Source organism: Biomphalaria glabrata, chromosome 13, assembly GCF_947242115.1.
Source record: "Biomphalaria glabrata chromosome 13, xgBioGlab47.1, whole genome shotgun sequence".
Lineage (NCBI taxonomy): Eukaryota > Metazoa > Mollusca > Gastropoda > Planorbidae > Biomphalaria > Biomphalaria glabrata.
In genome coordinates, this window is record NC_074723.1 from 7,029,858 (window position 1) to 7,101,946 (window position 72,089).

The window sequence follows — 72,089 nt, forward strand, 5'->3', positions numbered from 1 at the left end:
TCCTAGATGGGTAACAAGCCTAGGCTAGAAGTTTCTCCTACCTAAAACTGGTTTAGACCCCAGTTCCACCTAATATCTGAGCCACACATAAATGCCAAGAGTTGGACTGGTTGTCAAGAGGCTATTGGAGACCAAGGCCATAGGAAGCATGGTAGTTGAGCATATCCTTAACCACTTCCGCCAATAACAACCTTAACAAACCTAGACTGTAGATAATTCTGTTGGTGTTATTAACAAATATAATTTAAGCTAAAGACTCACACTTCATACAAGCAGATAATAATAATCTTTATTGTACACCTTCTTTATAATCATTGATAATCTACCATGACTAGTCAGATTGCAATAACGCCCATGCTATGACCTTTCATAAATAGATGCTAAATGTTCTTGACTCCAGTTGAAAAGACTTCCCCAGCATAACCATTATCATAGAGCTTGTTGGACTCAGAGGCATCTAAAATCCCAGTCTTCCACAAGATTTTAATTTGAGACACCTCAGTTCCAAGTATACAAATAACTTTTGCTAAGACTTTTTAAATCTGACAAGTTACTTACAAAAGTATTACAAAAGATTTAATATTGTATTAGTTGCTAGTTGGCATGCTATGATGCGGTTTGATAAAAAAAAAAGTCATCAGGATTTGAACTCGGGACCCGCTGGTGCAGAAACCAATCACTTAACCACTAGGGCACTGCACCTCCAATGTTGCATGCATGATAAATCCCATAGATCAGTTCACAATTAAAACAAGATTACAAAGACAGTTTGTGTGGAAACACAAACTCAAAATCGGCCCCCCGAAGTGGTCCACCCAGGCAGGCTTCAATATTTTCAGAAAGAACATCCAAATGAAATTATATCAAAGACAAATGAGAGATAAGAAGGTTGACAGATCTTGTGTAGTGCCCCAACGGTACAGCAGATCAAAGGATAGGTGCAAGTAAATGCAAAGTTAGATGTGAACCTGGCCTAACTAGTTCCCCTTTCAGACCTTGTGGTCTATAGGGCAGATGATGTAAAGTTCATCTGTTTTTGTGGCCTACGGTTAACGAGGGTGTCATGTAGCCAGCACAACGACCAACCGCCTTTACTTTTCCCCAACCAATATCAGGTACCCATTGGAGCTGGGTGGACTCAGAGGCGCCTAAGGATTCCGAAGTTGAAAATCCCAGTCTTCACCAGGATTCGAACCCAGGGCCCCCCGTTCAGAAGCAAAGCGCTTTACCGCTCAGCTACCGCGCCTCTCCTGGCCTAACTGAAGTCTTATAATTGATGTAATTGTTTTGAAAAGGCTTTTCTAAAAGAATTTCTCTTATTCGAATGCTCAAAAAAATATAAATAAATGTTTTTCAATAAAGAAAAAATTTAAGAAAATGAAGTTTACAAGATTACTATTCGTTTTAATTGAGGTCTAACTTATAATGCATACTAATTAGCTTTTTTCTCTTTAAAAAACTGCTTGCATAACTGATTTTAAAATTAGATTTTTCGCTTTCAGAAAAAAAAAGTAGCCATTGCAACAGAACTTTGAATGGTCTAAAATATTGTGATGTCGGATTTTCAATATCTTTTCTAGTTTACGAGATCTAAACGGGACGGACGGACAGACATTTCGCGCAAAACTAATACCGTCTTTTCCCCTTTAGGGGCCGCTAAAAAACGAGAGTTAAATAACGTATAGTTTATTAGACATAACAGAGTTTTGTTTAATAGAAAATGACATTTTTATTGACATCATTTTGTTAACAAATATTTTGTTCAAAAAGATTGAAAACAAGCATATACTTTGAATTTAAAAAAAAAATAACCCACTCCTTACACCGCTTCCCCCAACCCCCCCCCCCTCAATTATTTTGGAATGTTTGAATAAAAATGACAAATGAAGAAGAAGGCCAACAGATACAAATGCAATAAAATCAAGCCAAAAACATTATTCACATGAAAGGTTATAAGCCTCATTTGCATAAAACAAATATAGTAAAAAGTTTTTGTATATATATTTTTTTCATATTATACACAGACAAATATGTTGACAGTTAAAACTTAAAAAATACAGGGACCAGATAAAATTCTTTTAGAAAAGTGGAGAAGACAATTTGAGAGTTTTTCATTAGCAAAGAAATTTTTTAAATCTGAAAACAACTGGTCCATGACCTACGGGGGCTCAGACTAATTGATTTTGTTGGCTGCATTCTAGGAAGTTAACAACTGTGAATAGAGCTAGAATAGTGGAGTTTTTTTAATTGCCATTAAACGTACTTGAATATCCTGCAACAAAGTTTATTAAAATGTTTGTTGAAAAAAAAACAGGAACAGTTCCTAAGCTGTGGAAATATTGGTTTCCATTAACTTGATTAAAAATCCATCCATTTGGTAAAAATGAAAGGTGTCTAATTTTACACAAAGTGGCTAGAGAGGACAAAATGACCAAAAAAAGATTTGTTACATTATCACAAAGTTTAAAACATTATGTAACAAAAACATATAGATTGAAATTTAATAAGATATTAGCATAGACTAGTAATCTACAAATAAAACCCATAAATTCTCTGTTTTCTTCATATCGGTTTTGTGGGACTGGCATATGTTAAGTGCTAGGAAATACCAGGAGACTTTATATCTATATGCAAATATTAGTTTGCTAGGAAACATTTTATGAGATTTTCAGGCATTAGATAATTGACAATCAAAGAGATTATTAAAGGAAACTAGCTGGAAAAGATGACAGTTACTGAGCTGTTTCTTTGCTGATAAATCAGAATGCTTGAATTAAGTTTGTTTGATTAAACTTGTATAGACAAGAACTAAATAAGACATATTGAAGTTCATAAGGAATTTCTTACTATTGTAAAACTATATTTGTAAAACTTCCCCTTCCAGACCTTGCGGTTTATAGAGCAAATGATGTTAAAAGTCATCTTTTTCTAAGGCCAATGGTTAATCAGCAGGGTGTCAAGTGACCAACTACCTTTACTTTCCCACAACTAAGTCAGGCACCCATTAGATTTGGGTACACTCAGGGGCCCCTAAAAATCCAGAAGTTCAAAATCCCAGTCTTCACAGAGATTCGAACCCAGGACACAGGTTTGGAAGCGCTTAACCACTTGGCCACGCCCTGCTATCTTAATAAAAGTGTTCTGTTATTGCTTTATTTAAAGTCCCCCATAAGACATCTGAAGGAAAATTTTCCTTTTTTTTTGTCTTTTGAATTACGTTGACCCGATTCTCCAAACTTATGTCAGATAACCTGATTTTAGGAGTGAATCATACTATGATATGTATAATGGCATTGCCAGTGCCAAGAGACTATTGTAGACTAAACAGCCAAAGTATTTGATAATCCCCTTTCAAAAATCTCTTCAGATCTGTATTATTAACAATGACAACTTTGAATTCCTATTTTCATCAATATACCATTGAAAATGTGGAGCTTCTAAGACATCAGTTCATGGTCTCCTGATGAATAGATGGCAGAAACAAAGACAAATGTACAAGCTTAAAAAAAATAATTCAATCCAACAAAAGCTAATTGCTTTCAAGTTATTTTAAACTAGATTGACAAAAACTAGAATATTCTTTATTTTAATTTATAAGAATACACAAGTATTTTCATTAAAAATATTATTCAATATAGGAATAAAAAGTACTTTTACTTTATACCCCTATACATATAAATATATCATATATAGATATATTATCATTATATGTACATATAAAAAATCCAGCCAAATATATTGATGCTGTGCTTTTACATGAATTGAATCAGCAATTCCTTGTGTTGATGTACAGAACTTTTATGTCAAATTAAAACCTTGAATAAAATGGGCACAGAACTTGACATCGTCTAATCTACAATATCTCTCAGAATTTTATTTCTGTAGCATAAGATTAAATATAATATATTTTTTTTCCCCCTACAGATTAACAAATAAAATCATTGAAACAACTTACATGTAGGTAAAAGTGTCAGAATGTTAATTCCAAAAATGAGAAAAATTGAGTAAAAATACATTAAGGCGTACTTGTGACTATGTTACAATAAAGAAGCCATTGCCAACATAGATAAACAATTTCATTGATGACTATCACTGTGGTGTGACCCACTCGCACTGTTTGGTAAATCTGTAGTAGACTGGAAGAGGGAACAGAAATTTCTCAGGGCACTCATTAGGCTGAAGGGCTTTTAAACGTCAAAGACAATACTTTAAGCTTTTAAAATCTTGAAGCCAGATATTTTTGGACTGTGCATCAGTAAATGAAAATAAAATGAGTCAAAATGTGTTAACTCTTTCTCTCCTAACTGACAATACCAACGTTGATTCCACCAGAATATGGTAAGTAGTTACGGAGAGAACGAGTTAAGCAACTTGTAAATCCTGTCAACATCCATCACTATGTTTCCTCTATTATAAAAAGCATTAAAGAAAGATTAATATGTTTTTTTTTCTGTTTTTTCTGCAGGGGGAGGGAAATGTAAGGGCCAATTGCAATTATTTAGGACCCCCCTCCCCCCCAAAGGAATGTTTGTAAAAATGTTTTGTCTGCATATTACTTCTTTTTGTAAAAATTTTCATTTCTGATTGCACCTGCCAGTATAAAATAAATCTCTGAATGAAATCAAAACATGACAGGGACACCATGAATGGAAACAACTTGGAGACAAATGGCGCAGGACATTTTACATTTATCATTTTTAGTTTATAAAACAAGTGAACAAGTTGCAAAAAAAAAAACAAACAATTTAGCCTTGGTAATAAAATAAAACAAAACAACAAACAAACAACCGAGACAACAGCTGCTTGAGACCATTCGATAAATATACAACTATAAAAGTCCTGTGATGAAAACTACCTTTCTATTCAACATTGTTTTTTTTTTATCAAAGGTTTATTTTAACATTGGCAGTAAAACTTGGTACACTACATGTATGCTTATTGTTTACATGGCACACTCTTAATGAGACTATATGACTTCAAAAACTTATTCAACAGATACAGTGATAGACTTCTTTATAACTAGACAGAAGCCTTTTCACCCACTATAAGTCAAAACAACGCATATATACAGGTATATATATATGTTCTTAAACAAAAACAATCACCATTCATTCATTTTGGTCAATCATCCTTCAATCATAAGGTCATCTCCGTTGGCTGCATGGATCTCAACTTGATGATCAAGCAGACGAACATCCTCTTCAGCCACAGGGTGATTTTCTCCAGCCCCTTCTTGTTCCTGGTAACCAGCATGACCATTGCCGTCTCTGTCCTGCTCAGGTTCACCTTGGTTCTCCTCTATCTCTTGCCTAATGAAGTCTTGTGCTCTCATTTCTCCTCGTTGTCCACAGGAGACAAATGGTATCACCAGGATGTGGGAATAGATGAGGACACCAATTGGTACAATACAAAGACCCGGCACCTGAAAGAAGAAAAACAAAAACCTAATCCATTAATTTGAGAAAACCTTTGAAGTGCTGTTAGGTGTGTGAAGTAAAGTTTATGTTAATGTGATCCCGCCAATGCTTGTCAGCATTGTTAGGGAAGACAAGTAGGAAAGCAATACAGAACCGCCGTTGGGGTGCTTAAGGACCAAATATGTTGCACTGGCGAGGATAGAAGAGCCCCTTCTGCCTGAAGCTTACTGGTTTAGGTGCCAGTTGCTCGCCTTTGCTCCTATTCCTGTTAGTGGAAACAGTTCAGCCAAGCCCAATATCTGAGCCACACATGAAGGTCAGGAGTTCGACTGGTTATCAGAGGCTATTTCAGACACACGCCATAGGAAGCATTTTATAAGTAATGGTGCACTTAAAACAATTACCACTTCCAGCAAAACCAACCATGCAGAACCAAGCTAGTGTATAGGCAAGGCAGTAGTTATCGTTAGATTACGGGTACTGACAAAATGAGTTATGTTCCATTCCCACCACCTTTGATTTACAAACCATTTTGGCAGTAGGACAAATATAATGCAGTTTACAAAGTAACTTACGCACACCAACAAGTTATTTTAACCCGGTAAAGGCAAACTTGGTTTGTTTTTGTTCTTTGATTAATACATTAGCCTGTTGAGGTGGGGAACCGCCCCCTTTTCGTTTTTTTTTCTTTAAAAAATCCGCCAGCGCCCTCCTCTAAGAAAAACACTTGTATAAAGAAGCATGAGAAGGCAAATTTAAACAAAATGTCATTTATTTATTAATTTTTATGCTATCAATAACTCTTATCCCGCATGGGAGACGACAGCATGCCAAAGGCGATCTTCTTTGGCGAGCTTAGAGGAGGACGGCGTTACAGAGGTGCCCCCCGTAAGAGCACTAAAATCAGGAAAATATGCAGTCGCAACTTGGTTTGCGTAGTTGTGTGAAACACTGCCCTCAGTCGTAATCATAGGAATCGAAGACATTGCCAATATTATCATTATACAAAAATTATGTCAAATAATTGGCAGTGATTAATCTCATTGTCCTGACTTTCTTTCAAAACCTAAGAATAGTTCCTTTCTAAATTACTGAATATTAGGGCCTACGTTTATTTAGGTTTAATTGTAAATTTATTTTTATTTTTAATATAAACATTATTATTGCTGAATTATTGCTGAACAAAATAAAATTAAGCTAAGTGGAATCTTGTACCTCCTGCTGTCTAACAATATTAGACATTTCAAGCTTTAAATTAGCCAAAGCAAGGCTAAATCTAGTTTAACCATGTATGTCTATGAAAAAGCTAACAAGTAATTCCATTTTCAACCATAGTTCTGAAATTTTACTGAAACATAGGCATATAGTCTAAGTGCAGCCATATCTCTGTTGTGCCTCCTATGTTAACATTCTTTTTACTGAAGATATTAAACAAATCTATTTTTTCCTGTAACACAATTTGAACATCAGTAACAGTTGTTTAATAATTGTCATTTATATTTAATTTGTTTTATTTATTTACATCCTAGAAGTGAATCGTCATTTCTTAATTGAGCATTGTAAGGTTAACTCCGCCGTATGCCGGTCCCAAGCCCGGGTGAGAAAGGAGGAGGGTTTGGCGTGGGGCTAGCGACCCCACCCTGTAAAACCACTATTGCTACAGAAACGGCAAACTCGACACATAATGAAAACTATACATGCGGCGAGGGCGGCCAAACCCTGATGACGGTGTTGGATCAAAGCCAACTGGAAGTCCAATACCCGATACATGGCAAGCCTTTCAACGCAAGGAAACCGACTCTTATAGGCACGTGGAATGTAAGAACCCTGAATCAATGCGGTAAACTGGCCCAACTTTTAAGAGAGTTTGACTCTTATCGGCTGGACATCCTTGGGATCTGCGAGATGCGGTGGACGTCAAGTGGAAAAATTATCAATGATGGCAAGACAATAATATATTCAGGACATGACAAGGAGCACATTGGTGGTGTAGGAATCATCATGTCTAAAATAGCAGCTTCAGCGCTAATTGCTTGGAAGCCGATCAGTGACCGCATCATTACAGCTCGACTCCAAACAAAGCAAATTAAAGTCACTACCATCCAAGCTTATGCCCCTACAGAGGATGCAGAAGATACCATCAAAGATCAGTTCTATAATCAACTACAAACCACTCTTGATGAAACACCTACTCACGACCTAATTCTACTGATGGGAGATTTTAATGCCAAAATCAATCCCAACCGAACTGGCTTTGAATATGTAATGGGACCATATGGCTCTGCAGAAAACATCAGTGATAATGGCGAGCGTTTGATTTCTCTCTGCGCATCCAACAGCCTTTCAATTGGAAACACATATTTTAAGCACAAACAAATACACAAAAAAACATGGCGATCACCAAATGGGGAAACCTTCAACGAGATAGATTACATTTGCATCTCCAAACGATGGAGGTCATCTCTGTTAGACGTGCGGACCCGCAGAGGAGCTGATATCGGCTCAGACCACTACCTTGTCAGTGGCAAATGTAAGCTCCGATTGAAACGCCAACCAAAACGAGCCACACGACCCCGCCCATTTAATGTAGAGAAGCTTAAAGACGGCAATACTGCAGCACAGTTCCAATTGAAACTAACGAACCGCTTTGAGGCTCTTGCAGATATATTGACCCTTGAAGAAGAGTGGGCCAACTTCAAAGATACCACTATTGGGTGCGCAGAAGAAGTTATCGGAAGGAGGCGAGGTTCATACAAGGAACGGTGGATACAAGACAGAACATGGAAATTGATAGATGAGAGGAAAGAGGCCAAACGTAGACGAGATCAGAAAAATGAAACACAGGATCGCAGCCTAGCGGAAGAAGCCTATAGGGAAGCAGATCTGAAAGTAAAGAGAAGCTGTCGGCAAGATAAACGGGACTGGATTGAGCAGAAAGGACAAGAGGCACAAGCAGCTGCAAGCAGAAATGACACAAAAACCCTCCATCGTATTGTCCGAGATCTCACTGGAGCAAAGAGTGGACATGGGGCACCAATAAAAGACAAGCAAGGCAAAACTTTGTTAACGAAAGAAGAACAGGATGCAAGATGGGTAGAGCACTTTAAAGAGACCCTTAACCAACTGTCGCCAGACATAACTTACATATTCAAGGACCCCTCTCCAGACAATGATCTCAAGGTCAAGACAGACCCAATAACTGCTGAGGAGGTTACCATGGCCATTGCAGTGCTAAATAATAACAAAGCACCAGGACTAGACATGATATCAGCAGAAATGCTAAAATATGGGGGACAGTGCATTGTTAACAGAATGACTGATCTCTTAAATCTCTGTTGGCGAACTTCAAAAGTCCCAGAGGACTGGCAAAAGGGAGTGATTGTAAAGCTTCCAAAAAAGGGCAACTTGGCAGACTGTAACAACTGGAGGGGCATTACTCTCCTCTCTGTCCCAGGCAAAGTTTTCAGCACTGTTTTGTTGAGACGGCTTCAACAGTCTGTAGATGAAAGGCTCAGAGAAGAACAAGCAGGTTTCCGAAGAGGCAGATCATGTACAGAGCAGATTTTCGTTTTACGAAATATCATAGAACAAAGTTTTGAGTACCAACAACGGCTAACGATCAGTTTCGTGGACTTCAAAAAAGCGTTTGATAGTGTCCACCGAGAATCACTATGGAAAATAGTTAGAGAATACGGTATACCAGAAAAATTCGTCCAGATCCTACGACACCTTTACAGTCAGTCTAGTTGCTGCATTAAAACAGAAGAGGGAACAACAGAGTTTTTTACAATCGAGACAGGTGTGAGACAGGGGTGCATCTTATCTCCCTTCCTTTTCCTCCTAGCCATCGACTACATAATGAGGAGAGCAATGAACCAGACTGCCTTTGGTATTCCATGGCATGAACAACTCCGATTGACGGACTTGGACTTTGCTGATGATGTTGCACTACTCGGGGCTACAAATAAATGCATTCAAGAAATGACGGAGAGCCTAGACAGAGAGGCACCCAAAATTGGCCTCCGCATAAACTTGGATAAGACTAAAATTATGCGAGTGGGATATAAGGCAAAGGGTGTCCCCGTCAGACTTGGCGAGTCAAAGCTTGAAGAGCTGGACAAGTTCACGTACCTTGGCAGCATCATAACAAATGATGGAGACGCTTACCATGATGTAGCGTGCCGAATAGGAAAGGCAGGGAGCATTTTCCAAAGGCTGCAGCCTATTTGGACTAGCCAAGCCATTGGACTCGAGACAAAAATACACCTTCTCAACACAATCGTCATTCCAACTGCTACATATGCATGTGAGACGTGGAAGTCATCTGTCAAAATTGAGAAAAGACTAAATGTGGCTCAACAGAGATGGCTGAGACGGATTTTAAGAGTCAGATACACAGACCGGATCTCAAACAAGGAAATCCTTTGCCGAACTGGGAGTCGAACACTTAGTGAGGTTGTGACTGAGCGTCGCATGAGGTTTGCGGGACATGTTCTACGTCAAAATGAATTACGCACACCAAGAGTTGCGATAACATGGAAGCCAAAACGAGGAAAGCGCAAACAGGGACGTCCTCGTATTACCTGGCGACACACCTTCATGGAGGACCTCAGAACAGTGGACACCAGATGGGAAGAGGCTTCAGACATTGCCAGTGACAGATCATTATGGAGACAGCTTGCCGCCCAATGCGCCGAACGGCGCGGGAGGACCTAAGTCTAAGTCTAAGTCTAAGTAAGGTGAATAACATGGATATCGATGTCCTTAGGGAGTAATTCATTTGTCAACAAAGAAGTTATGTGAGATTGTAAAACCCTTTAAAATAGATTTAATATCTCGATAAAAGAAAATGATATAATCAATGAAAGTCAATTTCTTTCCTTGCAATCGAAGCGTGGTTTCATTTCAAATTTTGTGGATATTGCTAAATGCTCCTGAAGCCGACTTGGTTTCATAACCGCATCTGAAAATGCCGTCATTCAAAGTAGAACACTGGAATACTTTTTATCTAGTTGCAATTCACTAAAACTCAGGAAAATACTCCTTTTCATACCAGCGAATTTTCGTAACAACACTTTGTTAATGTTTTTTGTTTAAAAAAAGGTGACATTATTCTATTTGAATGTTAGCTTTAACGTTGTTCTTTTAAATTCACATTTACATATCAATACATTAACTTATGTAGATAAAATAAACTAAAATCTAAAAGGTGTATCACCTAGTTTGTTTATCCAATTAAATACGTATACGCGCGCAAGATCTAAGGACAATAGAAACCCTCCAATTACAGCAACAGAGTAAGAATTTAAAAATAGAAAATGGGATTCCCAAAATCAATTTCTAACGTTGTTTCTGTTCTTAAATTAGAAGCAAGCTAATCATAATTTCCCTATTTAGTTTGTCAGCTTTAATGTTGAAGAATATTTTTATTTGTTTTGTTTCAGTGCACCTTTAGTTTTTTCTTTCCCTCTGTATGTCCAGTGCCCCCCTACCGCCCCTTTGGCTCCCAGTGCCCCGCTATTTCACGAAAACGCCCCCCCCCCCAGGGGGCGATAGCGCCCCCATTGATGACAACTGCTCTAGATAAACCAGTAAAACCCACCTTGACACATATCTCACACACCAATTTCTTTTAACCTGGTAATTGTGCAACACATACCACCATACCTGAGCAATGAAAAAGGTTTCCCAGTCCAAGGCCAAACAAACTGCCCAGTACAATGCCCAGATAATTGATTCGATCATAATTCTTGGCAGAGCTCCATGGTCCCGAATCAAGAACATTCCAAGGTAAGTATACAGGATGTAGAATACAATGGAACCTGCCAACAAGAAGAAAAAAAAAATAATTAATTTACAGCTTGCAGTTTCAAATAGAATGTCAAATAAATAAATTTTCTTCATGGCAAGCAGGGAAAATTCAATACCTTGACAACTCATTGGAAAGTTGACCATTTACTTTTAGACAAACAATTTAACTAAGTGTATGATATTTTGCTTTTATCAATAGTGAATGGGAATAAACATTTCTAAAAGTTATTTCGCCCAAAAGTGTGAGTCATTCAGTCTTACGTCTCCCAGCAGTAACATTTTAGCATAGGCATGGACCATAATTTCACAGCACATACAAAAAAACTGCAATAGATTGTTATTAACAACACCAATCTCATGCTTATCCAAAAACAAGTTATATTACAAGATAACAATTTTAATTGACATAAAACTTGAGAATAAAATAAAATTGAAATCCTTTAGCTAATTAATGATCAATTTAAAAAAATACTTCAAGTTTCTGAAAATACATTTTAAATCTAGAAAAGTAGACTACAGTAAAATAGCCTACTCGAATCCAGACTCTACTTAGAAATTACTTTAATTGATCCAAACATCAAAAGAAAGAAACTACTTAATAGTTCTGCATTTGAATATCTTATAAATTTACAATTTAGATAAAACAAGTAATGAAAAGGCAATAAATGCCTCTTTCAGGAAACTATAATGACAATACTTGTTGAAGGTGTTATGTGTGGTATAGTTAGATCTACATTTGTTTGTTTATTTTACATGTTTCAGATATTCAGATTGGATGATTATTACATCTTAACCCAAACCTCCAGGATGGTGGCCAGCAGGGTTTGAACCTGGGTTCATTGAGACCACAGTCCAAATTATATACCACAGACCAGGCAGCTGCTTAAGCCCACAATAAGAGAACAAATCTCTTCAGACTCATTAGACATTCAACAAACATCATCTACAAACTACATGACTCCATAAGAAGTGACAACATCTTCAGGTCGCAACTGAGTAATCAAAATACTACATCATAACCCCTAACAATTTTATAAGAACTTTAACAGGCTCCTGTTCAATTTTTTCCTAGCAACAAGTGCCACAATGTAATTGACACAATGTAATCGACACAACATAATTGACACAATGTAATCGACTAAACGTAATCGAGTGTAGTTGTGCAAACCTCATCAACAAATCTCCAATCAAGGGAAGGACTTGATTTCTATATGTCTCAATGGAATGTCTAAATGTTTACTCAGGATCTTCTTCTGTCATTTCAACCCATTCCAAGCTCTGACATCTAACAATTGAAGGAGGTGAGGATGAAGGAAAAGTGATTGGTAATCAGTGAAATCTAATCCACATTTACTTCTTGGTCTTGCTAAACAACCAGCCAGAGAGGCAATTTATTTTCTCATGCAACTTAAGTTATTGCCTTCTATTTCTCAAATGGGAGGCGCGGTGGCAGAGTGGAAAAGCACTTGGTTTTCATACCGGAGGTCCCTGGTTCGAATCCTGGTGAAGATTAGAATTTTTACTTTCAGGGTCCTTTCGGCGCCTCTGAGTCCACCCAGCTCTAATGGGTAACTAACATTAGTTGGGGAAAAGTAAAGGCAGTTGGTTGTTGTGCTGGCCAAATGGCACCCTGTTAACTATGAGCCACAGAAACAGATGACATTTATATCGTCTGCCCCATAGACCACATGGTCTGAAAAGAGAACTTTATATTTCTCAAATGGTGACTTAAATTGATAACCTGATATATAATGTCTGAAGCATTTCTTTTTTCCTCCCATCAAAGTAAAAACAACAACTATTATTTCAAACTCCACACACAACATCTCCATTATATTGAAAACTTACCAGAGAAAGCTAAAGAACATTGCCAGGAGTTACGAAGCTGGTTCCATGCATCCACAATGTCCTCCATTCTGCCGTTGGGTAAATAGCTGTACTGGACCAAGTCCAACAGGTTGAAGAGAATGAGAAATAGGCCAGCGAAAACAAATCCATAGGTAGCTGAGGAATACAAAACTAGGTCATTCAATCTAAGAAAACAAAACTATGTCATTCAATCTAAGAAAACAAAACTATTATTCAATCCAAGAAAAAAAAACTGTTATTCAATCTAAGAAAACAAAACTATGTCATTCAATCTAAGAAAACAAAACTATTGTCATTCAATCTAAGAAAACAAAACTATGTCATTCAATATAAGAAAACAAGACTGTCCTTCAATCTAAGAAAAAAAAAAGTTATTCAATCTAAGAAAACAAGACTATGTCCTTCAATCTAAGAAAACAAAACTGTCATTCAATCTAAGAAAACAAGACTATGTCATTCAATCTAAGAAAACTAAACTATGTCATTCAATCTAAGAAAACTAAACTATGTCATTCAATCTAAGAAAACAAAACTATATCATTCAATCGAAGTTCAAAGTTAACAGTAACAGTAAACACATTAAATATTGATGATGGGACTTTTTGTATGATCATTATAAATTAAAATGATGAATTATTCCAGCAATACACTATAACTAAAGTGGTTTTCCTGTGATAGTTTCAACAGATACTAGATGATTATGGCTGCTAGCATGGTAAAGTCTTTTTTTTTTAAAGATTTGGTTTTTTAGACGTGTTCAAAGGGAAGAATTTTTTTGAAGACGTAAGAGGGCAGTTATAAATGAGCCTCCTAGATATCCCAGTTTTTAAGTTTCTTAACTGTTTCTTTATTCTAGAATTTGCCATAGTATTAGTTTCTCTTGTTGCTATTTAACAAAATTATGAACTACAAGTAGTTAATTGTTTAATTTTCTTACTTTTTTGAAAAAATTGATTCATGTCTTGTCTATGCCAATGAATAATTGTGCAAAAGTTTCAGCTTGATTTGAGAATGGGTGTGAGAGAAATATTGTGTACAGACTTTTTACCAGACAGACAGTTAGTTGATATAAGCTTTGTAAAAAGCATCTTATATCACTCAAACACAGCTACCATCTCTTGAATAACCATTTTATGGAAAAAAAACAACAATTCCAAAACAAATCCTTAAAGGCAAATTGGACACATCATGCCAAAATTACATCAGATCTGGGCAAGGTAGCCCCTCTCCATAAAGACTAGAACAGAGACATTTTAAAATTCCTTTATTCCACTTTCAGTCAGGGTGTTTCAAGGTCATTCATTATCATCGCAGCCCAATTCATCAAGCATAAAATGTGTGTGTGCATCTTTTTTGTTATATTTTTCGTGTTTGCATCTAAATTGCTATTGTTATGGCAGTAATGCTGCGGTGCACAATTGTAACAGAATTTCCATTTGTTTGGACCAGTAAATAATCCTATGCTATCTCTTATCTTATAAACATTAAAACAACACTATATATTCAAGAAAAACATAAAAAATACTTAAAAAATAATAACAAAGTTCATATTAAGTGTAATTGTATCAATTAGTTTGGATCAGTCATAAAATTATATGCACAACTGACAAGTGGACATAATAAATCTGTGCAGTTAGAAATATTTTTAGCAATTGTTTTTGTTTAGCTTTTAGTTTTGTCAATGCGCCATGATCCTATTACTTGTCTGGACCAATTGGGAAAGGGGGAGGGAAGAAGGGGGGTATCTTTGTGAATGTTTACATGATCGTTTTTTATATGCATAAAGAAATGTCCACTCAGAGATCAAGGGGACTAATTCAAAATGTTTACCACCAAATCTGTCAAGTATGATTTTTCCCTTGTTCATGGTACCAAACAAAATAATTAATTACCAATAGTTAATTAAGTAAATGTTTTTTAAAATTATTATTGATTCTTGTGTTGTCAGATAAAAGAAATAATTTTGCACAATTTCAGCTTAATCTGAGATTGGGTGTGGGAGAAATAACGTGTAAAAACTTTTTACCAGACAGATAGACAGAATGAGTTTGATATAAGCTTTGCAAAAAGGGACAACCCTTGAACATCTACATCATAGACATAAAATAAATGTGGCTTTTAGTTTTTATAATGTATTTAGTTGGATTCATGTTTTTTTTTCTTTCTTGTCCAAGATGTATATGCACAGCTATTATACAAACTGGCACAGGCTCTTTCAATCAATATACAATTGAGAAGATTTTCAAATCTTGATTTCACTTCTATACAGGAACTTATTAATAAGCACAATACATGCAGAATGAAACCAATAAGGACTTGAAAGGCTAACAAATGATTTAGAGTTGGTAACATTGGAAAGAAGGAGGAAGTGAATCAGCTGGATGTTTAAAAGTCATTACATTCAGATTAGCAGTTGATATTTTGTGTACAAGCTATACTAATATCCTCACCTTGTTTTGTTACTTAGTAAGCATAAGTGGCAGTTAGGAAGATACAATGAAGAAATTGTATATTATTTTAATAGAAATTCATACAAAAACTGAAAATGGTCTGAACTCATTTTGAGCTATTTTGTCACAACATTCCTGCTATTACCGAACAATGAGTGAATGATACAGGTGGAATTCATCTTTTAGTGTAGAACAAGGACTGAGTTTTATTGTATATTAGCATTATCAACTAGGAAAAGAATTCCTGTAATGCTAGGTTTATAGAGGTTTTTACTGCATACTATAACACTAAAAGTAATGTATTGTAATTGACAGAAATCATAAAATGAACAGAATGTATCCTAACAGAAATGTGCCTAGTAGCTGGCAAACAAATGCAGCATGTCAATCATTCAGTGTTCTATGTAGCTCTACAGACACAAGTCTGAGGGCTCAGAGGGGCCCAAAGATCCTGAAATTAAAAATCCCAGTCTTCACCACCAGGATTTGAACCCAGGACCCCATAGTTCAGAAGCCAAGCGCTTTACCACTCAGCCACCACGGTTGTTAGGTAAAGGGGAAAGGCTTAGCTACCACTAAGAATTATTGGACCAATTCATTTTATAGAAAGAGGTAAAACAGGTTCTTTCTTTTGTTTACAAAATGGTGGAGGGGGAGATTTCAATTCTCAAACATTTTGGTCAACTTTATAAAAATACAAATGACTAAAATAGCCATTAGTGTGAACCTTGCATAAGACAGGTTATGACTGATATGACTCTACTGTTCACCTCCAGGAAATAATAATTAGGCAAAAATTTTTGATACAGAGAAGATATAATCTTATGATGAATAAGATAGAAAATGTATTTTCTAATAGTGATGAACACATTCAAAGCTTTCTCTTAATAGTTAGTTTCCTTAACACTTCAAAAGTAGTTTCATTTTCTGTTGCCAGCCAATGAGTCATCTTTATTTAAATTTAGCAAGATTCTCATCAACAAACCACTTTATACTTCCTACTCCAACCAGGTCACAAAAAGTTAACAACATTTTATCTCTCAGCTCTTAAGGTCCAGGTTAATGTTGGCATTCATTGAACAGCTTCTTCATTCAGTCTATATTGCAACTAGTGGTGAACAGCTCTATTGGTTCATTTAATTCTTCAATTTCTAGTTTATTGTTAATATGTAATTTCTGTTTGAGGTTTGAGTTTCTGTGTAACACGAGGACAAAAAAAAATGTGTTGAGTTTCTAGAAATATTTAAAGATACAATTTATGCTTTGTGATCAACTAATTTTAAGGACTAAAGTGGGTGAAAAGATTTCCCAGACAGCAAGATATAAAGCCAAGACACTATGCAAACCCTGTTGAACAGATGCTGTAAAACAAAATCTTTGAATTATGAGCACTGCATTAGCATTTATACTCCAAATCACAGAGAGAGATAGATTTCCTTTAAAATAGGATATATATACAGCACTTGCTCCATACACAGTAATGCGGTGGTTTACTTGTAGTTCTTCTTCTAGACTAATACATGAGATGAACTGCGCAGTGGTTTCCAAATCAGGGAGCTCTCCATATAGTTTTCTTTCTATTGAGGTGATTTGGGGCCAATGTCTTATACGGGCCTCTTGGTATAGAGAGCAGTTTTGGAGGACATGGTCGGCATTACTTGTAGTGATATTATCATTACATCAATATTATATAAAAATATTTTGTTTGTTTTTAATGTTTAACATTTTCTTTTCTTGCATCTAAGTTTCTATTGTGTTGGCCTCTTAGTTTAAATTAGTTATATCAAAAAATAACAGAAAACTTATCTGATTGTGGACTTTCTTTATAAAAAAACAACAAAAAAACAATTTAAAAAAAACAGCAACAATAAATTTCAAAGTCCACAAACCTTCAGCGCCCAAGAACAGCATGGGATGAATGGAATGTTTCCTGATGAACTTTTCTTCATAAATGATTTTTGTGGCAAACATAATCTGAGACATTACAATCAAAAGATCACCTACAAATGTAGAAAGAAAATTATCTTAATAACAAAAACAAAAATTAATGATAAGGCATTGCCCTCAAATCAGAAGAATAAGGACATGTGCACTAGTAAACATAGTTTTGAAGACCCAGCTGAGACCTAGATATTCTGCCACAACAAACACAGAGCAAATGAAAGCATTTAAAATGAGAAAGCTAATAATACATTAATATTCATAGAATTAAAATAGAACTTGTTAAATAGATGCCAACTTATCTACTCAGATGTAAGATGAAACTTGACCAAAACAATGAAGATTGCTAGTCAATTTGACAATATTTGTTTTTAATATTATTTATTCAAGGTTAATGTTCAAGATAATTCACCCAATAACATTTGTAATCTTTTTTTATCTTGCCTACCTAACTGACAAAAATTAAAACCACTAAATAATTAAATAAATGAATAAATTATTATCACTATGAGAGTGGTGATTAAATTATTTCAAACACTATAAATACAATTATGCTTAAAGCACATGTAATCATAAGGTACTAATATAAGCTAGGCAAGATTTTTAAAAAGTAAATCCATCTAAACTATTTTTTAAAAAATAGTAACTAGTGTAAAACAGCCAAGCTAAACACAGAGAGATGAACCAGTTTGTGCTGGATTACCTGCCGCAATCCCGTACTTTTCATACCCTCCATTAGGCACATGTATGTAATCAGAAATCCCAGACACTGCAAATCCCAGAGTGGTGACAACAACACCAAACCATACATAGCATGCTAATTGTTGTGCCAAAAATGCCATGGCCAGCAGAGCAGTAAAAAAAGCCACAGTCCCTATTTGAAGGATAAAAAAAATCTATATTAAGAAAACAAAAGTAACTGTCTTTAAAGACATATAAATCTATACAGCCATCAAATCTAGAAGATACTTTTATGAGAAATAAGCAAGTCTAATAAAAAGGGGGAAGGGCTATTGGTATCAGAGGAAAACATTTAAATTTGTAAAAAAAAAAGTGAAGCATATAAACTTTCCCACTACAGTTCTAATGTCAGTAAGGAGAGACCTTTACTATTAGAATTAAACAATGAACTATTTATGAACTATTTGGTCAAACATTTTTTTGACAAAAATAATCTGCCAGAATGTAACTAAATTTTTTAAGTCTTGAAACAAAGCGTTGAATTAAGTCAACTGCATAAAACATCTTTCCATACTTTCAGAAAGGAGACATGTTTCCTAGGTTTAGAACTTGACTGTTCTATTTGTTCATTCAATTTTATTTTACAAATGCAACAATGCTGATTGTTTTTAATACCAGCATAAGATGTTTTATTAATAATAATGATCTTTATAAATCTAATCGAATTTTGCAACCACAAAAATCAAAATAAGCTAAAAATGAGTTTAAAACTTTTCAAAGTTACAGCATTTAGTACTTCATAAGAAAAGATACAATACAACAAATGTAATAAACAATATGTTATTGCTTTTTTTTTCTTACCTTTTAGCATGATGAAACTAGATCCGTAAGTTAGTTTTAAACCAAAATACAGCAACAGGACACTGGCCTGTGCAAAAAATGCAGCTGGGAAGTAGATAAGCTTTGAAGGAGAACGAAGCTGTCTTGGTGGATTCCTATGAAGAAGGAGTGCTTGATCATTCTGATTCTGTTCATCCTCAGCAGCCTGATTCTCTCCCTCTCCTTGGTTTGGGGCATTGTCATTGTTTTCATCTTGAAAGGCATTGACATTTCTCATCTGAACATCTCGACGAACTAGAGTAAACACAGGAAATGATTAAAAAGGGAGCAGAACTTATAATGTTATAAACATAAAATCTAAAAAATCTAATAGAAACAAGTTAACAAACAAAGGCAGGACTGGAGTAAGAACTAGGAAGCGATTTCTATTTCCGAAGTGGAGACAAGGTACCCACAGAGTTGGAAAGACTCACTTTTAACTCGGAATGAAAAAACAAAGATTTACTGCTGCAGAGGTGAAAATATGATAAACATGCATATATGCCGGTCCGGCAGATTACATATATATGGATGTTTATCGCATTTTCTTTAACTCCTGAATGCTATCATATAAAAAAAAATATCTCTACATGGAGAGATAAGCAACCATATTCTTTAACACAGCGGTTCTCAACCTTTTAAGTTCGGTGACCCCTTTTTACAATCCCCCACGCTGCCGTGACCCCCCCCACACACACACATACAGCAATACACAATACAGAATAGGCAATAACAATCCATATTTTCAATGGTCTTAGGCAACCCCTGGCAAATGGTCGGGGTCGAGACCCAGAGGTTGAGAACCCCTGCTTTAACACATCACATTAAATCTTAACTTTTCTGAATCACTAGATTTTATCCACAAACAACACCTGATATTTAGAACATTTCAGCTGCTCATCAGTCCAGGCACTTATCATGAAGTGACATGCCGTCTAATGACTAAAGAGTACCCTGGGTTCTAGACATAACAGAATATGCCTATTCAAAATATATTTCTAATCAGCATCATCAATTTTACATGAATCACTTTAAGTTTCCCTTTTTAGTACAATTAAACAAAAGGCATTTTAAAGAAAGTTTTAACACATTTGAATCAATATTTTTACAATTAAGTTCTCTTGTTCAACCTTATATACCTACTAAATCCTCTTCCTTTTCACAAGCTCTATTCAGTATCTTATCTTATATAATACAGACGTTACTTCAAAAAAGAAGATGCTTACGTCCTACGCGTCATGCATTCAGTCATGCATATTAACCAATGACTTAAACTCTGCCAAGTCACTGGTTTTCCTGGCTAGCTCAGGCAACCCATTCCATGCTCTAAGGAGTATTTGTACAAATTTGTCCTAGCATATGGAATGAGGAATGTGCCTTTACAGTATAACAGTAAACCCTGCGCTCAATGGACTCAACGCTTTTAGTAGTGCCACGTTTCTCCCTCAAAAGCTACGGTCTGCGTGCTTTTTCAGTTCACGGACCAAAGGTTTGGAACTCACTCCCCATTGATCTCAGACAGACAACATGCTACACCACTTTTAAGAAGAACATTAAGACCTATCTGTTTAAAACTTTTTTAGATTAACTGTCATTTTATCTCTCGTGTTTTTGTTTGTAATGTTGTTACAGCCCCTTGAGCCTACATTTTGTTTGTTAACAGCGCTTTATAAATAAAATTATTATTATTATTATTATTCTATTTGAATGCTTATTATGTTACTGAAAACCCATGTACACAAACCTCAAATGGGATGTGAATTGCATCATAAAGACTTGCTCACAGGCTGTCTGTCCCGAATTGTTTTTTTTTATGTTACTAAGATAATAACAAACAAGGTTGTATTTTTTTGCACTAAAATTGTTCAAACATAACAGGAACACTCACCTCTTTGTGGCAGTCCTCCATGTTTAAAGACACCAAAACCAAGAATGTTTTTCTCAATCATAAACCACAGAGGTAACAGGAGAAGTTGTAAGAATTGCTTGATGAACCACTATAGCAAGACAAGACACACAAAAAAAAGAATCATGATGATAGTTTAACACTAGTAACACATGTAGGCATTATGAACTAACTCTATTATCTTATTTGATGAATTCTTATAGAATAAGAGATTTCTTTATGTTAATAAAATGTAATATTAAGTTTCCTTTGTTTTTTTTTACTTTTGATAATTGATAATTGTGGAAAGCGTGGTCGAGAGGCCAAGTGCGCTTGAACTTGGCTTGGCTTAGCTACCTAGAAGGGGGCTCAAGGTTCGACACCCGACTTGGGCAGAGTTGTGTTTACTGAGCGCCTAAAGGCAGCACGGAAAACCAACTCCTAGATACCCCCTCCCCCCACTGGTCCACAAATGAGATTGGACCAAAAGCGCTCTGAGCATGCTATAAGCATGAAAGTAGCGCTATATAAAAGCTATAATAATAATAATAATAATTGATAAACACGAATTTAACTTTCAGTGATTCTGTAGAATTAAAAAAAAACACTAATTACAATAATGTGAAATGTTTAACTAAAAGTTTCTGAGAAAAATTGGAATTAAAGAATATACTTGGTTATGGTTCCATATAAAATTAAATATCATTTGCTTGAAGTCATCCTTACATCGCAGATATTTAATTTCAATCCTTTATAAATCTTCGGTAAATATATTCTATTTTCTAATTCAATCAGAATGTAATAACCCCATCAAACATTGGGCCATTCAATAAGTATGCCAGCTCCTCGATTTGAGTTGGATTCTAGTGATGATCCATGTCAACTCAGACCCACTGGTTGTTGGGGTAAGGGGTATTTAGCAAAGATTCTCTAATTCCTTTAGTTCTGTTTGATTGTAGGCAGATTTTTTGGTAATTTTTCGATACTGTCTCAACTAGAAAGAAGATAGCATAGGTCCTAGGTTCATTGTGCTGTTTCCTTGATTCAATAGTTGTTTTCTAGTATTGGTATTGCTTTTTGAGGTTCAGAAATTACTATATAAAATTAGTGCTTTTCAGCAGGTTTGTAGATTTTGAGAGGGTTAGGTTTTCATTTAAATGAACTGGGTAGGATTTTTAATTCTCTTCTTTCATTCAGAGAGACCAGGGCGGCGATTTCCTCCACTAATAACTTTGAGTGACTATGCTACAACTTTGACTGACTACATTGCAACTTTGATAGACTATGTTACAACTTTGATTGACTATGCTTTAAATTTGATTCACTATGTTACAACTTTGATTGACTATGTTGCAACTATGATTGACTATGTTACAACATTGATAGACTGTTTTGATTTTGATTCACTATATTACAACTCTGATTGACTATGTTGCAACATTGATTGTTTTAATTTTGATTCACTGTGTCCACCGAGAATCACTATGAAAAATAGTTAGAGAATAGGGCATCCCAAAAAAATTGTCCAGATTCTACGACACCTTAACAATCAATCTAGTTGCTGAATTAAAACAGAAGAAGGATCAACCAAGTTTTTTTATCATCGAGACAGGTGTGAGACAGGGGTGCATCTTATCTCCCTTCCTTTTCTTCCTAGCCATCGACTACATGAGGAGAGCAAAGAATCAGACTGCCTTTGGTATTCCATGGCATGAACAAAACAGAATCACATACCTGGACTTTGCAGATGACGTTGCACTACTCGGGGCTACAAATAAATGCATACAAGAAATGACGGAGAGCCTAGATAGAGAGGCACCCAAAATTGGCCTCCGCGTAAACTTGGATAAGACTAAAATTTTGCGAGTGGGATATAAGGCAAAGGGTGCCCCCCGTCAGACTTAGCGAGTCAAAGCTTGAAGAGTTGGAAAGTTCACATAGAAATGATGGGGTTACCTACCATAATAAAGCGTGCCAAATAGGAAAGGCAAGGAGCATTTCCCAAAGGCTGCAGCCTATTTGGCCAAGCCAAGCCAAGCCATTGGACTTGAGACAAAAATACACCTTTTTAAGACAATCGTCATCCCAACAGCAACAAATGCATGTGAGACATGGAAGTCATCTGCCAAAATTGAGAAAAGACTAAATGTGCCTCAACAAAAATGGCTGAGACGGATTTTGAGAGTCAAGTTATATAGATCAGGTCTCAAACAAGGAAATCCTATGCCAAACTGGGAGTCGAACACTTAGTTAAGTTGTGACAGAGCGTCACATGAGGTTTGCTGGACATGTTCTCCAACAAAATGAACTACGTATACCAAGAGTTTAGATGACATGGAGGCCAATACGAGGGAAGAGCAAACTTGGACGTCCTCATATGACTTGGCATCATGTTTTCATGGAGGACCTCAGAACAGTGGACACCTGGTGAGAAGAGGCTTCAGACATTGCCAGTGACAGATCTTTGTGGAGACAGCTTGCGGCCCAATGCACCGAAGGCGCAGGAGGACCTAAGTAAGTAAGTATGTTAAAACTCTGATTGACCGTTACAACTATGAGTATTTATTCTTGCTACTTTACACATTTTCTATAAATCATTTTACCATCTAAATAAACTTACCAAAAGAAAAAGATGATCAAATTTATGAGCTTTTCTCGTTTTGGTGCCGATAACATTAACATTCTCAGGCCATCTACAAAGAAAAATGCAAATTAAATAAATTAAATAAGTAGAACTATAACAGAATCTGTTAGCCAACAGCCAAAACCTAATTCACTGAATTATTTTCTATCAACAAAAATCTTCTAGTTGTCAAGTAATTTGCAGATATATATGAATGACAGAACGAGAGTCGCAAGACTACCAAGAAGCTTTTATATATAATTCTTAGTTTATAATCTTACTCATTTTCTCATTAACTACAAATGCCTTTTTTTTTTGCCCTAGAAAAGGGGGTTGGGTATATAAATTTACGACTGCCATGTCATGGGCCTATTCAATACTTTTTCGTCACAGTTGTCTTTTTTAACATGCTGCTTGACTCGTAACTTTTGGAAGTGCTTTCGGGATTGAAGATCATTTGATCCTAACCCATGTCTCATGCACGGCAATGCTTTTCTTTATCATTGGTCATGCCTTATTATCTTGTACTTCTTCGTTTTCTGGAGATGTTTGGGCTGATGCTTGTTGATGGTGTCGGTGTTCTGCCACTGTTTTCTCCTTGTTAAATGGTAAGAACACAGATGCTCTTAACCAGGCTTGACCTGTTGGCATGCATGTTGTCGCTAAAGCTTTTTGGTTTAGCAGCACTGCTAGATCTCAGCTTTATTCTATGCTGCAGTGTGCCAGTGCTGCGTCTTGGACAGTGTTCAGCCAGACCTTGGCTTGGGCAGAGCCACATTTCCATTCGGGTAGTTAGTGTTCCTGGCCCGAGAGACTAAGATTGCATGTGTCTGAGGTTTGTTATTTATTTACATGTTAGTCAACATTATATGGATTGATATTGTAATGCAACATTATTTGTCACAAGTATGTTGACTATTTATTTAAGGTTCAAAGCTAGTTTATTTAACATCTACTTTTTGATTGTTGCAGCCATTTATTACAGCATTGGTCTGCAGAGGTGGGGGGAACCTGATTCATTTAAATCCTCCCCTAGTTAAATCTGTTAAACCAACCATGACAGCCCAAACCTCCTGCAGGACAAGATGAGATGGCAGTTGTCAGGGCTTGAACCTAGATCCATTGAAACGACAGTACAAAGTGCATACCACACAACCTGCCTGGTCGTGCGGTTTGCGCGCTGGACTGTCGTTCACATTTATCAATGGTCCCAGGTTCAAAGCATGCCCGCTCCCATCCTCCGTCGTCCTGTGGGAGGTTCAGACTAGGAAGTAATTATCTTCAACTCTGAAGGAACATCCGAAACATGTAAAACATTTTTTTAAAGTACAAATGTAAGTAAAATGTTTCCATTTTTCGGATGTTCCTTCAGAGTTGAAGATAATCTTCTTCCTAGCCCAAACCTCCTGAAGGATGTCAGGGATAGCAGCAGGCAGGGTACGAACTTGGGACCATCAAAACAACCAAGTGACAGGCCAGCATGCATACCGCATGACCAAGCAGCCATCATGGTAGATGATTTATATTAACTTTAACCAAGATTTTTATTATTTATTACTTTTTAAAACCAATATCCATATTATCAATGATGACAACTAAAATTCAAGCTATTATATCTCTGGCATTAATTTTACTGTCAGCAAATTCATAAAGGCATTTACACCTTTAACCTTAGGAAATTACATAGAAGAGTTTAACTCATTTACAAATATCACATGTCACAAACAAATCAATCAAATTTATTACAATGGAGATCTAAATTAGCTGTTACTGATGAGCTTTAGAGCTACACATAATTGCTCATAATTTTACAAAAAAAAGTTTTTTTAAATTAGAAAAGTTGCCACATATGTGCTTGACTTGGATAGAGGGTTTTGTGTTCAAAGCCTGGGGAAGTTTGGATATTTAATTCAGGATTTCAAGATGACCAGAGAGCAAAAATCTCTAATGTGACATAGGTTGGGGACCATACTGGTGGTCACCTGAGATCCATATTGACTTTAAGCCAGAGAAACAAACTTTACATCATCTGCACCCTGGACAGTTAGATCTTGAGATAAAATGTAACTTGAGACAAACCCTCCTAAAAAAAAAATATACTGACAGCCTTTTTTTTGCATGCCATTGCAATACCAGGCAGTGATTTTAAAACTTAAAATACAGCAGATGTGAGCATGATAAAACATTGCCAAAGCCTTTTCGCTAACATTAAAAGAGGATATTTTGTAAACTATTGTAATCATTGTTACCGTTTTTGCTGATATAATCAGTTTTTGCAGAAAATTTAATTTTATTATCTAAGATAAACCAAGGTATTTAAAAGTTTGCACTATTTCAATGTTCTCTCCAGCCACAGTAACAATAGGCCTATCATTTTTCTTCTTTTATCATTTTTTTTCTTTCATAACATGTGATATTAAAAAAATCTTCACAGTATTTTTTAATGTGTTTTATTTCTCGGAAATTCACTTTTACATCTGAGCTCTTTAAGATCAGGGCTAAAGAGCTGCACCATCAGCAAATTTTGTGAAGGAGCAAAAAGGACTATCCAATTGAAAATCATTAGTGTACATAATGAACCACAATGGCAATGTCATATCTCCCTGAGGCTTCTAAGTGGTTAAGTGCTTTACTTCCGAACCTGGGATGCTGGGTTCGAATCTTGGTGAAGAATGGGATTTTGAATTTCGGGACTTATAAGGCGCCCCTGAGTCCACAAAACTCTAATGGGTACCTGACTCAAGTTGGGGAAAGCAAAGGCGGTTGGTCGTTGTGCTGGCCACATAACACCCTGCTTGTTAACCATTGGCCAAAGAAACAGATGACCTTAACATCAACTGACCTACAGATTACAAGGTCTGAAAGGGGAAACTAAACCCCAACCCTCTGAGGTTTCTGCCCATAGTATCATAGATTACAGACAATACTTCACAAGAGAATATAATTACATCCAAGGGATTTCATGTCAATCTATAGTATAGACATGTATGTTAATCAGTGACTTAAACTCTGATTTTGTTAAGGTCTACTCTAAGCTTCAACTAATTAATGATTTTTAAGACTAATACTATGACTATTAGACAATAGAGATCTATCTAGATTTAAATAAATACACATGTACACAGTGTTACACACTATTCAGGGCAAAAAGATAATAATAAATAATTAAAATATTGCTTGATTGTATGCCTAAATAGATCTAGAAAAAGCAGAATGATCTAGATCATCAAATGATAAAGTCAATAATGAATTTTAAATTAATTATAGGGCCTATGTTAGGAGAAAGCTGATCTAAATAACTATCTAGATTCTAGATTAAATTAATCAAATCTAGATGATGTAGAGGATGAATATTTAAATGATTATCATGGACATGATTATTAAGATGTAGATTCTAGACCTATGAATTATATTTATATGGATGTCTTTCAAGTCTTACCTATCAGAAAGAACGAGAATTAAACCAACGAATACGAATGCCAGACCTACTAGTACTGAACCTTTAGTAGTCATTTTTTCAATTTTAAAGAATGACTATTTTGCTTATACGAACATTAACCTAAACAAAATAAATTACAATCCCTGTTAGCGTATGGAGACTTCTGAAAAACCAGGCTATAGTATTCTATTCTTTTTTACCATCCTGGTTGGGATTTCTAATTCTAATCATATGCTACTGTACTGTAACGTCTCACTACCACTTACTTAAGTTAAGTTAAAGGGCCTACTATTGTACTAAACTAAGATTATATATCTCAGAAGCCGTAGTCTTTTATTTTGTGTTTGCGATAATTAATACATTTATTTCCCCTCAAAAATTGTAAATTTCAAAACCATAAACCTAAATAGAACAGATGAAGATCTACATAGCTCTAACTTTATTATACGTTTAGGTCTCTAGGACTGTCTATAGACTCTATACTCTATAATCTATATATAGATCTACTCTGACCATGGACTTTATGGAGCATGAAGTGAATTCGGATGTTCGTAGTTTCGTTGTTACAAGGAATCGACTACTAGATCTAAATCCACTGAATTATTCAATTTAAAAAAAAAATGAAATACATAGACATATTTTTTATATTACGTTTATTTTATTACTTGGAAAAAAGAAGATATTAGATGCAAGTTAATTTCGAAAATTCTTTTACGTTAGGCTATTCATATATTGTTTTGACGCTCTGAATAGTTTCGATTCTGATGCATCGGTCGAATACTATATAAATAGAATCTAGAACTCTTGAGTTTCCAAGAAAGTGAAACATTTATTGCCTGTTTGTAATATCAAAATAAAAAAAGTAAAATAAAAACAATATTTAAAAAAAAAGCTTATATTAAGTTTAATTGTATCAATTATTTTGACTCAATCATGTAATTACTTTGTAATAAATCTAGAATAAAAATAATAAATTTGTGCGATTGGAAATATTTTGACAAAGCTTATATATCAACCCAATCTGTATGTCTGGTAAAATGTTTGTAGGCTACTCGTATTTCTCCCACAAGCAATCTCGGATCAAGACTCTAGTTGAAATTTACACAATTAGAATAATTTCTTGCACCTGACATTAGTTCCATGAAACTTCCATGTACCCGACAAAACAAAAATCAATTTAGAAATGTAACTAGTGTTAATTAACTATTTAGTTTGGTATCGAGCAAGGAAAAGAAATACTTTTATATCTATATATTTTAATATAAATGTGTATATTTTTTTAAAAAAAGCTTTATTTAGAATTATTATTTTTAATTAAACAAATAGAAAAAAATACAGCCTAAAAAAATAAGCAGTGTTCCGCTTAATACCTTGAATGTGCGAAGTGTTCCGTTATGGAAAAAGTTTAGGAAAGACTGCGGTAAACAATTGTTGACCATGATGGAATTGTTGAAACAGTTGTCTGTAAACCATTTCTCGGGTGAACCAGTTGTCCGCTAAACCAATTGTTGGGCATTTGCAATCCTTGTGAAGGAATAGTTGATCTAGTTGTCTGTGAACCATCTGTCGTGACCTCCAGTTGATCTGTATAATAATCTAGTAAGGAAAAGATAATAAAAAAAGCTTAGAACAATCAAAGTATTGCCTGAGTTATAACCCTTGGACTTTGGACTACCGTCTGCACACATTGTATGCGAACAAAGCAAAACTAAAAGCTTCTAGTCTGGAGTCTAGATGTTTTTTGTTTGTTTTTTAATTTTAAAATAGATAATTTTTCAGCAATATCAGGGCATTATATAGGTTGGTGAAAAGGGAAGAAGAGACGTCGTGTGCTTACGAAACTACAAATAACGGACCCACTGGATGGCCATGAAATTTTTAAAAATTTAAACACAGTCGATAATTGAATTGTTAATAAATGTTAGTTAAAAAGCTTTAAATAAAATTTATTAAATGTTGCCAGGTGTTTAAAAAAATGCCCCCTCCTCAACCCCCGAACTTTTTTGCTTAAATCACCCCCCCCCCTTTTTTTTTCTCTCCTTTTTTAGCCCCCAAACTAAAATGATCTAGCACGGTTTAAAAGAAAAGACAATCTCTAATGCTCTAGGCCAGAGGTTCTCAAAATGTAGTATCGGACCCCTAGGTGTCCTCGAGATGACCGTAGGGGGTCCGCAGAAAGAAGAAAATTGTATAAAATAACTTCTTCGCTAAGAATCAGTTTATCCAATCGGATAATCTGAATAATACTAATTCGCCTTGCATCTCCATTAGGTATGTCTATTTCTATTCTATGACGGACGACCTAAACTAAAGTGTTGAAGGCATTATTCGGCTTGTTGAAATATCCATAAAAGAGAAACTTTAGCCTCGTTCCATATGCTAGGACAAATTTGTACAAATACTCCTTCTTCCCTAGTGCTATAAGAACATGGAATGGGTTGCCTGAGCTAGCCAGGAAGACCAGTGACTTATCAACCTTATCCAAGTCATTAATTTTTACAATTTCATTTTAAACAAAAGTCTGAATCTGAATGAACAGATCAGTAATGACATGCTTTTTTTAAAAAAAAAAAACATTTGTAACCTATGTGCTATGCGTATACGTTTTTTTTTTTCACTTAGGTGTCCGTGGGCAATATTAGACTATATAAAGACTATATAAAGAAGTCCCCGAGTCAAAATAGTTTGAGAACCTCTGCTTTAGGCGTCAAGGATTTTTTTTTTCACTTAGGTGTCCGTGGGCAATATTAGACTATATAAAGAAGTCCCCGAGTCAAATTAGTTTGAGAACCTCTGCTATAGGCGTCAAGGATTTTATTTTTCAAGCTGAAAATATATTTTTTCTAGATGCACTATTATCTTAACAGAAGATAAAATTAAATATATGGCTCCTTCTGTATCGGAAGACAACGGATGCGCCCAGAGGAATCACTGGTTATGGTTTCATCTTATTCTGGGGCGGCAGAGTTTGCCATAGTTCGTGCATGTATATGTTTTAGGACTAGCTGATAGGGCAGCCTTTTCTTTCTCTTGAATAAGACACCTTCCTTTCTTTTGCTCTGTCTCTGAAAGCTCAGCCTATAGGATGTCTTTAGGGATTCGTCCATCTGGCATGTGGGTGACATGTCCGAACCAGCGTAGCCTTCTCTGTGTCAGAAGAGCACAGAAGATAAAAATTAAATATAAGAATCATAATTAATGGTACTTTGAATCCTAATGGAAATAGTGAACACTATACTAACCAACAAGAGTGACTGTTTTCAGATGTTGATTTCAGCTGTTGTGCACTATAGGCATTAAGTGTAGCCAAGTAATTCTTTCAGAGTCGTTATATAATAGGGAATGAAAATAGAGGTAAATCTTTGTGTCGGGTTCTATTCATCCATCCATCCATCTCATCTATCTATCTATCTATCTATCTATCTATCTATCTATCTATCTATCTATCTATCTATCTATCTATCTATCTATCTATCTATCTATCTATCTATCTATCTATCTATCTATCTATCTATCTATCTATCTACCATCTGTCTCTGTCTGTCTGTCTGTCTATCTATCTATCTATCTATCTATCTATCTATCTATCTATCTATCTATCTATCTATCTATCTATCTATCTATCTATCTATCTATCTATCTATCTATCTATTTATATCTATCAAGAGAGAGAGAGAGAGAGAGAGAGATTTACAAAGAAATAGAAAGAAAAGCGTAATGACGCATTATAGGCCTACCTACAGGTACAAGAAATGTGAAGAAGAAAAACAAAAAGAAGAAGTGTGTGTGTCTGTGTGTGGGAAAACAAAAGCTATAATAATGGCAATCTCCTCAACTATTCTCTACTTTGAATTAAAAGGAAGGTATTCTTCCGCGTCCGTTTGACTAGGAAGGTATCCTTCCGCGTCAGTTCGACTAGGAAGATAAATATCGATCTCAGCAGCCTTGTCTATCTCCTGTCGAACCAGACCGTCGTCTGTTGGTCATAGAGAGCAGTCCGAATTAGCTTCCCGGCCAGTAGATGAAGTCCAGAGATTAAAAGACGGCCAAGTGAAGAGAACGAGTTTCCAAGGTGCGCCCTGGATGGCGTTGATTGGGGTGCCGAGGGAAAATGGAAACTAACTAACCAATTCTCTCGACCGAGGGATCTCAATCGCTTACGCCTTAGTGCCCCTAAATGAATGAGACGTAGTAGCACAGTTCTACTTCGCGTGACTACCGAGTTTAGGTTAGAATCTTATCACTCACGATCATCTCATCATTTTTATCATCTTCCTCATCATTATTATCATCTTCATCATCACCATCATCATCATCGTTTCCATCCTCATCATTATTACCATTTCCTTCATAATCAGCATCACCATCATCTTCATCATTATCACCATCATCATCCTCATCATTGCAGCAACACCATCATCTTCATCATCACCGCTAGCACCAACACGACAATGAGCATCATTAACATCATCTTCATGATCATTATCATCACCACCACCATCATCATTAGTTCCACCATCATCATCATCATCATCATCATCATCACCACCTACATCATCACCAGTTTCATCATCCTCACCATCATCACAACATCAACAATAACAACAGCGTCTTCATCGGCACCACTAGCACCAACATCATTATAATCATCGTTATCACCATCTTCGTGAGCATGACCACCACCATCATCCTTTCAATCACTTACATCGCTACTGTATCATTAACTCTTTCTCCCCGTAATTATTTACCACATTCTGGTGGAATCAACGTGGGTATCGTCAGTTAGGAGGGAAAGAGTTAAGCCTCAGGAAAAGTATATAGACTTATATATGTATATATGGATGGAGTTAAGAGACGAAAATCCATAGCCGAGACTGTTTTGTCGATATTTGTTGAGAGAGAGAGAGAGAGAGAGAGAGAGAGAGAGAGAGAGACAGAGAGAGTTATAGGCCTATCATTTTAGCAAATAGCGGCTTATAGTCACTATTGAGCTAAATGGATCGAAGAGAGGTCAAGAGACTGATTTCAACAGTCAGTAAAATATTCAAGTTTTGTATAAAAACGCAAACTAAAACGTTATGGCCATATCACAAGGTCCTCAGGGCTTGCAAGGACCTTCCTTCAGGGAACAGAAACAGGAAAAAGAAGACGAGGCAGACAAAGGGCACGATGGTAAGGCAATATTAAAGAATGGAAGGGCCTGTCATTAAAAGAGATTCTATTGAATGCGAAAGAGAGGAATGGAGAAAAACTGTAGCCAGATCATTTTTGGTGCCCTAACGGTTGAACAGACTAAAGGATCGGTGAAGGGTGAAGGTGATAAATCTCTGAGACGATGCTTTTACATTGGTGTAACGAAGATAACTGGCGCAGTAGCATGATAGACCCCCCCCCCTTTCTGACACTGTTTTCTATGCAATGTCAGAGGAGGCAGACAAAAAAAACTCAAGGAGAAGGGGTACTTTTGGAAAATAAAAATTGCAAGTCTGGCAAGGAGAATATGGACTGTAGTGTGCAGTTCAGTTCTGTTGTTTTTTTTCCAAACTAAATTTAACACAGGAATTTTGGTGAATAGGTTTTCCCATATTTATTGACATCGTCTCCCGTCCCTGCGGACTACTAGCCGCCTCGCCTCTGGAATTAATAAGCTATCTGAAAAACAGCATCTTGAAATAAACTCGGATATTGAAATTGCTTTAATTTCCTATGACGATCTGTCTCCCCCTGGTAGATGCCATTACGGAGTGAGTCAGAGACATCGTATCCTGGATGGTATTACAGAGGGACTAGTAGGTAGGAGGGAGGAAAGGAGGAGTCCGGAAAAGAATGTGGAATGAGGGAAGAGATGGAGCTAATGGTATCTCTGACCCGCTTTCACTCGTTCAACCACATTACAGGGATACATAAGATGTTTTTTTTTTCTTCTTCTGACCTACTGACGACCCAGTTGTCATTTATTTTTTACAAAGATTATATCAAGTCACTCTGTCTGTCTGTGTGTCTGTCTGTTTGGCCAAAAGTTTGTACACGTTATTTCTCCAACACCCAATCTTGGATCAAGCTGAAATTTTGCAAAATTATTTCTTTTAGCTGACGACACAAGAATCAATAAAAAAAAAATATTTAACCAATTAGTTAATTAACTATTGGTAATAAATTACTTTGGTTGGTATCTCAAACAAGGGAAAGAAATAGTACTTGACTGAGTAGTGGTATAAGCTGAATTAGTCCTCTTTATATTAGGACTCCTAAGCTTAGTGAACACAACAAGAAATAGAAACAATAGGATAACCATAAAATCTTCCATGTTCATAGACTCTTCGCTAGCGCAGAGTAGTTACGGCGTTGGCTTGGGAAGCCTGCGAAGGTTTTAACCCACAAGTTCGAATTTAGGTCGTGTCATTTTTTTTTTATAAAAAAATACATGTAACAAATTTAATTGCATAATTGATCCACATAAATATAAGCTTTTTTTTTTAAAAGAATTTTTTTTTTTGTATTTTTTTTTTGTTTTTACAAGCTTCGTGCGTTTCTTCAGAAATGAAGATTGTTACGCCCTGCCCAAACCTTCTGCCGGGGTGGCAAGGAATGTCGGCGAGCAGGGCACGAAGTCAGAACAATTGTGACCATAGTCCGAAGTCCTGAGTACATATCACACGAACAGACAGCCGCTCATCATGTCGGAATAATATCATAGTGACCAGGAACATGGCGACATATAAGTTGGGGATGGCTGCCCTGTCGTGTGGTATGCGATCTCTCGATGATCCGGGTTTCGAACCCTGCCCACAACCATCTTCCGTCGTACAGCAGGATGTTTGGGCTAGGATGTTATCATTTTAAATCTCAGAATCACGTGATCCAAACCAACAGACGATATGAGATTAAAACGTATTTTGTATCGGATAGATAGTTTGGTGAGTGAAACAATGTAATCAAGCCAAAGATGAAAGAATCCATAGGCCAGTAGATCGAGTAAATGAATAGAAGATTATATTCCATTCAAGAAATAATTTATTTATATATAAATATATAACATCAACAATTTTAAGCTAAGTAATTTTTTTTAACCTACCTCGGTATGCAGCAACACTAGACTTTGGCTTATCTATGTATATATAGCAATGTAAGGATTACGTATGTATGTATTTATGTATGTACCGAATAGAAGTCAGAACCTTTTGACTAATATTGATAAAATTGGGCTTGAATGTTCAATACATTATTAAGGAGACCTTAGTTTATGTTAAATGTCTCTCCCACAAAATGAAAGCCTCTAGGATCTGATAAAATAAAATAGCTAAATGTATCTCTATTGAAGTACGAAACTTTGTAACAAATCGGGTAAATCCATTTTTACAGTATTTTATATGAATGTGCCTGTTAATCAAGTAAACCCCATTTTCATAGTTGACTTTGATTTTCGTGTGAAAATTATAAAATGTTAAGGGAACATTTCGTCATGTTGGCATAGATCTAAATCTAATGAACTAGATCAGCGATACACAAACTAAGGCACGCGGGCCATATCTGATTAGTAAGAAGATAAAAACGGAAGCCACTAAGTGACTAAAGAACTAAAAGAAGTCTCATTCTGTTTTGGAATTTTTTTTTGTTTATTTGTAATTAAAGTTTCGGGAACCAAACGAAATTCCCTGGTCTCTTAGGAACTGAGGTAGGGTGTCGATTTCTTTTTTTTTTTTAAATAATCGATTCTCATCGTGTCTGTAGATACAGCTCCTGGAACTAAATAGAATGTCGTTGTCTTTTATAAATTGTGTGTAGCTATAAAGCTTCCTTTTAAATAATCGATTCCAACAGGCACACTCGTATTTTATGTTAAGAAAGATAAAAAAAATACATGTTTGAATTTTCTTATTATTCCGACTGAGATTTTTTTAAAACCTTTCGCTTTGGAAATGCTTTCATTACAATTTACAATGGTATCGAAAATCATCTTTCTCTGGCTGTCAGTAATCGCTGTGTAGTCTCATCAACCCAATTTACAATGGTATCGAACATCATCTTTCTCTGGCTGTCAGTAATCGCTGTGTAGTCTCAACAACCCAATTTTTTTTTTCATTTTATATACATTCATCATTTGACTAAGTAAGTGTGAGATAATCTAGGTCACGTATGCTAAATGAAAAATCATCCCTCTATCATGCCTCGTTTGATTGTCTCTCGTGCATGGTAAAGAAAGGCGGACACATTTTCTAGACACGAACTTAATCGTCTGCTTGGAACGGATTTGGCGCCAATTTTTTTTTCTTGTAACATATTCTATGAGCGTGATGACATAAATATGCGAGGCTATGAATTGCAGATCTGACAATGGAGGCCATACATTCTTACAATTTTTTTCTCGACTTTGTCTAGGCTCCGAAGCCACACAAATGCCAGACTGCCAGCTCAAGGCGAGAAAGGAAGAAAGAATGAAACACAGGAAATGGAATACAAAATGTTGGATACAAGTGACATCCTGCTTTACGAAGAGATATGAAATGTCTTTTACGTCTTGAGTACGTATTTTTCACAGACACACACGCACGCACATACATAAATACATACAGACATATTTGTCACACAAACATTTCATATAAGCTGTGATTTTTAAAGTATTTGTTACATTTTGATTGTTTTATATTTGCAAAAAAAAAAAAATCCTGGATCTGGATTCCAGGGATCCCTTTATTCCACGCTTTCAAGCAGACTTTCTAGAGTAGTCTAGACCATACGTTTATAGGCCTATATATGGTTTCTAGAGGTCTATTATAATAAATCTAATGCTCTTAGACTACTTTTAGTAAAGGCCTGTGTTATGGGGTTACCAATAGGTCTACATGTGGCATACATTGCTCGATAAATTAAATTATTCACGTAGTCTAAAACTAAAATATAGATATAGGGTTACATATGGAGTGAGCGTGATACGCACTCTCATTTTCAGCTACGCGAAGTATACTACATTAGAAACACTGATTTGAAATTGGTTGGAGAAAAATCCCTTATTTTCGATAACAATCTGTTCTCAGACAAGGGCAGACAATAAGACCAGCCTAAAAAAAAAAAAGAAAAAAAAAAATAAGAAGGGAGATAATCTAGATTTATAGCCCACGGCAATCTTCCCCTTTCCATAGATTTTCCTTTGAAAGCCTGCACAACACTCTGCTTGTCAAGTCTGTTCAATTATCAAGTTGTAAACAACAACAAAAAACTTGGAAAACGTTTCAGTAGCCATGTTGTGTTGTTAGGAAAGTTAGGGAGGCATTCTGGCTTTAATTTTAGAGAGCGTCTTTAGTTACAGGTTTAGCCAAATACCGAAAAAAAAAAAACGTATACATTTAGATCTTAAAAAACAATGAGGGGTGAGTGGAATGAAATCGGGAGGATGATTATCTACGGATAGCCATTTTTTTTGTTTTTTTATTTATATGTAAAGTGTATGACTTTAGAATTAGTTAGTAACGATGTTCTTTGGTATACGATGAGTGATATGTGTGTTATATATGCTGAGTGCTTAGTACTATGTGTGTTGGGTGATATGTGTGGTAGCCTATATATGCTGAGTGCTTAGTATTATGTGTCTTGAGTGTTATGTGTGGTATTTATGCTGAGTGCTTAGTACTATGAGTGTTGAGTGTTTTATATATATAGGCTATATATTATTATATTCACTATTATGTGTGTTACCTTCTGTAGGCCATGCATGCTGAGTTTTATGTGTGCTTCCTGCTACATGTGCTGATGTCTGCTATAGGTGCTTAGTACTAAATGCACTGATAGTGTGGTGAGAATTGTAGATGTTGAGTGCTATCCGTGCTACGTGTCTTCAATGCTGGTTGTGCCGGATGCCATGAATGACGAGTGTCTGACATATAACTAATTGCTATAATTGTCTTTTTTTTTTCAGTACACACTGTGTCAGTACGATACCTTGGTATTGATTTTGACATCGGTAAAATAATATTTTAGATTTATTTGAAAAAACAACAACAACAACACTAAACTCTTCTAGATCAGGATGCTACACATAGTGCGTCTATTACCTAAATTCTCTTTTCTGTCATGAAATGGAGAATGCAAATTTATCTCCCTTTAGGTGCTTAGTTGATAAGATAAAGTAGCATAATTTTATTATTTTTATTTTTAGAACTACTTTTGTAAAAGTTAAAATAATGAGATCAATAAATCATTTTAATCAACGATCTAGGCTTTTTTTGTTTTAAATAGTTTACCGGATCCTATTAAGGCGGTGGCATATTTCAATATAGGGCCTACCTGATTGTGATACCTAGAATCAACATGGCGTCATGTCTGCTGGAGAAGCGCTGTCCTTGACCAGGAATTCAAATTTACTGGTCGATTGGCTCTACGTTATAATTCATCAATACCAGGAGAAAAATCAAGGAAAAAATGATACAAATTGTAAATATGAAATTGCTTCATTGATCCATTAAGACTACGACTAAGACTGCTTTAATGATCCTTACGGAAATTTGTTGTGATTACAAGGACTCTTTTCTCATAAAAAGACAGCACAACAGAAAAATACACATAAATACAACAGACACAACATAGAGAGTTCATTCAGCGACTACACACAGGCATCTTGATGTTTTTCATGTTCCCTGATCAATGAGTGGCGGTGATATAGTCTGACCGAGTAAGGTATGAACGAGTTTTTGAATCGCTCTGTTCTTGTTTTGATTGACAGCAGTCGCCCACTTAGTGACGACCCGACGTAGTTCTGATGGAGCGGGTGGCCGTTGTCTTCCAAGATTTTTTCAATTTATCTAAAATATTTTTGTTCAAAAAGTTCCTGTAAACATGGTAAAGTTGTGCGTGTAAATTTTGTTGCCCTTTTTATGTTTTCTAAGCGGCGCAACAGTTTAGATGAAGCGTTGCCTTGCCAACAAGTTATTCCGTATGTTAGCAGATTTTGTATATTCGCGCCATAAAAAGTATCTAGGATCTTCTTGTTTAGTTTAAAGCTATTGAGATTGTATAGAAAAAAATAGTCGCTGGGCTGTTTTCTTTGTCAGAGTTCCACGGCGGTCTTCCCAAGAAAGCTTGTTATTAATGATAACGCCTAGATATTTATATGCCTTTATATTTATATATCTTTATATTTATATATCTTTATATTTATATATCTTTATATTTATATATCTTTATATTTATATATCTTTATATTTATATATCTTTATATTTATATGCCTTTACTTGTTCTATCATCTCGTTTTCATGACTTTCAGTTTCTGAGAACAGTAGGCCACATCGAGTCAATTTGACCTAGTTGCTGCGATGCGTTTTGGCTAAACTGCATCTAATATACCGGTACTCCACTTAGATTCTGAATTCTAAGTGTGTTAGGTTTCACGGGATCAGAGGTCTGAACATGGCTAGACTAATTTGTGTCTATTACAAGGCTAACATCTTGAAGCTAACACTGAGCACTTAGTAACTTTATTAACTACAGGTGTGAGGGGAGCCCCCTAGGAATGCCAGAGTCAATTTTCCGGTCATAGTTAACGTGGCTATGTACAGCCTTCAGGTAGCCAGGAAATGTACTGCTTCTAGGTAGCCAGGAAATGTACTGCTTCTAGGTAGCCTGGTAAGTTACTGAGTCTTTCACGATGAAAAAAAAATATGGATCATGTGAGAACCGTGGTCCACCTGGATCTGGTTCTGCTAGTTAGGATTACGTGCTAAAGGAATATTTCTTTAACTCGGCTTTACATTTTAAAAAAGGGTTTGGAATATATTGTCACCTCGGTCCTCACACGCACACAAACAGACAAAGCGTTGTTTCTTTTATCTAAATATACACATTTAAAAATGTTAATAAAATAAAACTAGTTACAAATTCTAGATCTATATCTGGGATGTTCTAAATGTTGGCTGGGAAAGGCTTCAATCATATTTTCTCCATCACTTCGCCCAGTTCTACTTAAGAGTTAAATCAATAAGGCTTATACTAGTTTACATTAAACTTGCAGAAAAGCACAGGTGTTATTAATACGCAATAATACCATAACGTAATAATATATATAGTTTGGGCTGGTGAGACCAACGTGAGCCCGGAATGTTCGGCTGCACACTGGGCAGGTTTTTCCATAACGCAATAGTACCGTAACGCGTTAGAAACAAGATTACAAAGACAGTTTGTGTGGAAACACAAATCAAAAATCGGCACCCAAAGTGGTCCACCCAGGCAGGTTTCAATATTTTGATAAAGAATATCAGAATGAAATTCTATCAAAAGACAGAGAAGAATGGAGAAAGAAGGTTGACAGATCTTTCGTGGTGCCCCAACCGTTTTAGCAGACCAAGGGATATGTGAAAGTGAATGTGAAGTTAGATATCAACAAGTAAATATAGTAGTTGGCATGACAGTAATAACTTAATTTAGCAAAACTATTATAAATAGAATTTTTTTTGACAAAAATCTAAAACCGTTTTCATAATGTATTTAAAAATGGTAAATAGTATTTTCCCTTACTAAAAAGCCTTCCGTGTTTGTTGCTATTAATAGTGAATAGTTGTAAAAAAATGGTGCATTTTATAAAAAAAAAACTGCTTGAATAATTGATTTAAAAAATTTATTTTTCTCTTTCAGAAAAGAAAAAAAGGAGCCGTTGCATCAGAACTTTGAATGGTCTAAAATACTATGATGTCGGATTTTCACTATCTTTTCTAGTTTACGAGATCTAAACGGGACGATGGACGGACGGACGGACAGACAGGGCACACACAACTAATAGCATCGGATGTAGTAACACAATGACTTAGTGTCCAAAGATAAAAATAAAAAAGTACAGCATTATACGTAAACAAATGAGACCTTCATTTGTTGCAGGTGTGAACTATCCTGAGTACGCCGTTCTGCTTCATCGTGGCACCCGGGTGGAAACGGTTACTTGAGGGGGTAACTAGGCTAAATGAATGGCGAAACAGGACCCCCGTGGGGATGCCCACGGGTAGACGAGAGTCCACCTCTTGCACGGGCGGGGTTGCAAAAAAGTTCCCACAAACCTGTCACACATCCATGCGCTGTCCCTCAAGGGACCGTTACATTAAATGGCGAGTCCCCCACGGCTAGCTTGGTACAATGAAGGAAAATGGCAGAAGATCCCGGTGCTCTCGGCTTTCGGCCGTGTCTAGCCCATGCGTTGGGGGCCAAATGCATCGGAAACAGCAATGCTTTACATAGGCATTGTCTAGGGTCTCTCCCAAACAGAACTGTGTTCACACAGGTTTTTTTTTTTTTTACTGTTTGGCGTCCAAACAGGTTTTTTTTTCAAACTTAGGGCTTAAAGAGCCTTCGGCTCAGCCCTTAGACGATCAATAAGGTGTGAATTATTCATGTCAATTATTCTTTTGTTGCTAATATACTAATTAGGCTATTATTGCCACAAGTGGTAATAGAGTAAGCACTTCACTACCTATAGTATGCATAGGCATGCGTCTCTGACAACCAGTCCTGGCCTTCACGTGTGGCTCAGATATTGGGCCCGGCGGAGCAACGGCCTAAACCAGTAAGCATCGGTCAGAAGGAGCTCTCGTTAGTTTTGACTGGCTAAGTAGGAGAAGAATAACTCTGAACCCGAACCTCTGCTACCTCGCGGCTATAAACATGGGAAAAGCTTCGGGAATCCTAAGGAAAGAATCAGGAGCCGGTGACGGTTAGGGTACTAGCAGCACTCGGTGCTACATCCTGGAAGAAACTGCGATGCCACTGATCCCAGACTGACTAATCGGCTTGAACTGTGAGGGCGACAACTTTCATTAACTAATGATCTGATCAGGCTTTCATCTCATTTCTATGAAATGTACCATAGTCGTTACGATTGCTTAATGTATTGCCTTGGCATTGATTATAAGCTCATAAATAATATTTATCTACACATGCACACAATGAACGAACTATAAAAGTAAAGTTCCCCTTTCAGACCTTGTGGCCTATAGGGCATCTTTTTTGTGGACTACGGTTTACGAGAGTGTCATGTGGCTAGCACAACGACCAATCGCCTTTACTTTTCCCAACTAATGTCACAGCTGGGTGGACTCAGAGGCGCCCAAAGATCCCGAAATTAAAATTTTCCAGTCTTCATCTTAACCAGGATTCGAACGCGGGACACTCGGTTCGGAAGTCAGGCGCTTTACTGCTCAGCCACCGCACCTCCGAACAAACTATACTTGAACCAAAACAAAACATAAAAAACAAACACACACACACACACACATTGTTCATTGAAAAGCAAAACTCCATTTTGACTTCACTTCCATATGGCTTATTTCATTATTCATATGTTGAGCTTTGAGATTTAGAGAGAGGAGATCTAACTATCAATGCAGGTCCCAAGATGCCGTAAACTCTGTCCATACATGCATGCTTGGCTCATGTTTTGTAAATGCTTGCTTTCTTAGTCTGAACTACTTGGCATCCCTGAATACACTTTACCCAGAAGGATCTAAAGACAATGTTTTTGCTTACGAAAACTAAGACAATGATTTATTCCAGCGTCTACTAGACTATCCCGTCGTCATTTGACATGCATTGCAAATATATTAGACCTTTGGGGCTAACTGGGGTAATCATAATAAATGAACGTGTGTATAAATAAACGTGTGTATAAAAGAAAGTGTGTATAAATGAATGTGTGTATAAATGAACGTGTGTATAAATGAATGTGTGTATAAATGAACGTGTGTATAAATGAATGTGTGTATAAATGAACGTGTGTATAAATGAACGTGTGTATAAAAGAAAGTGTGTATAAATGAACGTGTGTATAAATGAATGTGTGTATAAATGAACTTGTGTATAAATGAACGTGTGTATAAATGAACGTGTGTATAAATGAATGTGTGTATAAATGAACGTGTGTATAAATGAACGTGTGTATAAATGAACGTGTGTATAAAAGAAAGTGTGTATAAATGAACGTGTGTATAAATGAACGTCTGTATAAATAAACGTGTGTATAAATGAATGTGTGTATAAATGAACGTGTGTATAAATGAACGTGTGTATAAATGAACGTGTGTATAAATGAACAAGTGTATAAATGAACAAGTGTATAAATGAACAAGTGTATAAATGAACAAGTGTATAAATGAACTTGTGTATAAATGAACAAGTGTATAAATGAACAAGTGTATATATGAACATGTGTATAAATGAACAAGTGTATAAATGAACAAGTGTATAAATGAACTTGTGTATAAATGAACAAGTGTATAAATGAACAAGTGTATAAATGAACAAGTGTATATATGAACAAGTGTATAAATGAACAAGTGTATAAATGAACGTGTGTATAAATGAACGTGTGTATAAAAGAAAGTGTGTATAAATGAACGTGTGTATAAATGAATGTGTGTATAAATAAACGTGTGTATAAATGAATGTGTGTATAAATGAACGTGTGTATAAATGAACGTGTGTATAAATGAACGTGTGTATAAATGAACGTGTGTATAAATGAATGTTTGTATAAATGAACGTGTGTATAAATGAATGTGTGTATAAATGAACTTGTGTATAAATGAACGTGTGTATAAAAGAATGTGTGTATAAATTAAACGTGTGTATAAATGAACGTGTGTATAAATGAACGTGTGTATAAATGAACGTGTGTATAAATGAACGTCTGTATAAATAAACGTGTGTATAAATGAATGTGTGTATAAATGAACGTGTGTATAAATGAACGTGTGTATAAATAAATGTGTGTATAAATGAACGTGTGTATAAATGAACGTGTGTATAAATGAACGTGTTTATAAAAGAAAGTGTGTATAAATGAACGTGTGTATAAATGAACGTGTGTATAAATGAACGTGTGTATAAATGAACGTGTGTATAAATGAACGTGTGTATAAAAGAAAGTGTGTATAAATAAACGTGTGTATAAATGAACAAGTGTATAAAAGAACGTGTGTATAAATGAACAAGTGTATAAATGAACAAGTGTATAAATGAACAAGTGTATAAATGAACAAGTGTATAAATGAACTTGTGTATAAATGAACAAGTGTATAAATGAACAAGTGTATATATGAACATGTGTATAAATGAACAAGTGTATAAATGAACAAGTGTATAAATGAACTTGTGTATAAATGAACAAGTGTATAAATGAACAAGTGTATAAATGAACAAGTGTATATATGAACAAGTGTATAAATGAACAAGTGTATAAATGAACGTGTGTATAAATTTTTAAATGAGCTTGTATATAAATAAACGTCTGTGTAAATGAACGTGTGTATAAATGAGCTTGTATATAAATAAACGTCTGTATAAATAAACGTGTGTATAAATGAGCTTGTGTATAAATGAAAGTGTGTATAAATGAACGTGTGTATAAATGAACTTGTGTATAAATGAATGTGTGTTCCTACAATATAGACTTTCGTTCCAAGTGTACTCCGACAATGAAAAGTATTTCTATAATCAACCAGGAAAACCACAGGGCTTATTAAATATTACATTTCTAATTAACCAGAGCGACGACTTCATCTCGTAGACACGCATAAGACGTAGATTTAATCATCTTTGATCAAATGTCTGAAACTTATTACATAAGCATTGTCTGACGAAAACACCAGACGACATCCGAATAATTTCGTTGCTTCACCTTCCCAATGTATCATTCAAAATATTATCGATTATTTCTCTGTCGGATTACGGACCTCGTCCCTCCCCCCCCCTCTCAGTGGAATTCCCCTCCCTATATGTCCCCTGCGAGCCATACAATTACTGACTCCACTTTAAGGTCCTGCTGACATCGATGCACGCTATGGCTTTTCTCTTCCAAGTCTTCTTTTTCTTCCTTCGTTTTGAAGAGAGTTCTGTCAAGTAGCCCTTGTTCTTTACACTCAGGGGGATTCTCACTTTATTGTAGACAGTGCCATGTTAAAATTTTAAAGGCAATTCTTATCGGACGTAACTTGACATCCTCTAGATCACTAGAGAAACACCGTTAGTAAAATCACTCAATTTAGAAAGCTTTCAGGATAGAAGACTCAAAAGTAAAGTAGCAATTATACATAAAACACTGAAGCATAATCTTCAAGTACAAAAACAAAATCTAATAAAATACTCCGAAAGACACAAAGATAAAGGCAAATTCCTCATCCCATATCTAGGACAAATGTGTACAAATGCTCCTTCTCCCTAGCGCTATTAGAGCATGGAATTTAGGTCATTGGTTAATATGCATGACTAAATGCATGACGCGTAGGACGTAATCATTTTCTTTTTTGAAGTAACGTCTGAGACTAGTAAGACTGCGACTGCTTTATTGATCCTTACGGATTATATAAGATAAGAAGATAAGACTCGCATGAATTCCTATTGTTAATGTTTTTATGTCCAACAATGTATGCTTAAAGCTGGGCTTATCAACACAAAAATGTTCCTGGACATCACTCAGTCACTAATGCGTTATGCATAGGTCATGTGTTCTGCGCCATTGTATACAGGCTGAAAGGTACAAAAAAACTGTATTAATATGACCTGCTTTTTCCAAATCATTAAGTAGAGAGACCTTCACAAGATACAGACCGGCACCGGTTTCCATCAAACAAAAATTATTTTTTTAAAATATTTTTTTTAAACAATAATTTCCTATATTTATTTTTATTTACATGACAAAAAGAATCAAACATTAATAAATAAGAATAGAATATGATCTCATTAAAATATAAAAATTTAACATCTATGTAAAAATTGTTTTTGCGTGTCCATTGAAATGTATAAGATAGGCTATTGATAGAAGGTACAGAAGTCGATCCATTGATTCGTATTGCTATACATCGTTTGTGATTTCTAGGCTAGTGCTGCGTATTTCTTGAAGTCAGCGTTTATTAGAGTGAATAAAACGCTCAATCATGGTTTCATCAAATACGCTCATTTTCAGGAAAGAACAATTGACAAATAAAGATAAAGTGAAAGATGGCCGTTAGGAGATACATTATTATCAGCGGCATGAGCCTACGTCTTCCAGTCATTCTCATCTACTCACTACTACTTGCCACTGCTCCCACCACACCTTGGCCTTTGATGATAAATTATGAGCGCGGAACGGCAGGATCAAAATTGTTCAAATCGTATCTCTTATCTCTCAAAAGTTTTGCCACACCTTGGCATTGGATTATTACATCAAGCCTTATCCGTAAGATAATCGTGACATCCCTTTTCACCTTCAAAAAGATTACATTGCAAAAAACAACAACAAATGTAAAAGCTTTGTTCAGAAATTGTACATAATTCTTGCATTCATTTGCTTGTCCTATTTTCCCGCTCTACACACGTGAAAGTCTGCATACATCCCACACGAACTGCATGATCTTCGGAGTCTTGAAGGTCAATGCAATTATTAACTAGTAAAGTCCAACATTTCAGGGACATATACGAACATGGGAGTTATTAATAAAATTAAGAATGTATTTTGATATTCAAACAATAAAAAATGCAAATAGTAGATATAATTATCCTTTCATTATACGTTTCAAAAAAGGTCATGTTTGCCTGTTTTTAAACTAGTTTAAAAAAAATAAAATTATACACATTGTTCTTGTAAAAAAAAAGTTCAAACTTTGAATAAAAAAATGTTCTCGTATAACATTTAAAATGATTAAGTAAATCGATTTATTCTTCCAAGATGCACGACTTATGCCCCGTGGGTCAACTCAGACCCCAAAGGGACAGCTTTAAAACGACTCGAAGAAAGACAATATACTTCATATATGTACCTGTAGTGTTGGTGCATTTGTATCGAGTGTTTGATGTATAATTACAGAAGATGAGTTGAAAATGGCAGTAGAATTGAATAAGAGACGAGATACAAGACCACGCATGCTTATTTTATTGCGAAAGCAGCTGTTTTGAAATGAATTGAAGTATTTTGTTTAATTAAATCGTTCGACATCCTTAAAAAAAGATTATTACGTCCTACGAGTCATGCATTTAGTCATGCATGTTAACCAATGACTTAAATTCTGCTAAGTCACTGGTTTTCCTGGCTCGCTCAGGCAGCCCATTCCTTGCTCTAATAGTACTAGGGGAAGAAGGAGCATTTGAACAAATTTGTCCTATCATTTGGAACGAGGAATGTGTCTTTATGTTTGATTCTGAGTATTTTATCATCTACACTGAGATGTAAATATTTGTGATTACAAAACAAACAAGTTTATTTCGTAAAAAAAGGGGTTAGGGTTTTCAAGCAGGACGACAGGGAATGGCATCAGTTTCGAACTCCCGACCATATTGACGACAATTCTAAGCGCATACCACACGAACAAGCTGGCATAGTTTTTGTTTTAAATGGAAACCTTTTTTTTTCAACTTAGCCACTTAGAAGAGTTGCAATGTCTTGCAGAAGTACAGTTTGATTGCTAAACAAAATTAGAGCTACTTTCAAGCCAAAAATATACCCAGAAACCACTACATCATAAAAATTGAACTACATGTAGTGCTTTTGATGCAATATATTAGAACTCTCCTTAACCAAAAAATACACCCAGAAACCAAGGTCTGGGGATTTATCGAAGCGTTTCTCCCCACCAGACGACAGACAAGGTCTAATTTCTTGAAGGGGAAACATTTTCCTTGCCTAGCCCTGGTTTGGGGGGAATCTGTTACCCCCGAGGCGATTTCTTGGATGGTCATTATTAAGCAGACTTTTATCCCCAACGGTGCCTCAAGCGGAAGGATACACGCAGGTCGTCACTGTGTTGAGTGTATTAGTCACATGACTAGTAAACTGTGAAACAGAATAAGACGCGGTGTGGAAATGGTCCAGACATAAAAATTGTTGTACCACAGTCTTGATGGTAATCACAAAAGAAACTAAGCACAGAAGAGGGGGGGGGGTGTGGGAGGATTTTTCTGGAACCAGGACAAACCTAATTAGGACGGAAATGGACGAGACATCCAATTACCATATTTGACTTTGCAGCGTTTTATTTTTAAAGAAAGGGTAGGCACTCTGCTAAACAAGAAATGGAAATATGAAAAGTTGCTAAAATATTAATGGAAAAAAAAATGATCCTTAATAATTACATGTTATAATCATGGAACATAATCTTGTTCTTTCCACGAACAAAAACAACAGAAGGGGAGAGAACAACAATCATAAAAAAAAAACAAATTCTAAACATCTTCATTTTTTTCTTTTTCGGGTTCTATTATATTTCTCCCATAACGCTTTCTAATTTATTTGTACAATTTCTAAGTTCGAGAATGGGTGTGGAAGATTTAAGTGTACACACTTTTTGCCACACAGGCAGACAGACAGACAGAATAAGTTGATATGAGCTTTGTAAAAATAAGAAAAGTGTTCTGCTAAATTCTCAGAATGTGCAAAGTGTTCCGTTATGGGAAAAGTTTGGGAAACGCTGGCTTAAAGCAAGCTCCTGGAATTGTAATCGAATAGATCCAAATGGAAACAAATAACAAATATCTGCGAAAGTGATTAATTTAATGATGAAGTCACCTGACAATTTCGAACAATACATTTTTACAACGCAAAAGTACTGTCAGCGCAGAAGAAATTCCTCTCCCGAGTTTCGCTTTGAAAATTCTCAGCGACACTGACAAATATCGACTTGTTGAAAGGTAAAAAAAAATAACAATGACAATCAAACCAGCTGGCCCTGTGGCGCAACGGTAGCGCGTCTGACTCCAGATCAGAAGGTTGCGTGTTCAAATCACGTCGGGGTCATCAATATTTTTTTCCTAAATTCCAAAATTGATAATTAGCCACATATTAATAATAAAAAAAGATCTTTGCTAGAAGCATAATTTACTTTTTTTTTGTAAGAGAAGATGCCATAACATGGAGACGATACGAGGAAAAAGCAAGCAGGGACGACCTCATATTACCTGACACTGGAGACCTCAGGGCAGTGGACACCAGCTGGGAAGAGGCTGTAGATATCGCTTAAGTCAGGCTGCTGTCCAATGCGCTGAACGGGGGGGGGGGGATTTATATATTTAGGTAAGAGAAATTTTAGAACTTAATATAAGAGTTTCTTTATTTCTCTCTTATATTTCTTATCTACTTTTTCTTTAACCCTTGTTATACTTTCTTATTCCAACCCCAACTTGTAGCTGACACTGCCCCACTCTTTCTCTATGTTGACACTCAACATTTTTAGCGGCCCCCGTAAGGGGAAAAAGCCGCTATTAGGTTTGTGCAAAATGTCCGTCTGTCCGTCTGTCCGTCTGTCACACTCAGATCTCGAAAACTAGAAGAGATATAAAAAATATTATTTCATCATTAAATCCGGCTTGAAAAGTTTAGGTGCAACGGCTACTTTTGGTTTTCTAAAAGCAAACCGTTTAATTTATAAAATTAATTATGCAAGCGATTTTTTCATAAAAATACACCAATTCTAAAACAATTACGTAAATGTAAGGGAGGCAATGTTACAATATGCTAACAAAGATGGACAATTTTTGTGTATTTTCAGTATCACTAAGTCAAATATATTTTTAAAATGTACAGGAAATGTTTACAACAAATACAAATAATAGTTAAAGACGTTTTTTCTGGTCAACTAGCTGCTAAAATTAAAAGAAAACATTTCTGTTTGTTTATAAAGGCTAATAATGCACTTTGTATGTAAATATCACGCACATTTTTTTAAATGGACTTTTTATGCAGCGATTTTCGTGCAGTAGCGTAACGTCGCAACATGGTCAGGTGCTAAACCAATTCCTTAAACTTTTTTTAAAAATCAGATTTTATTTATTTTTTGTTTAGTGCCCCCATCCGAATAAAAGAAGCTTATTTTTGTGCGTTTTGTCTGTTGGTCGGTCTGTCCGTCACGATTAGATTTAAAAAACTAGAACTCTAAAAGCTATTGAAAATCTTATTTACCCTTTAATGTTCCTCCCATAACATCTCAATAGTTTTAAGTATCTAAAATTGATTGTTCCGGATTTTTTTGTGCAAAACTAATCAACGCCAACAAATGTTTGTTTGCTCTTCTAACTTATATTACATTCAATTTCCATGCTTAAACGTTGCAAAAACACATTATCAATAATATGTTGTTCCGTTTTTTATGTAAATAGCATATTAATGCTAAATCATAATCTCTATACTGACTTATATTTCATTAAGTGTAAAAATGTTCCGGATATTGTTTTATAAAACATGAATTATGCCTAATGATTGTTTGAAATCGCATAAGGCTTTAAAAAAAAGTAATTTACTAGAATTGATTACTGAAAATTACTTTTTAGACATTTAATTTTCTTGTAAAACATAACATAGAAGTTTTGTAATCGATAAAGAAAGTTCCGGATTTTGTTTCTTACAAATCGTCGCCAGAAATTTCCGAATTTATTTAAAAATCTACTAACGCAAAATAATTGTTTGAACTCCCTCTTCTAATTAATAAACAAATAATCTTCTCATTTACGAAATAATGTTTTTACGGATTTTTATGAAAAATATTTTAACTCACTACTCTCTTACAGTACATTTAACTTTCTACCTAAAACATTAAAAAATCTAATTATCGTTAATATTATGTTCCGATTTTTAAGGAAAACAGAATCCAAACACCAAAGTAAGGTATGAAAATCTCTCCACGTGGCTGTAGTACATCTTATTTTTATACGAGACCATCCAAAAAATTTAATTAACGGTATTACATTTATCTGAAATTCTCTTTTTCTTTTACTATTTATACAAACATCCGGAACAATCTATTATATAAACTTTTCAATTGTGTTCATACCTAAAAATTATTGCGATGTTTTGAAACGTAAAATAAAGGTTAATCAATTTTTAATAACTTTTAGTTGTTTTTTTTATATCAAGATAACGGACAGACCGACTGACAGACAAAACGCAAAAACAATGTGGCTTTGATCCTTTTTAAATAATATCTATTAGAACTCAGTGCACCAATGTCTATGAACCCTCGTTAAATATCTCGTGTAAATAAAGACATTTTTTTTATGGTACCGGTACTAGCCTATTGTGAGGTAATGGAATTTTTTTTCTTTGACGTCATATGAATGGACTCTTTAAATGTAATGTTAAAAGAACGCACTCGGTGCACCAATGTCTATTAACCCTCGAAAAAATTGCTTGTATTAATGAAAACATATTTTAGTCTAACTAAGCCGTGTGACGTAGTGTTTTTTTTTCCTTTGACGTCACATGGAATGAATTCTTTAAATGAAATGCTAAAAGAACGCACTCGGTGCACCAATGTCTATGAACACTCGAGAAATGGCTCGTGTTGATAAAGGTGATTTTTAGTCTAGCTAGGCCTTGTGACGTAGTGTTTTTTTTTCCTTTGACGTCATATGGAATGAATTCTTTAAATGAAATGCTAAAAGAACGCACTCGGTGCACCAATGTCTATGAACACTCGATAAAAGGCTCGTAATGATGAAGGCAATTTTTATTCTAGCTAGGCCGTGTGACGTAGTGTTTTTTTTCCTTTGACGTCATATGAATGGACTCTTTAAATGTAATGTTAAAAGAACGCACTCGGTGCACCAATGTCTATTAACCCTCGAAAACTTTCTCGGATTAATGAAAACATATTTTAGTCTAACTAAGCCGTGTGACGTAGTGTTGTTTTTTTCCTTGACGTCATATGGAATGAATTCTTTAAATGAAATGCTTAGAGAACGCACTCGGGGCACCAAAGTCTATGAACACTCGATAAATGGCTCTTATAGATGAAGGCGATTTTTAGTCTAGCTAGGCCGTTGGACGTAGTGTTTTTTTTTTCCCTCTGACGTTATATGGAATTAATTCTTCAAATGAAATGAAAAAAGAACTCGGTATAGTAATGTTTATTAAGCCTCGTTATGTGACTCGCGTTTAAAAAAGGAATGATATCTTGATTTAGATCTAATCTAGATTTTTTAAACTAGATCTAGATTTTTATTACAGTATATCTTGATCTGGATTTATATTCTAATTAAAATTATTTTAGAGTCTAGATCTAGAATTTCTAGATCTAGTTTAGACTAAAATAGACTAGATTAAGATGTAGAATTTCAATTTCTAAACTTAAAGTGTAAAAAAAAAGTGTAGATTTTCATTTCCAAACGTTTTGATCAATATTGTAATGTTTTAATATACTAAAACTAATCTACTATTTTTTTATTAAATTTAAATTTAAATTTACGGCAAATGAATCTTTGAAACATTATTACTTTTGACCATCGGATGGCTGCCTGGTCGTGCGGTTTGCGCGCTGGACTGTCGTTCAGATTTATGGATGGCCCAGGGTTCAAACCCTGCCCGCTCCCATCCCCCGTTGTCCTGCGGGAGGTTTGGACTAGGAAGTAATTATCTTCAACTCTGAAGGAACATCCGAAACGTGTAAAACATTTTACATCAAAATTAAATCACCTCTTGAATATTATTTGCGAATATGCAGATCCGACAGGGATCCGACTTCGACGGGGGCCGCCTCTGAGTTTGTATAACACAAACTCTCTTTGTAATCTTTTTTTTTTTTTTTTTTTTGCTTTTCATCTTCCTATACAGCTGACGTTTCGTGCATCAAATCGTGCTGCGTGACACATGGATGGCTGCCTGGTCCTGCGGTGTGCGTGCTGGACCAAGCCCATTCGTCAGTACGACGTGACAACGAGCTATTGGTCTAAATTGCCCACAGGTTGTGATGTTGCAGGTCAGTGTTCAGGATTTCTATAATGAATGGGCTCGACTGGACTGTCGTTCGGACTTCTCGATGGTCCCGGGTTCATACCCTTCCCTCCCCCCCCCCCACACACACACCGTGGTCCTGCGGGAGGTTTTGGATTATGAAGTAAATTATCTTCAACTCTGAAAGAACATCCGAAACATCTCAAACATTTGACAAACAAACACTGTTTACTAAACATTCAAAAAGAATTATTGAATGAATTAATTTTCTTTTTATTTTCGAGAGAAGTACTACAATTTTGATGGCCATTTTTGTTTTCTAGACACATAGGTGTTACTTATAGATCTACATACTTATATGTACGTCTGATCGTTGGCGGTATAGCCGAGTAGCCAATTTACTTCAAGCAGGCTTACACGCCTAGAGTTTGAAGAGCTTTCGGCTCAACTTTTTTGACAAAACACACGGTTGTGTTGTCTTTATATGAGAAACGAGTCCTTGTAATCACAACAAATTTCCGTAAGGATCAATAAAGCAGTCTTAGTCTTAGTCTTAGAGCGTAAATGTTGTGGGTTCGAGTCCCATATTAGAGTTGGGGGTCTGGGAGCGCTCTGTAAGCTACTTCAGTGGGGTTTGGGGCGAAGCCCCGACGCCCAAAAGCGTTTTCTTGCATTTCTCACTGCAGAAACGCATTCTCCTGACATCTACAGCTTATTATTCATCAGTGAGGTTCGGGGCGAAGCCTCGACGCTAAAAGCGTTTTCTGGCATTCCTCACTGCAATAACGCATTCTCGTGCATTCTCATTATTCATTCTATTATAAAGTGCCTTTTGAATAATGAGAAAAATATTCTAATATGAATTTATAGTCCCTTAATACATTGCAAATAAAACCGATTTGTTCCTTGAAAAGATTAGATACCCCATATATTTAGATTAAGGTTTTGAGGATCGCCGCCGAAAAAAAAATATTCGATTAATAATATTCAATAAAATTCTAGCATACATTGTGAGTTATAGTCCTAAATTTATTTAACTAGAAAAATATGAGATAGAGTAAAGGTTGGAAAAAGTCGACTAGGAAAAGATTATCTGGCTTTTGAACTCATCTCAACCGTGACTGTTATATTGACTTTTCCAAAGCAAAGTCTTTCTTAAAATAGTTATGATAAATTCATGTCAAATTACACAAGCTCTGTCTGGAAAGGGCAAGGGCGGTAAAATGAAAACTATTAATTCTCGCTCCTTTTTATAATTTCTGCTATTGATTGCATTTTGCATTAAAGAATAGGGGTTGGGCGACTCGATATAAGAATTTACTTTATAGCATATATAAATTATATTAGTGACAGATTTTTTTAATTTTGTAATTTCTTACTATAATACAAAAAGAAAAAGTATTGATTTGTCCGATGGGGGGAAGGGGATTGCATGTATCGCACTTCCACCTGTTTATATTATATAGATATTCGACTAATTTTGTTCACATACTATGATTTCTCCATAACAGTAGAACCCACCCCCCACTCAAAGGGTTTAGATGGGAAGGGCGGTGGAGGTATTTTCTCTTCCCCTTCCAATCGGCCAACAGGTGAACGAAATTATATAAAGACCGGTTAAAATACCAATAACAAGTTTTAATCATATAGATATTTAATTGATTCTGTTAGCAAACTGTGAATTCTACGAATAAATAGGACCGCCCCCCCCCCACTCGAAAGTTTATGGTGGGGGGGCGGATTGATGCCATCGTCCCCTCCCGACACTACCAAATCGGCCAAAATACTAGAAAGGGGGGGGGCGAAATAATCTTAAAATAGGTTGAAATATAAATAATTAGTATATATTATTAACATAATTAATAAATTCGCATACAAATTGTGTGAATTCTATACTATAATTCGTCCGCCCACCCCGGGTCGGCCGAGTGGGAGGGTAGTCCCTGGATCCGCCAGTCCCTGCAGGCCTCGTAGCCGAATGTATGTAGCAAACATCTGATAGAGCATTGATTAGCTTACATTGCTTATGTCTTGCAGTCAAAAAGAGCATATATTATTTAATTCTATCAAGGTTCATCTTACGTTATTTCCTCATAACAATCAACCTTCTTGCTTTAGAAGTAGAAAAATCGGCTTTGCAAGCGTTTATCTATCATTTATTTGCTTACCTCCCCTCTGGCAAAAAAAAAAAGGGGTGAGGGGTTCTCTCCCATGGCGTCAACAAAAATGTTTATCACAGCAATGTACTGTGTATGTGTTAGCGTTCCACAGTACCGTGTGTAGATCTAGATAGAAGCCGAAATCTGATCCGTTCGTATACCTACATGTTCCCTTTCTCAGGTGTACGTATCGTCCTAGGTACTAATTATACTACGATGCCAAGGTGATTTAAAGCTCGTGAAATAATAGGACCGGGAATGTAGCGATTAATTGGATAAGGGATTGAGTTACGATTTTTTTTTTAAAAATGGAGGTTCTGCATTATCAAGGTCGCTGTTTTTTCGTGTGGTACGCGATTGGATTGTCGTCCAGTTGGTCCCGAGTTCAAAACCCTGCTATCCCCTGCCGTCCTGCAGTAAGGTTGACAGACTGTCCGCCCAAAGCAGGACAGAAAGGAAGACGTCTTACGATGAAGGACAAACAGTGAACTGAAAGAAAAAAGCTTACACTGTATTTAATGAAACCTGTCAGTAAATGATAAACTGTACAACTTGTAAATTAAGTTTTCTAGTCTGGACTGTTGAAAGACGTTCAAAATTCGCGCCCAACATGCATGCGGAACTCTGGGTAACAGATTTCTTGTTCATTGATTTAATTCTACAAACACTTGTTCGTGAAGAATGTCAAAATAAAAAAAAAATGGCACCTTTCTGCAATTTAGGAGTAACTTTGTGTGTTTGAAAAAGGAACTATTGTATTTGATTGATGGGTTTTGAGTAGTTTTGACTAAGACATGATAATTTTTATTTCTGCAGGAATCTCAGGAAACTTATAAAACTAACCCCCAACCAACGGCCGACTACGAGTTTATGCATAAATATTGTTTTCTGTTGGAGAACTATATCTAGACTATCACTAACATTACTATTTCATCTACTCTCACAGTAAAATGATACTATTGAGAGGAGGTGCCCTCGATTTGAAAGAATGCTTTTGAAGTCATATTGAGTAGATAATTTTAAACATACCGATGAAAAAAAGACAAAAGCGAAGTCCTCGATTTTAGCTGGCCCTGTGGCGCAACGGTAGCGCGTCTGACTCCAGATCAGAAGGTTGCGTGTTCAAATCACGTCGGGGTCATCACACTTTTTAAATCATTTTTCCGTAAATTAAACCAACTCGATCATGGAGGTCACGTCTTCAGACCTTTCCTAGGCTTTGAGGGGGAAAAAGTTAGTTAGACGCCACAAAACCAAATACAATCACATTGGTTAGTGTGTAGGCCAAGATCTAAGGCTTTTTTTGTTCTCTCTACTCTGCTGTTTTGTTTGAATAGATCAGTGTTTCCCAAACTGTGTTCCGTGGAGCACTAGGGTTCCACGAGGCCTGACTAGGTGTTCGACGAGTAAATGTAATTAAATTGTAAAGTAAAACGCAGATCCGAAAAACTAACTAACCATAGATAAACACCAAAACCTTAGGACATAAATGAGCTTTTCATAGAAACTTTACACAACCTAAGTTTAGTTCAAATCATTAAAAAGCCAACTAGATTAAACAACACATTAGATCTCTTCTTAATCAACAGACCTGGATTAGTAGTTGATTACGATATTATCCCTGGTCTATCAGACCATGAGATCATAAAAATACACAGTCAGATAAAAGCAGTAGCCAATACAAAACCCAAAAGAAAAATCTTACTCTGGAATAAATGTAACCTAACACAACTACACCAAGCTGCATTAAACTTTCAACAAACATTCTTATTAGAAAAAGTCATTAACCAACCAGTCGATGACCTCTGGAATCTTAAACGCATTATAGAAAATCATATACCAACTAAATACACACAACAACATAAATAAATGCTGGTTTAATAATAGACTAAAGAAGCTTTGTAAACAGAAGGAAAACCTATATAGAAAATTTAAAGAAACTAAGGCAGAAAGAGTTTACAAAAAGTATATAAAAATAAAACACCTAAACCAAAAAGTAAGCAGACAGCTGCAGAGTGAACACATAAACAATGTAATATCTAAAGACAACAACAAAAACCTATGGTCATACATTAAGTCTAAGAAAATGGAAACAACAGGCATAGCGCCATTAAAAGATGAACATAACATAATACATAATGATAATGAAACTAAAGCAAACATCCTAAACAAATACTTTGCATCAGCATTCTCAGCCCCATGAGACAAAGACATATTACTTAATTTGAACCAAGTAGACAACATAGAAGATTTAGTAGTACAAGAAAATGGAATTCAAAAACTATTAGCCAACACCAAACCAAATAAAGCGTCTGGACCTGATGGTATTCCAGCTAGATTACTCAAAGAACTAAGCAATGAGCTAACCCCAGTGTTCAAAATACTCTTTCAGGCATCGCTTAACCAGGGCAGAGTACCAAAGGACTGGAAAGAAGCTAATGTCACCCCCCTATTTAAAAAAGGAGAAAAATCTGACCCAGGAAACTACAGACCAGTATCACTTACCAGCATCACATGTAAAATCCTAGAACACATAATATGTAGCAACATCATAAACCACTTAGACAAACATACCAACATGGCTTTAGGAAAAATAGATCATGTGAAACACAACTAATAGGAATAATTGATGATTTTTCAAAAGGTTTAGATAATAGTGAACAAATAGATGCTATCTTACTAGATTTTTCCAAGGCTTTTGACAAAGTTCACCACCATAGTTTGCTTAAAAAATTAAAATGTTTCGGCATTAATGGTCAACTGCATCAGTGGATTGAAGATTTTCTGATAGGGAGAGAACAAATTGTAATAATAAATGGCTCTAAATCAACACCAATAACAGTAAACTCAGGTGTACCTTAAGGAACAGTCTTGGGTCCACTACTATTTTTAATTTACATAAATGATTTACCTAATTGCATTAGTTCAGGAACAAAAGTCAGAGTATTTGCAGACGATTGCATAATATATAGAACAATAAAAACAACACAAGACACAGATATTTTACAAAGAGAATTAGATGAATTGCAGAAATGGGAATCAAATTGGAGCATGTCTTTCCACCCAGAAAAATGTCAGTTGTTAAGAGTAACAAAAAAAAACTATAACAAATTAATTCCACTTATCTTATTCATGGCAAACCAGTAACACAGACTAAAAACGCAAAATACCTAGGTGTTATATTAAATGAAAAACTGTCATGGAATCCACATATTGATGAAACAATAAAAAACAAGATTACAAAGAGAGTTTGTGTTACACAAACTCAGAGGCGGCCCCCGTCGAAGTCGGATCCCTGTCGGATCTGCATATTGGCAAATAATATTCAAGAGGTGATTTAATTTTGATGGTCAAAAGTAATAATGTTTCAAAGATTCATTTGCCGTAAATTTAAATTTAAATTAAATAAAAAATAGTAGATTAGTTTTAGTATATTATAACATTGCAATATTGATCAAAACGTTTGGAAATAAAAATCTACACTTTTTTTTTACACTTTAAGTTTAGAAATTGAAATTCTACATCTTAATCTAGTCTATTTTAGTCTAAACTAGATCTAGAAATTCTAGATCTAGACTCTAAAATAATTTTAATTAGAATATAAATCCAGATCTAGATATACTGTAATAAAAATCTAGATCTAGTTTAAAAAATCTAGATTAGATCTAAATCAAGATATCATTCCTTTTTTAAACGCGAGTCACATAACGAGGCTTAATAAACATTACTATACCGAGTTCTTTTTTTCATTTCATTTGAAGAATTAATTCCTTATAACGTCAGAGGGAAAAAAAAACACTACGTCACACGGCCTAGCTAGACTAAAAATCGCCTTCATCATTACGAGCCATTTATCGAGTGTTCATAGACTTTGGTGCCCCGAGTGCGTTCTCTAAGCATTTCATTTAAAGAATTCATTCCATATGACGTCAAGGAAAAAAACAACACTACGTCACACGGCTTAGTTAGACTAAAATATGTTTTCATTAATCCGAGAAAGTTTTCGAGGGTTAATAGACATTGGTGCACCGAGTGCGTTCTTTTAACATTACATTTAAAGAGTCCATTCATATGACGTCAAAGAAAAAAAATTCCATTACCTCACAATAGGCTAGTACCGGTACCATAAAAAATGTCTTTATTTACACGAGATATTTAACGAGGGTTCATTGACATTGGTGCACTGAGTTCTAATAGAATTTATTTAAAGAGGATCAAAGCCGCATTGTTTTTGCGTTTTATCTGTCAGTCTGTCTGTCCGTCATCTTGATATTAAAAAAAAACAACAACTAAAAGTTATTAAAAATTGATTAACCTTTATTTTACGTTTCAAAACATCGCAATAATTTTTAGGTATGAACATAATTGAAAAGTTTATATAATAGATTGTTCCGGATGTTTGTATAAATAGTAAAAGAAAAAGAGAATTTCAGATAAATGTAATACCGTTAATTAAATTTTTTGGATGGTCTCGTATAAAAATTAGATGTACTACAGCCATGTGGAGAGATTTTCATACCTTACTTTGGTGTTTGGATTCTGTTTTCCTTAAAAATCGGAACATAATATTAACGATAATTAGATTTTTTAATGTTTTAGGTAGAAAGTTAAATGTACTGTAAGAGAGTAGTGAGTTAAAATATTTTTCATAAAAATCCGTAAAAACATTATTTCGTAAATGAGAAGATTATTTGTTTATTAATTAGAGAGGAAGTTCAAACAATTATTTGGCGTTAGTAGATTTTTAAATAAATTCGGAAATTTCTGGCGACGATTTGCAAGAAACGAAATCCGGAACTTTCTTTATCGATTACAAAACTTCTATGTTATGTTTCAGCAAGAAAATTAAATGTCTAAAAAGTAATTTTCAGTAATCAATTCTTGTAAATTACTTTTTTTAAAGCTCTGAACAACATATTGTCGATATTTTAAAAATTTGTTTAAAGATGAAAATACGGAACAATTTTATATTGATAACCAAATTATAGTGACGCATTGTCAAATAATATAAGTGTAATATTAGTAAATTATGCGATTTCAAACAATCATTAGGCATAATTCATGTTTTATAAAACAATATCCGGAACATTTTTACACTTAATGAAATATAAGTAAGTGTAGAGATTTTGATTTAGCATTAATATGCTATTTACATAAAAAACGGAACAACATATTATTGATAATGTGTTTTTGCAACGTTTATGCATGGAAATGGAATGTAATATAAATTAGAAGAGCAAACAAACATTTGTTTGGGTTGATTAGTTTTGCACAAAAAAATCCGGAACAATCATTTTTTTTAGATACTTAAAACTATTGAGATGTTATGGGAGGAACATTAAAGGGTAAATAAGATTTTCAATAGCTTTTAGAGTTCTAGTTTTTTTAATCTAATCGTGACGGACAGACCGACCAACAGACAAAACGCACAAAAATAATCTTCTTTTATTCAGATGGAAGCACTAAGCAAAAAATAAATAAAATCTGATTTTTTTAAAAAGTTTAAGGAATTGGTTTAGCACCTGGACATATTGCGACATTACGCTACTGCACGAAAATCGCTGCATAAAAAGTCCATTTAAAAAAATGTGCGTGATATTTACATACAAAGTGCATTATTAGCATTTATAAACAAATAGAAATGTTTTCTTTTAATTTTAGCAACTAGTTGACCAGAAGAAACATCTTTAACTATTATTTATATTTGTTGTAAACATTTCCTGTAGATTTTAAAAATATATTTGACTTAGTGATACTGAAAATACACAAATATTGTCCATCTTTGTTAGCATATTGTAACATTGCCTCCCTTACATTTACGTAATTGTTTTAGAATTGGTGTATTTTTATGAAAAAATCGCTTGCATAATTAATTTTATAAATTAAACGGTTTGCTTTTAGAAAACCAAAAGTAGCCGTTGCACCTAAACTTTTCAAGCCGCATTTAATGATGAAATAATATTTTTCATATCTCTTCTAGTTTTCGAGATCTGAGTGTGACAGACGGACAGACGGACAGACGGACAGCTGGACAGACGGACATTTTGCACAAACCTAATAGCGGCTTTTTCCCCTTACGGGGGCCGCTAAAAATCCAACAAAGCATTAGGGTTTATTAAAAGAAATTTCTATAAATCAAATAAGAACATAAAACTAAAATGTTATTTAACCTTGGTTAGGCCAATAATAGAATATGCATCCTCCGTTTGGGACCCTTCAACTCAAGAAAACATTAAGAAACTGGAACAGACACAAAATAGAGCAGTGAGATTCATAACAAACGAATATTTACATTTGACTAGAGTAACACCTTTAGTAAAATCACTAAATTTAGAAAGCCTTCAGGACAGAAGACTCAAAAGTAAAGTAGCAATTATACATAAAACACTGAACCATAATCTTCAAATACAAAGACAAAATTTAATAAAATACTCTGAAAGACACAAAGATAAAGGCACATTCCTCATTCCATAAGCTAGGAAAAATTTGTACAAATACTCCTTCTTCCCTAGTGCAATTAGTTCATGGAATGGGTTGCCTGAGCTAGCCAGGAAAACCAGTGACTTGGCATAGTTTAAGTCATTAGTTAATATGCATGACTAAATGCATGACGCGTAGGACGTAATCATCTTCTCTTTTGAAGTAACGTCTGTATTATATAAGATAAGAAGATAAGATAATGATTTTTATTAATTCCCTTCGGAAACAGAAACCTTTTATAATAACATCGTCATGACCTTTGAACTGCTCCAGACGAGACAAGAGTTGGAAAGAAAGATAAAAAGATCAACCATTAAACTATATCTGGCCGACTTTGTCTAAAGAGTATCCATAGACATAAAATATTTGTCTATCAAAGTACCTCAATATTATAAAACTAAGTAATACCTTGCTGCCGTTTCCTATCTCTCTCTATCTCTCTCTCTCTCTCTCTCTCTCTCTCTCTCTATATATATATATATATATATATATATATATATATATATATATATATATATATCTCACATATATATATATATAAGGCTTGTCTTCGAGTCAGAAGATTAATGAGAAATGCAGTATTTCCCGTGGCTACGCAGTCCCAACTGTGACCTATTTTTTGCTACACCCAGGGCAAGCATAACCATTTCCCACCGGTGGTTGATTTAGATTTTCTTTTTGCCGTCTGTACTCGGCAGCGGATTTTCTTTTAGTCTCAAATATGTATCCCGCAGCCTTTGTGAGCGACCTCCAGCTGTCTCGTTCTAAAGCCGCATACAACCAGGTGCTCTTTTCTATGTCAGCTAAGGCACTTGGCGCCTAAGCTGATCTTTAAAGCGTTTCCATTGGGGCACCTCTGTTACGTCGACCACCTTTTAGCTCACCAAAAAGACTGCTTTTGGCATACCCCATACTGGATACGTGCCCTGCCCAGCGTAACTCTAGGCCCATTTTCTTATAATGTTGAACCAAAAGACCAGGTATGACACAGGCTTGACACACCAGATAGTGGAACTCGGCTTATCAATATCGTGTTTAATACTAAGTAATTATGCTCTTAAGTCTGAATACCATCAAAGTGGGTTCAAACCTTAATTTTTCTAATACTTATATCTGTATTTTATTATAGATTTATAATTGAAATTAAATAATAATGCTAAATTTTCAATATGACTTAATAATAATTTTTTAAAATTTATTTTAAAATAGGAAATAATCCAACCTAAAAAATAATCAAAGTGTTCCGCTCAATTCTCAGAATTTGCGAAATGTTCCGTTAAAGAAAAAAGTTTGGGAAACACTGCAATAGACTAGATTGACCTATAAACACGCGTAGGACGTAACCGTCTTCTTTTCTGAAGTAACGTCTGTACTTTATAAGATAAGATACCTGTTCAAGATAGAGAAGATTCTGTGTATTCTTGAAACTCTATTGATTGACGAAATCTGTTGGAAAGAGTGAAACTTGGGATGCAACTGAAATTGAGCGTGATGGAAATGCTCATATGCCAAGACTCCCAGGCTCTGTTATGAAAAGACCATGGTTCATTGGACCGCAGTAATCAATGGACCAGAGTTAATAGAAGGTAATAGGATCTATCTACCCAGTTCAACTGTTGTCTGATGATGATGGCTGAGCCTGTAACGGCTTTGCACACATTGGATTCCCTGTCATCTTAATGCAGACACTTTTTTATAAAGTCTGTTTCTTTTTTTCTCTCGGAGCGTGGGTCTCTCTTTTGCATTTATTCTCTCTTTCTCTCTCTCTTACCTTTTCTAAAGCATATCTCTCTTTCTGTCTCTCTGAGAATGTGCTTTCTTTTACACCCATCTTTCTATCTCTCTGACTGTTTCTCTCTTTTTTACATATTCCAGTTGCAATTTCTTTCTCTCTGTCTCTCTCTCTCGCTGTTCGGCCCTGTCTTTCTGTGTGTGTCATTAATAGACCTGACCTCCAACTCATTCCTTCTTTCTCTCTCTTTCTTTCTCCACTCTCTGTCTCTCTGTTTCTCTCTCTTTCTTTCTCCACTCTCTGTCTCTCTGTTTCTCTCTCTTTCTTTCTCCACTCTCTGTCTCTCTGTTTCTCTCTCTTTCTTTCTCCACTCTCTATCTCTCTGTTTCTCTCTCTTTCTTTCTACACTCTCTGTCTCTCTGTTTCTCTCTCTTTCTTTCTCCACTCTCTGTCTCTCTGTTTCTCTCTCTTTCTTTCTCCACTCTCTGTCTCTCTGTTTCTCTCTCTTTCTTTCTCCACTCTCTGTCTCTCTGTTTCTCTCTCTTTCTTTCTCCACTCTCTATCTCTCTGTTTCTCTCTCTTTCTTTCTACACTCTCTGTCTCTCTGATTCTCTCTCTTTCTTTCTCCACTCTCTGTCTCTCTGTTTCTCTCTCTTTCTTTCTCCACTCTCTGTCTCTCTGTTTCTCTCTCTTTCTTTCTCCACTCTCTGTCTCTCTGTTTCTCTCTCTTTCTTTCTCCACTCTCTGTCTCTCTGTTTCTCTCTCTTTCTTTCTCCACTCTCTGTCTCTCTGTTTCTCTCTCTTTCTTTCTCCACTCTCTATCTCTCTGTTTCTCTCTCTTTCTTTCTACACTCTCTGTCTCTCTGTTTCTCTCTCTTTCTTTCTCCACTCTCTGTCTCTCTGTTTCTCTCTCTTTCTTTCTCCACTCTCTGTCTCTCTGTTTCTCTCTCTTTCTTTCTCCACTCTCTGTCTCTCTGTTTCTCTCTCTTTCTTTCTCCACTCTCTGTCTCCCTGTTTCTCTCTCTTTCTTTCTCCACTCTCTATCTCTCTGTTTCTCTCTCTTTCTTTCTACACTCTCTATCTCTCTGTTTCTCTCTCTTTCTTTCTCCACTCTCTGTCTCTCTGTTTCTCTCTCTTTCTTTCTCCACTCTCTGTCTCTCTGTTTCTCTCTCTTTCTTTCTCCACTCTCTGTCTCTCTGTTTCTCTCTCTTTCTTTCTCCACTCTCTGTCTCTCTGTTTCTCTCTCTTTCTTTCTCCACTCTCTATCTCTCTGTTTCTCTCTCTTTCTTTCTACACTCTCTGTCTCTCTGTTTTTCTCTCTTTCTTTCTCCACTCTCTATCTCTCTGTTTCTCTCTCTTTCTTTCTACACTCTCTGTCTCTCTGTTTCTCTCTCTTTCTTTCTCCACTCTCTGTCTCTCTGTTTCTCTCTCTTTCTTTCTCCACTCTCTGTCTCCCTGTTTCTCTCTCTTTCTTTCTCCACTCTCTATCTCTCTGTTTCTCTCTCTTTCTTTCTCCACTCTCTGTCTCTCTGTTTCTCTCTCTTTCTTTCTCCACTCTCTATCTCTCTGTTTCTCTCTCTTTCTTTCTACACTCTCTGTCTCTCTGTTTCTCTCTCTTTCTTTCTACACTCTCTGTCTCTCTGTTTCTCTCTCTTTCTTTCTACACTCTCTGTCTCTCTTTTTCTCTCTCTTTTTTTCTCCACTCTCTATCTCTCTGTTTCTCTCTCTTTCTTTCTCCACTCTCTGTCTCTCTGTTTCTCTCTCTTTTTTTCTACACTCTCTGTCTCTCTGTTTCTCTCTCTTTCTTTCTCCACTCTCTGTCTCTCTGTTTTTCTCTCTTTCTTTCTCCACTCTCTGTCTCTCTGTTTCTCTCTCTTTCTTTCTACACTCTCTATCTCTCTGTTTCTCTCTCTTTCTTTCTCCACTCTCTGTCTCTCTGTTTCTCTCTCTTTCTTTCTCCACTCTCTATCTCTCTGTTTCTCTCTCTTTCTTTCTCCACTCTCTGTCTCCCTGTTTCTCTCTCTTTCTTTCTCCACTCTCTATCTCTCTGTTTCTCTCTCTTTCTTTCTCCACTCTCTTTCTCCCTGTTTCTCTCTCTTTCTTTCTCCACTCTCTGTCTCTCTGTTTCTCTCTCTTTCTTTCTCCACTCTCTGTCTCTCTGTTTCTCTCTCTTTCTTTCTCCACTCTCTATCTCTCTGTTTCTCTCTCTTTCTTTCTACACTCTCTGTCTCTCTGTTTCTCTCTCTTTCTTTCTCCACTCTCTGTCTCTCTGTTTCTCTCTCTTTCTTTCTCCACTCTCTGTCTCTCTGTTTCTCTCTCTTTCTTTCTCCACTCTCTGTCTCCCTGTTTCTCTCTCTTTCTTTCTCCACTCTCTATCTCTCTGTTTCTCTCTCTTTCTTTCTCCACTCTCTATCTCTCTGTTTCTCTCTCTTTCTTTCTCCACTCTCTATCTCTCTGTTTCTCTCTCTTTCTTTCTACACTCTCTGTCTCTCTGTTTCTCTCTCTTTCTTTCTACACTCTCTGTCTCTCTGTTTCTCTCTCTTTCTTTCTACACTCTCTGTCTCTCTGTTTCTCTCTCTTTCTTTCTCCACTCTCTATCTCTCTGTTTCTCTCTCTTTCTTTCTACACTCTCTGTCTCTCTGTTTCTCTCTCTTTTTTTCTACACTCTCTGTCTCTCTGTTTCTCTCTCTTTCTTTCTACACTCTCTGTCTCTCTGTTTCTCTCTCTTTCTTTCTACACTCTCTGTCTCCCTGTTTCTCTCTCTTTCTTTCTACACTCCCTGTCTCCATGTTTCTCTCTCTTTCTTTCTCCACTCTCTGTCTCTCTGTTTCTCTCTCTTTCTTTGTCCACTCTCTGTCTCTCTGTTTCTCTCTCTTTCTCTCTACACTCTCTGTCTCTCTGTTTCTCTCTCTTTCTTTCTACACTCTCTGTCTCTCTGTTTCTCTCTCTTTCTTTCTACACTCTCTATCTCTCTGTTTCTCTCTCTTTCTTTCTACACTCTCTGTCTCTCTGTTTCTCTCTCTTTCTTTCTACACTCCCTTTCTCCCTGTTTCTCCCCCCCCCCCTCTCTCATGCATGTAATCAGGTGATACAATACCTTTTCATCTTTTGTATTACATGAACGATTTCAAGGGATTGGTCCTAATTGCGACCAGGTTTTTAAAATCTCTGTATGCAGAACTATCAGTCATAGTTTTAACGCACACTAACACTTGATTACACATCCCAGATCTTTCAAATCTGAGCCTAGAAAGGTGAGCAGTCTAAGAGCTAGCAACAAGAGTTGCTCTCCTGAACCTATTTATGAAAAGAAAAATGACATGTTATTTTCTTCTTGACTCCTATTTTCAAGCACCTTTTAGCACCCAAGCCAATGTTCACTCTTTTCTCTCTGTCTTTCTTCCTCTCTCTCTCTCTCTCTCTCTCTCATTTCACATCTTTTCTCTCTTCTACACTTTCTCCCTCTCTCTCTCTCTCCGTCTCTATCTCTCTCGTTCCCCTCTTTTTCTCTCTCATTTCTCTTCTCTCTCCTTCTCTTTGTCCCCTCTCACACTCCTCTCTTTTCTCTCATTGCTCCCTCTTTCCCACTCTCTTTTTTTTCTCACCCACTATCCTCATCTTTTCCCCCCTCTCTCTCCGCCCCCGTCTCATTCCCTCTTGCGCTTAAGGCGTTCTCACGTGAGATGTCTTAGAGGCAAGCCACTTGTTAAATATCACAAATTTAATCAAGCCATAGTTTATGTCTCTATATTCCAATTGCATGCGTGGCGTTTGTCTGAAAACATTAATTCAATTTACATTCGTAAACAACTGACATTTTTACGTTGGATTTGTTTTTTGTGTAGTGACCGCTGTGTGAGCTGCATCAAACTTTCCAGCAAGAATAAACAAATCTAAATGCTGTACTAGATGTGGTGGAGGATAGCTTGTTTATTCACTCCCACATCACGTGCACTCTTAAAACCTCTCGTCTATGGACGAACCCAAAGGCAGGATTTGTAACTTGGAGTTCTTATCATAGCTCAACTCTCTTTCTCAAGTATTTGAACTTTAGTTTTTAGAGAATCGTCTATTTAGTAGTGTTTCCACCTCCCATTTCCGGAGGATGTAGCAAACGGCTATAGATTTTTTGTAAAAAAAAATATTTTTTTGACATTTGTATTGCCAAGTTATGTAAGTTCTGTTATACTTAGTACTATATTTACACACAAAAAATGTTTGCTATTTTTTAAAGAGAAAAATCTGTTTCGCTTACATATAAGTTGGACATAATTTAAAACAACAAATTAATAAGTTGTTTTTTATATATTACAGCGTGAACTGTAGTGCAACTGGAATAACATTGTACTCTTTAACCAAAGGAAAAAAAATTTTCGACTGGAGGAATAAGATATTGTCCCTTTACAAAACAATTAGATCAATTGGATATTCATTATAAGTCATCAGTTAGGCCAGGTTTACATCTAACTTCACATTCATTTTCACCTATCCTTAGGTCTGCTGGACCGCTGGGGCACCACACAAGATCTGTTAACCTTTTTTCTCCATTCTTCTCTGTCATTCTCCTTCTGACAAACATGAAGCGAACGAGGCGTAGCAAGTTACCTATGGGCCAGGCTTCAAGTATATAGTGGTGGGCTCCCGTCTCCTGCAGTTTGAGTGTACCAATTTAAAAAAAAAATGAGTATATATATAAAATATATATATATACAAGAAAAAGGAAAAAGGCTTTCCAGTGCAGATAGCCAGATACTACCTTTTTTTACAAGTAATAGTCATTTCATTACATTTGGTAACGACTTCTTAAAAGTAACACATAATATCAATTTAAAAATTATTACAGTTACAGCGGTTGCATTGCTACAACATAGGCATCATAATGAAAAAAAAAAAAAAACAGGAAGAGGGGGAAATAACTCATCGTCAACTTTCTATATTTCCAGTTTTCCGGTTCCAGAAGCTCCAACGTCCAAATGTAACATTTCATTAACCTTTTGACGACACGTGAATAACAAAACACGAGGCTTCAAAACTGTTTCCTTTCTCAACTTACCATCCTGTTGATGGCTAAACACTGGGACGAGTTACCTCCGTCTACAGTGAGTAGTTTCCCCTTTCCCAAGCTCATCAGATCGTGTGTTGCTCTTTTTGTTTTTTTCTCCTCACAAGCACTCGCATATGTTTGGCTTATAGAAAACGCTTTTTAAAAAAATGGGGGAAGGGGTGTGGGTAAAACTATGCGATCTTTATCCGAGCAGACAGACAAACAGTTTTAACGAGTTTAAAATGAGAGGGGTCCGAGAAGCGTCGGCTGCTTGTACGGAAACTTTTAAACATGTTGATGCCACAAACTCCAGCAGTGGCCCCTGTTTTCACCTGTGAGAAAAGGAAACTACTTTTGTTATGAATAGGGAAGCTAAGAACGTCTTTGAGTTAAACAATTTATTTATATACAATCATGTCAAGATTGTCTTAGTCAAACGTCAATATCTAGAAATTCAGAGTTAATTATTGTAACAGCCAATATTGAAAAGAGAATAAGCAGTTTCGTAAAAAAAATAAAAAAGTCAAATCAAGTCATATGGTAATAATGGTATTGAATCATTCTTCAACTTTACAAATCCGTTAGTCAGCTGGACGTTTGAGGCACCACACATGATCTGTGGAGCGTCATTCTCCATTCTTCTTTATCTGTCTCCTTGACTAGAATCCTTCAATGATAGGCCCGTCCATTCTCACTGCACTTAATCTGCACTAGTGCAAAAGTATTATTCAATCTTATGTTATAAATTACAGACGTTTTTTCATATGAAATGTGCCTTTATCTTTGTGTCTGAGTATTATATCAGATTTTGTCTTTTTAGCGGCCCCCGTAAGGGGAAAAAGCCGCTATTAGGTTTGTGCAAAATGTCCGTCTGTCCGTCTGTCCGTCTGTCACACTCAGATCTCGAAAACTAGAAGAGATATGAAAAATATTATTTCATCATTAAATGCGGCTTGAAAAGTTTAGGTGCAACGGCTACTTTTGGTTTTCTAAAAGCAAACCGTTTAATTTATAAAATTAATTATGCAAGCGATTTTTTCATAAAAATACACCAATTCGAAAACAATTATGTAAATATGTAAGGGAGGCAATGTTACAATATGCTAACAAAGATGGACAATTTTTGTGTATTTTCAGTATCACACAGTCAAATATATTTAAAAAATGTACAGGAAATGTTTACAACAAATATAAATAATAGTTAAAGATGTTTTTTCTGGTCAACTAGCTGCTAAAATTAAAAGAAAACATTTCTGTTTGTTTATAAAGGCTAATAATGCACTTTGTATGTAAATATCACGCACATTTTTTTAAATGGACTTTTATTGCAGCGATTTTCGTGCAGTAGCGTAACGTCGCAACATGTACAGGTGCTAAACCAATTCCTTAAACCTTTTTTAAAAATCATTTTTATTTATTTTTTGTTTAGTGCCCCCATCCGAATAAAAGAAGATTATTTTTGTGCGTTTTGTCTGTTGGTCGGTCTGTCCGTCACGATTAGATTAAAAAAACTAGAACTCTAAAAGCTATTGAAAATCTGATTTATCCTTTAATGTTCCTCCCATAACATCTCAATAGTTTTAAGTATCTAAAAATTGATTGTTCCGGATTTTTTTTGTGTGCAAAACTAATCAACCCCAACAAACGTTTGTTTGCTCTTCTAATTTATATTACATTCAATTTCCATTATTAAACGTTGCAAAAACACATTATCAATAATATGTTGTTCCGTTTTTTATGTAAATAGCATATTAATGCTAAATCAAAATCTCTATACTGACTTATATTTCATTAAGTGTAAAAATGTTCCGGATATTGTTTTATAAAACATGAATTATGCCTAATGATTGTTTGAAATCGCATAATTTACTAATATTACACTTAAATTATTTGACAATGCGTCACTATAATTTGGTTATCAATATCAAATTGTTCCGTATTTTCATCTTTAAACCAATTTTAAAAATATCGACAATATGTTGTTCAGGGCTTTAAAAAAAAGTAATTTACTAGAATTGATTACTGAAAATCAATTTTTAATAACTTTTAGTTGTTGTTTTTTTTATATCAAGATGACGGACAGACCGACTGACAGACAAAACGCAAAACAATGTGGCTTTGATCCCCTTTAAATAAATTCTTTTAGAACTCAGTTCACCAATGTATATGAACCCTCTTCAAATATCTCGTGTAAATAAAGACATTTTTTTAGGGTACCGGTACTAGCCTATTGTTAGGTAATGGAATTTTTTTTCTTTGACGTCATATGAATGGACTCTTTAAATGTAATGTTAAAAGAACGCACTCGGTGCACCAATGTCTATGAACACTCGATAAATGGCTCGTAATGATAAAGGCGATTTTTATTCTAGCTAGGCCGTGTGACGTAGTTTTTTTTTCCTTTGACGTCATATGGAATGAATTCTTTAAATGAAATGCTAAAAGAACGCACTCGGTGCACCAATGTCTATGAACACTCGATAAATGGCTCGTAATGATGAAGGTGATTTTTATTCTAGCTAGGCCGTGTGACGTAGTGTTTTTTTTCCTTTGACGTCATATGGAATGAATTCTTTAAATGAAATGCTTAAAGAACGCACTCGGTGCACCAAAGTCAATGAACACTCGATAAATGGCTCGTAATGATGAATGCGATTTTTAGTCTAGCTAGGCCGTGTGACGTAGTGTTTTCTTTTCCTCTGACGTTATATGGAATTAATTCTTCAAATGAAATGAAAAAAGAACTCGGTATAGTAATGTTTATTAAGCCTCGTTATGTTTTAAAAAGGAATATCTTGATTTAGATCTAATCTAGATTTTTTAAACTAGATCTAGATTTTTATTACAGTAGGCTATATCTAGATCTGGATTTATATTCTAATTAAAATTATTTTAGAGTCTAGATCTAGAATTTCTAGATCTAGTGTAGACTAAAATAGACTAGATTAAGATGTAGAATTTCAATTTCTAAACTTAGTGTAAAAAAAAAGTGTAGATTTTCATTTCCAAACGTTTTGATCAATATTGCAATGTTTTAATATACTAAAACTAATCTAAAATTTTTATTTAATTTAAATTTAAATTTACGGCAAATGAATCTTTGAAACATGATTACTTTTGACCATCAAAATTAAATCACCTCTTGAATATTATTTGCGAATATGCAGATCCGACAGGGATCCGACTTCGATGGGGGCCGCCTCTGAGTTTGTGTAACACAAACTCTCTTTGTAATCTTGTTATTTTTGTATTTGTAATTTATGGTTCAGTGTTTTATGTATTATTTCTATTTCACATTTTTAGTCTTCTGTCCTGAAGTGTCTCTGAATTTAGTAAATATTGCTAATGGTTTAGTACTAGTTGAAAAGTAGGGCTCTAAAAAGGACTCTTGTATACCAAGGTATGCGCGCTGGACTGTCGTTTGGACTTCTCGATGAACCTGGGTTCATACCCTGCCCGCTGCCATTCCCCGTCGTCCTGCGGGAGGTTTGGACTAGGAAGTAAATTATCTTCAACTCTGAAGGAACATCCGAAACATGTCAAACATTTTACAAACATTTTTAGTAAGGTGAGGGCGAGATTATATTACACTGACGTTCTATCAGGACTCAGACATCTTACTCTAGGAGCGGTTCCTTGGGCCCAGTGCTAGCTGATGAAGCCTTGGACTATGTCTAGTCTTGAATACTATACAGTTTTGAAAGAAAAACAAGGAAATGGCAAAAATCGGAAGCATTATTGATGGTTGTTGCCCTTTCATGGACAGTTGCAATAAATCTAGAGGCGTGGATCTGTCCGGATGTGGTCGTGTTACCATGGTAATACATTGATGAATGACAGCTTCACACAACCTGGGGGTGGAGCTATAGGAGAGTCCATGTCTTGCGTTACCAGAACGACTTTCTTGAGTTGAATGAAATAACCCAAGCATATAGTGAGTCATGATTATTGGCTAGCATTTACCAAATTTTATGGTTACCTAGGAACATTTTATGGCATGCTATTGACCTTAAACAAACCTGAGTAGTCTTATCTAGATCTTGGACAAATCTGGAAATTTATATTAGTTTGCATAGAAACATTAAAACAACAGCACTAATTGTTTCATAAAATATAACTAGTGTTCACTAGTGCTCTCCCCTATTTTTCTCTCTCTCTAAAACCGAAGGTAAACTTTGGAAATGTCTACATTATTAGAGTTTGATTTGTCTGTCCTGTTTCAAACGTAATCCATTCAATCAAGTTACCCACTTTTCTATATAGAAACATAAAATGCTCATAAACAAACCAAAAAAAAAAAACTATAATCTTGACGTAACACCGAGATAATTGACATGTATTACCAGCGTTTCTAAAAATAAACAGATGCACAGAAAATTTTGTCATGTCAGGTTTCAGCTTGAGTTGGTGTGTCTAGATCCAAGTGTGTGTGCATGTGTGTCTGTAGGACCAATTGTGTGCGTGTGTGTAGTTCAGTGTGTGCATGCTTTGTATGTGTATGGAAGGATTTACGAGGTATACACAGGTTTGTAAAACAAAACTAAATGTGTGTGTGTGTGTTCGTTGCACAGTTTGTGTGTTTTGTCTGTGTATGTGACTGTGCTGTGTATATTGATGGTAAATAACATGTGTATATAAAAGTAACAGGCAATATTTACAAATGTTTATAGATGAAGATAAAATAGATGCTTGATTTAATTCGAGGCATGTTTATTTATATTTAGCTTCCCTGCTTCATAGGGGGAGTTATTTACATTCACACACGATTCGGCTCTACCGAACCTACATGTGTTTCTGTAGCTGCGTGTGTGTGTGAGTTAGTTTGTGGTATCACACAATTTGTTTTAGAAGTCGCTCTTGTCCAGGTTTGCATCACGTGATGCAAGGATTTCACACGAAACAAGACCCAGACAATTCTCGATGTAAATGGACCTTATTCACCAAAAAGCACGGTCACGTGATATCCATGTTTGTATAGAAAAGACGGGGAGGCGCGTGACTTGAGGTGTGTATG

The 72,089-nt window shown here is 35.6% G+C and overlaps 1 protein-coding gene and 2 non-coding genes across 3 annotated transcripts; 2 read left to right on the forward strand and 1 right to left on the reverse strand.

Annotated features, from left to right (window-relative positions):
* Window positions 1–1,704: 1,704 nt before the first annotated feature.
* Window positions 1,705–27,437, reverse strand: LOC106056086 (solute carrier family 35 member F6-like). The gene is made up of 9 exons (XM_056007662.1): window positions 26,996–27,437; window positions 23,554–23,626; window positions 20,937–21,045; window positions 19,031–19,303; window positions 18,192–18,362; window positions 17,437–17,547; window positions 13,077–13,232; window positions 11,085–11,239; window positions 1,705–5,422 (listed from the first exon to the last, which is right to left on the reverse strand). The coding sequence occupies exons 1-9, from the start codon at window positions 27,067–27,069 to the stop codon at window positions 5,126–5,128; spliced, it is 1,419 nt and encodes a 472-aa protein (XP_055863637.1). The 5' UTR covers window positions 27,070–27,437; the 3' UTR covers window positions 1,705–5,125.
* A 20,224-nt stretch (window positions 27,438–47,661) lies between these two features.
* Window positions 47,662–47,733, forward strand: Trnaw-cca (transfer RNA tryptophan (anticodon CCA)). Its single transcript has one exon. It is a non-coding gene; the product is annotated as a tRNA-Trp (tRNA).
* A 7,155-nt stretch (window positions 47,734–54,888) lies between these two features.
* Trnaw-cca (transfer RNA tryptophan (anticodon CCA)) lies at window positions 54,889–54,960 on the forward strand. The gene has a single exon. It is a non-coding gene; the product is annotated as a tRNA-Trp (tRNA).
* Window positions 54,961–72,089: the final 17,129 nt, after the last annotated feature.

Coding starts and splice junctions, on each gene's coding strand:
- LOC106056086 (XM_056007662.1), bottom strand. CDS start 27,069: ATGACTACTAAAGGTTCAGTACTAGTAGGTCTGGCATTCGTATTCGTT. Junction 19,304..20,936: donor TGGAGGACTGCCACAAAGAG/GTGAGTGTTCCT, acceptor TGTTTACTCTAG/TTCGTCGAGATGTTCAGATG. Junction 13,233..17,436: donor GCTGTTCTTGGGCGCTGAAG/GTTTGTGGACTT, acceptor TGTATTCCTCAG/CTACCTATGGATTTGTTTTC.